This window comes from Fistularia commersonii, chromosome 23, assembly GCF_037954325.1.
Source record: "Fistularia commersonii isolate RoL2024-O1a breed Wild chromosome 23, RoL_Fcom_v1.0, whole genome shotgun sequence".
In the NCBI taxonomy this organism is placed as follows: Eukaryota; Metazoa; Chordata; class Actinopteri; order Syngnathiformes; family Fistulariidae; genus Fistularia; species Fistularia commersonii.
The window spans coordinates 10,496,768-10,564,480 of record NC_141306.1 but is presented as its reverse complement, the minus strand read 5'-3'; the positions used below and the strand labels follow the sequence as shown (position 1 = coordinate 10,564,480).

Below are 67,713 nucleotides of genomic sequence, written 5' to 3'. Positions count from 1 at the left end.
TATACTGCACTTCATGATAGCCTTCTGTTTTTATATCGCTCAGCCATTTTGCTGGAAATCCTATAGGTTGTTTTTTATCTGGAGGTGAAAATGGTTTTATGTCCAGAGACTAGCCAACCTTAAATGGTTCCTCTTCAGTGCCTCTCTCAAGACGACCTGTGCATTCCTGAGAGACCGATCACGTGATCCGCGGGTCTGTGTCTAACTCTCATTTCCACTTCACGTGTATATTTACAACTTCCCTGAAGACAATAACTTCAACCTACTTATAAATTCCAGCATTCCAGAAAGAAAGAAAACCATGCAATATGCGATGCAGGGTTTTTGAGGATGGCTCAAAGAAACCATCTGATGTCATGTTTTTTTATAACGTCACATTCTCACGTCTGTGCCATTGAACTCAGTGGATTTGTATTAATTAATTTATCTCCCTGTTTACAAAGACTTGTTATATGTAAGTGGGATTTAATTTAAGAAGTATTTGATGTGTTTTATTAATGTTCATGCATGTACTATCCAGGTGCTCTTTGGTTGAAGGTAACATTTACATTTAAGAAATTTTTTTACACCCACTGAATGGCAGTACATATTAAGTGTGTGTGTATATATAATGTGAATAATTGTAAATATTGTTTGGGGCAAATAATACCGTGTTTGTATCCTTTGTTTTAAACCTTAACCATTTGTTGTACATAAATAAATGTTTCTATTTATTACAAAAAATCACTTGAGCTCTGTATTTAGTTATTAATTACTTGTATGCATGGACTTTGTAACTAACTCCTTTTTTTTAATCCCTTCAGCAATGTCTCTTCAATTGAAAGGGAGCTAAGTAATAACTATACAATCATAAAGAAGTCACTTCTATAACCGAATATTTAAAAAAAAGAATTAATGCACTTGAATAGATTATTTCTGAGTAGAGGTCTTTTTTTAAAAGTACATACCTCCTTTTTTAGCTTATTACCTCAAAATGGCACAAGGTCTAGTCATATTTGATGCAACATAGAAAACAAATGTCAAGATTTGGTGATTCCTTATAAATAATACCTAAAATTAATTTCCTGATATAATTTCAGAATATATTTGGATATTCTACAACCAGTCATTGATGAATAAAGCTTCACAGATAGCACCAATAAACATTATGCTAGTTTCAGATTTTGTTTTATTTTCTTTTTTATGACCCAATTACAGTTCCTGTTGATCCAGCCTCTCCATTTTCTTATGCTCTGTATTATGTTAATTAATCCTGATCATTCATATTCCAAGTTTAATTTTCAAAAGGAATATTCGCCACAGTCAGAAATAATAATATTTTGGGTAGGCAAATATTCACTGTATTAAAACTGGAAGGTGGTCAACTGAGGGTAATACTTGAAATTGAACAGATGACAGGAGTCTTACACACAATAGTTGTCTTGGCTATATAGTAGATATATTTTTCTTCAGACCCTCACATACATTTGATCCTGTGTATTATTGTGCTCTTGGGTTTAACATCATAATTTGGCTGCCCTGTCTGTAGAATCATGCAGCTACTACTCCTGTGACAAATTATGGCTATGTCAATTGCCTGGTTTAATTGATGATGTGGCTAATTTATGGTTGAAAGATCAACAATCAGTATTATCTCTGACAAAAATGTATGGACTTTTGAAACCTTTTAATACTCTTGTATAGTTCAACAGCAGCTGGCCAAGTGATACACATTGTATGTTGTTGACTTAACTTTTGCCGTTTTGTTTATTCTTAAGGGTGTTTCTGAGTCTCTTTAATAGATCCTAGTTTATGTGCAAGACTGTGTAAGATATATATATACAGCAGAATATTTCATAGTTTAGTGGCGGTGGTATGTAGACATAGCTGAAAACGTGAAGTTATTTTCTTTTTCCTCCCCCCTCATCTTTCGGAGGGAGGCTCTTCTATGAAACCCAATACACTTTTCCTTGAATGTCCAGAAGTTTAACTGTAAGCCGAAGCCGCAGGAGTTCCAAGAACTTCTTTTACGTGGCAAGATCACCATAACATATGTCAACAGGAGAAAATTGGAGTTTGTTTCTACAGATTTCAACACGAAACTGGAAGTTATAATAGCTTATTTATGTGTAAATATTGCCTCATAACTTGAGGGTTCTTTTCAAAACGTTGGCTGGAATGAGGATAATTCAAGTTATATGGGTTTTGTTTAAAGACAGACACTTAATCGACTTAATCGATAATTTCTTATATACCTGATAAAAAGTTCGCCCTCGCCTTCAGGAATGAGAATGCTGTATTACAACCTCAGTATATCTAGAATAGAGTCACAAGCATGCTTTGACCAAGGTGTGCTCGTCATGTACAAAGTTCAAGGCCCGTAAGTAAGGGATCATCAAAAAGATAACAGGAAATGATGCGGACACACATTTATATGTGCGTAAACAGACATATGTAAGCAAAGAATATATTTTGCTTGGGTAAATCTATTACTATTGATTAGGAGCCAATCTTCATCTTTACTCAGGCCTAGGAAACATCACATTCAGTACAGTTTCAGAGATTCCAATTGCTTCAGCATTATTTATTTTTTTTGGAAGGGATGACAGATAATGTGTTTTTCTGAGAAAAGCTTAATCTAATATGGCACAATCATTAATCATTGATAAGATCACATAAGGCAATGGATGCCTGGCTGCTTTATTTTGGTAACTTGCACAGATACATGGAGCAGGTTCAGTTGAAGTGTTTTTGTTTTTCACTTCCGAAGAAAACACATGAAGATCCATGGTACATGTAGTCACATGGTTGATTATTTGCGAACTGGTCTAAAAGCTATGGTTATAAAGATAAAATTATAGAACAGCTTATGCATCAACAGTGGGCACTGCTCTGGCTGATCATATTTTTCAGACATTTGGAGCAAAAACAGCATTAAATCTGATATTTGATTTGGAACAATGGCTTCTAATATGAAAGGGGTTTGAATTCTTTTGAAAGCCATAATGCTTTCTACCACAAGAGAACTATGGTGTTGGATTTCATTACTGTCCTGGATTGAACTTCTACATTTTTCAAGGATTCGAGGATTCTGGAGGGGTTATAACAGTGTAACCTATGTGTAACCTAAAGTGTAATCTATGATACATTCCAGAAGACACATGTGCATTTCTAAACATCCATCTAACTGTGGTATTCTGAACTGCACCAAATGCTTTTTTATTTACTTTTTCCAGGAGTTTTACTTAGCTTGGCTCAGAAACCAGCAGTGATCATGTTCCTATTTTGACTGAGAACACACTAAATGTATTAGAAATAAATTACTAAGAGAAAGAAAATATGACATTGAAGTTTTAATAAAAAAAAAAAAAAAACAACATTTTAAACATATCAAACTCCAGTGACCTTTACAATAATATAATTGGGTCATATTTGATAATGATTGTTTCCACCAAATTTGTAATGAGAGGAAACACATAGGTGCTGTATTTTTAGTGGTTAGTCTATACTATCCTTGCAAGTTTACTCAGCTGAGGCATCTTGTGAAAAATTATTTCCTGCATAGATATTTTTGACAGCACGGGATCACATGGGGGCAGGTGGGGGGAAATGACAAAAGTCATCCCCTGCAATCTGAGTGCCAGGGCACCAATGCACGTAGGTTATCTTTGATGACTTCTCCCTTCTTTTGAAAAGGAAAAATCTGCACCTTGGAAAAGCAAGGCAAATTAATAATGAGAAAAAGGGATAAAGCAAAGGTTTTGGGAGAAACTACGTGTAAAAATCTTGGAGAAATTCACACTATAACCTAAACTTTCTGGAGTCTGTTACTAATGTATGTATCCTCGCTTGGGACATACCTTGTTTGTCCATAGTTTTCTGGAAACACGTACGATAACATTTTCTTTTAACCATTTATCTCAGATGAGGTCAAATGAATATCCTGGTCACTGTGTACATTGAGCTCTGGTGCTTGGGGTTCATCTCTTGCCAATGTATGTCATTGTTCACATTTTTTTAAAACCCAAATACACCCAACTACTCAGTAAATGCAATGATTTCTTGAAAACGAAAAAGACAAAGTGTGTTGTAATATTGTTAATACTTGGGAATTGTGATACTCATATTATCAAGCAAATTTTAACACATTAAAACACACTGGAGCATTTTACAGGAATCCAAAGGCTTCCATGCTTCAGTGGTGAAATTAAAGACCCTCATTGCTACAAACAGAGTAAACATATGAATGATAATTTAACTTTAGTTCGACTGTTGAAGGTCAAAATAATCTTTAGGTGGAATGATATATTTATTATCATGCCGGCTTATTCCAATCTTACTATTGATAATATGGGCAGCACAGTGATGCAGTGGTTAGGGCTTTTGCCTCACAACATGACGAGTGAATGGTTGTTTATTGCTATATGTGGCCTGTTGATCAACTGGTAACTGGTCAAGGGTTTCCCCCACCTCTCCCCAAATAACAGCTGAGCTTGGCTCCACCCAAAACCCCTAGAACCCTGATGGCAGGACAAGCAGTATAAATAATTAATGAATTAAAGAGATTCATAATGTAATAATTCATTCATTATTCAAACCCCTGATCCTGACTACAGACATTGGGATACTGGAGCTCGTTCAAGAAAACTGTGGGAAGAACCTAGAGAAAACCCAAACATCTCATAGAAGGGTTCCAGTTCATTCATTTTGATTTGAATCCTGCATGCTGTGAGGTGAAATTGAATTAACTGAACTTGAATGAAAATTGGAGAAAGGGCTCACCACTGCACCACTCATTCACATGCATCCATTCACTTACAGGTGTTGCTGCAATAAGCAATGTTGTATGCTGCTAGGGGGCACTTTTTGCACATCATTTTGTACTGATTTTATATTGCTTATATTCTTTATCTTTATTCTATTTTAATTTATCGCAGATTTTTAGGTTCCTTCTGAAATGTATACAGCATTCTGCTGCACATTATTATTAACTACTTGCACTGGACTATCCACTTTCTGCTGTGTGTGAAATTACAATTAACCCACTGTGGGATGATTAAAGAAATATTTTTTTCTATTCTGTACCGCCCAGTCACCATTACAATATCCTTTTATCCTCTTTGTGTGCTGGGAACAATAACAAAAGATGTGGCGTTAACTCATTGGAGCTGTTGGTGAAAATAATAAACACTGAGCTGTTGCACTGTGTTTTTTCCCTCTATGTTAAAAAGCAGGGATGCATGATGTGTTCATCACTCGGACTGTACAGTAGGATTACATTTTTTTTCTGTAATTTCTGTAATACAATCATGACATTCTTAATTATATAGTAAATATTTACTCTTATATAGTAAAGTAGAAAAAGTTAAGAGGATGAAAAAAAATTCCAAACAGCAATAGAAAGCATTTTAAACTTTTTAAGCTAGTTTTTTTTCATGTTTTCCTGTTTTATATAGCAATATTGGAGAACATTTTATTCAATTCAATTCTATTCTATTCATTGACATAATCTCACTAACCAGAATGTTTTGCTCAGCAAAGCAGGAATGATCAATTTTTGTGTTTTGATGTTGCTTTACCACTTGGATGCTCCTAAATGGGGTCAAAGCAAAGTATTGTGAAATGTCAGTATATGTAAAGGGACTCTGTTGCTATTGTAGCAAGACACAAATGTTGGTGTTTATGTTGATGCATGTTTTCTATGTGATTTTGGGGTTGCTGGGAATAATGTGGGTGTGGTTTGGGATGCAATGAAGTCTGGGGTTTTTTACGTGGAATTGAGTGGGAACAGTTAGTTGTATTGTGCGCTCTTGTTTCGTGGCTGTTGCAAACAACAGCTATTGCTCATTAAACAGACGTTTTACCATCCCCCAGGCTAAAAACGCTACAATATCTTCAACCTATATTGTGACCCCATGAGATACTTTTACTTATTTCAAAAGTTTTTCTGGTTTTTCCTTATGTCTTTTATGTCTGGGCATCCCTGAAATTGGGAGGTTGGTAGTTCAATTCCTGGCTCCTCCTCTCGGCATGCCAAAGGTTCTTTGGGCAAAAGACTAAACCCTCAAGTTGCTCCTGAGTGCCTGGTGAGTGCATCGCATGGTAGAGCTGCAGCTATTGATGCGTGAGTGTTTGTGATGGGTGAATGCAATCTAGTATAAAGTGCTTTGAAACCACAGGTTATGAAAGTACAATATGAGTTGAGACCATTTACCATTCAATAATTGATTTTTAAAATTTTTGTAATTCAACATTTTAGCTATTAGAATAACAAAACAGCTCTTAGCTGAGGGTTCTGCTGGTGAGACAGAAATCAGTCATGATGAACATTCACAGCACTAAAGTTACTCCAAGGGCGAGTTATATCTCGTCATGGTTACAGTCTACATGGATATGAGACGAATGACGTTACCCTACAGTTCTGACCACACGTCGCAACAAAACATAACTGAGCAAAGAAAACACACTTGGAAATAAGTCCGTCCACGAACAGGCTCACTTTGGTAATCATCACTATCATTTACCTTTTGAAGCTATGTTCTATGCACAATCATTGGGAGCTTTGTAGGTATCAATGGCAGAAACGTTATTAAATCCACACTGACTACGCAACATTACATGGGGCACTAAGTCAAGTCAAAGCACCAAATCACATTATTTATACAGCACCAAATCACAACAGAGTTGTCTCATGATACTTTACATTTACTACAGGTCTGGGTGACTGACTTATAATTTACAGAAACAAAACATTCTCCCATGAGGAAGCACTTAGTGACAACCGTGAGGAAAAACTGCCCTTTACTGGGCAGAAACCTTGGACAGATCCAAGATCAATGAAGGCGGCCATCTGCCTTGACTGGTTTAGGTAGAAAGAAAGAGTGACAAGAGGACACAGACGGACAGCAAATATGTGCTAGAGACAGGGGTGGTGTGAGGGTTGGGAGTCACAGGCGCATACAATGCCACTGCAGTGTTAACAGCTACAATGTTCTGGTGACATAATACAATAATGGCTTCAATATTCATGAAAGACATAATGGTGGGTGCTTGACAGAACCGCTGCAGTAGATAGATCAAGCCACGCTCCCTAGGAACCTGTGAAATGAAAAAGCCCAGGGACTCAGGAGAAATTTGAGGTTACTATAATGCATTTATGAAGGGACATGAGTGAAAAAAAGGATAGGTAGAGTGGGAGGACTTAGTGAGGTGCCTCATGGGAAATCTCTCAGCAGAATAGGTCTATGGCAGCATAACTAAAGGCTAACCTAGACCTGGCTATATGATTTCATGAAGAGAAAGGTTTTTAAATATTAAAAATTCTTAAATAAAGAGAGGGTGTCTCATGTAAACAGAGCTGAGTCATGACCCTACTTAGTTCTAAGTTCTTAAGTTCAGACTTGAAGAGGCCTCTTACATTAGAGGTCAAACGCTGTCAAGGAATGAGACAAGTCCGACAATTAGATTTGACAGTCATGAAAACTGATGTTTTTGAGGCAAAAGCTAAACTCCTGTTCCCTTTACAATACATAAAAATATCTCAAACATCATTACTGCAGGTGATTTTAAAATGCATTGTATATTGTATGTACAGAACACATATATTCTCAGAAATTTCAAACTGTTGTTTTTAAACGAGGAATGTCAAGTAAAAAATTCTAAATGAACATATTTTGTTTTACTTCCATGCAGCCAATGCATGTTTATGCTGGTGAACAAGTGATAATTAAAAAAAAAAAAAAGAAATGGTGGTGAATGTGCATGTGAAAAGTAACATTTTCACAAAAAAAAATACTGATGGCAAAAGGGTGTTCTTATACGTGTACAGAAGGGGTATCAAAAATAAAATACTGAAAAATTTAGTTTCTGTTTGCAACAATAAAATATATTTTAGCTAAAATGTTGAGATAACAGGTGGTGAAATTGAAATTGCATCATGGTTACGCAAAAAAACGCCATTGTACCCTCTACAGGACATTTACAAAAAGTGCACCAGAAACCAAACCACATGGAGAGGCTTTTCCCACGAAACAGTCGCCACAATCGTGGCTGCCTTTAGTTTTTGTAATAATCGAACAGCACATCACCTAAACCATGTCTGGAAAAGCGGAATTAAAACTCAACGCGAAGTTCGCGCAGAGATATGAGAAATACCGACAGAAAGAAGAGTTACAAAGGCGTAAGTATTGGGCTGCTAGCTAGCGCTGGCTAAACCGACTAGCTTACATTACAGTCTAATGGAAGATTTGATAAGCAGCGTTTTTCGGCTCCCTGTCTCATTTGTGACTGTGATTCGTCAATTTCGTGTGTCTACAAAGTGAAGGATCGATACGGAGATCGAGGAGATGGCAGTGAATCCGAATCATCCGAGTGCAGTTCCGAAGACTCCGAAGTGGTCAGTGTGTTAGTACCCCCAAAACCTGACAACATTAGCCTGTTGATTTATTGTTATTGTATTCTTAGGAGCTGGATCCTGATGTTGAAAGGGATTTTTATAGAACATTGTCATTACTGAAGAAGCGGGACCCAAAGATATACCAAAAGGATGCAACATTTTTCTCAGAAGGTAATGACTTCTGTGTATTGGTGCCTCCATCACTTTCTGACTGACAATATGGCTGATAAGTGATCTATATCTTCCATTAGATGCGTCTACCAGTGACACCAAGCCCTCAACCTCAAAGAAAATAAAACCAATGTATCTGAAAGACTATGAACGGAAAGTGATACTGGAAAAAGAAGGGTGAGTGAGGTAGTTAATTCTTCATCAGAATATATGCATTCTCTGAGAAAAAAAAACATCTAATTTTGACTGGGCAAAGGGGAGCTCAAGGGATGTATATTGCTGACATTATTCCAGTGTTTTCCAATTTACTGCTCTATGTTTTTTACACTGACTGCACTTACTTTCTCAAGTGGGCCACGGAGTTGTTGAGGAAGTGATATGTAAGTTTGGTATCCGTGATAGGAACGCAGAGGGACAGATGGTAGGACTTGCAAAAAGAATTGGAAATGGCTGTAGTGAATATTTTCTTCTAGAAGAGGTGGGAACATTGGGTAATTGTTAAGAGCACAGCGACTAAATATTTTACAGACAATGTAAACTAAAGGAGATCAGCAGCTGTAAAGTTGTGGTAGGTGAGAGTGTAGCCAGAGTATAGGGTGGTGGTGTATTGTGTGGAAGATGAAGAGGACAAAGGTAAAGCAGAGGATGAGTTGGTAGAAGCTGGTAAGGAAGACACATTGTGCACTTTTTCGGGGAGGAGTTGAGGTCAGGCCCTGAGTGGTCAGGGAGTGCTTCCATATGACTGGACAACAGCTAATGTAAGCGGGAAACAGGACGGTCTGGAAGTAAAGAAGATTAAGGAGACTTGGTGGTGAAATTACTAAGACCTGGAACGTATATAGAGAAATAAGTTAGCTGAAAAAAGGCGAGACACTGAGGGGACTGAGTAGGGTAGACAGAAGTATAGAAAGACGCTGCAGAAGATGGAGGTGGCAAATGCCAAACAAAGGTTGTTCAATGACTTGCATGTTAGATTGGACAGTAAAGGGTAAGAATCTGACTAATACAGGTTGCCAAAACAGAGATAAAGATGGGAAGGATGTACAGCAGGTTAGGGTGATTCAAGGTTTGAGAGAGAAATGTACTGACTGCTGCCAGAAGAGTGATGTGAAGCTGGAATGGGTACTTTGTAGAGTTAATGAATGAGGAATAGAGAACATAGAACAGGTGACTATTGTGGACAATGAGACAGCAAAGATATGTAAAGATGTAGTGAGCAGGGCCTTGAAAGGCAGTTTGTTCTGAGGAACTATCTGTGGTGGTCTGCTGAGACCAGGAGGTGAGAGTACAGTTTTTGTCAGTCACCAAGGTGTTATAGCATAAGAGGATATCAGAGCCTTTTTGGATCTAGTAAAGCATGAACAGATACCTAGAGAGGTGGAGGTATACCCTGGATAGGAGAGGAATGAGGGTTAGCCACAGCATGACAGAATACATGTGTGACTGAGAGACTCAGGTGTAATGGTAAGGTTACAGGGAAATTTTGGATAATGACAATCATGTGCCTTCACTGGTCAACAATCAAGAAAAGGTAAAGGAGAGAACTGGTCCAGAAGTGTTTTGTCTGCACAAAGATATAAAGGAAAAACATCAACCTTTCATGAATAAAACCCTGGCTATGTTTTTATCCAACATGGGTTTATATTCCAGGAATGCGTGTATTTGCAAGTGTATTTGCAGTCCCTATGTCCTCAATTGTAAGTCGCTTTGGATAAAAGCCTCTGCCAAATGTAATGTAATGTATTCATCACTCTGTAAACAACCACACAATAGTGTAATTACCTAATATATCACTGACAATATTACTGTCATGAAAGCAGTTTCAAAAACCCTGATGTTGCTATTAGTTAGAGCTATGGAGAAGAATTGAGCAATTGATATAGATAATTCCTGTTCCAAGATGTACCATAGTATTTGGAAGGGCCAGTTTGTTCAAATTTAGCCTATAAGGAAAATATAAAGTGCCTAATGCTCAAGGAATTACAACCAATCTAGATTGAAATGAGTATTGAATTGAATTGTATTGAAATAGAAATGAGAGACCTCTTCATCTACCCAAGATAATTTTAACAATATGCATTTTACAGTTTAAAAAAATCTTCCTTGGAATTGTGGTTGATGGTTACTATTTTGAGAGTATGGACACTCAAACCTTATATAATATTTCATAGCAAATATGAAGATGATGAAGATGATGACATTGACGATGAGGAGGCTGCTAAAAGAAGAGAGGTAGGCAATGTTCCAATCATTTTGTTCTTGAAATTTGGATGATCCTCCAGTGGTCAGATGTTCACCAAACATGATTTGTTTTCTAGAGAGCTGCATCCCCCAGCTACATTCAGGAGCAGAAGCAGCTAAAGGAATGGTGCGACTGAAAGCAATAGGTTGGTCTTTCAGTGTGACTTTCAAATTCATAAGTTGACCATCACATTTCCTCAGTTTCCTGAAGTTTGTCCGGGACAGTGACAATGATGATGAGGATATTGAGGAAAATGAAGTATCCCAGCTACTAACCAGGAGGTTAAAAACTGAAGATGAGAAGGTCAGATTCCTAAAGTTCACCAGATATTGCACCTCACTCTTGAAGCATTTAACCTGAAACGTCTGTCTATCTACAAATGTTTATAGGAAAGGGAAGAGGCCGATTATGTTGAATGGCTGAAAGGCCAGGCTGAACTCGACGGTCAGAAGGAGACACAAGAAATGGTGAGGTTGTCACACAAATAGTAGAAATAGCAGGTTGAGGACTTTTGGGGGCACTCACCTAGTATGGCACTGGTCTCTGTTTAAATAGACCTACCTGCGGGACTACTGGAATGATCCACAACTGGATGAAAAGGAGTGTTTTTTGAGAGACTATGTCCTGAACAAGGGCTACCTGGATGAAGACAATGATGAAAGGTATATCGGCCAAAAGTTGACACATTTAAGATTAGCCTTGTGTGCAATAACACTCTTGATCCCTGAAGAATCCCAACCTATGATGAGGTGGTCCAGGATGAAGTGGAGGATTCTGAAGAAGAAGGGGAGACTTTTTTGGTGCGACAGGAGGACTTTGAGAGGAGCTACAACTTCCGTTTTGAGGAGCCTGATGCTCTGCAGATCAAGACCTACCCCCGCAACATTGCCACCTCTGTGCGCTCCAAGGATGAACGCAGAAAACGCAAACGGGCGGAAGTCCAAGAGAGGAAGAAAAAGGTCTGAAGAAATATGTACTTTGTGTTCCTTTCCTTATGCCGCTTTTGGCATTTCAGTTAACACTGGGTGTTCCAATCCAGAATCCTGCCATTTCCGCCATTTTCAGTCCCACATAATTAAAAGGTCAGCAGGATGTGGCGATGTGATTCCTTCATTCATCTGCTTTCTTTCCCCACAACAATCTCAGGAGAAAGAGCAGAAAAAGGAGCAGTTGAAGCAGTTGAAAAACCTAAAACGCAACGAGATCATGGAGAAACTGAAGAAGATTCAAGAACTCACCGGCAATGAGGAGCTGACTTTTAGTCAGGCTGACCTTGAAGGAGATTTTGACCCACAACAGCATGACCAAATCATGCAGGTAGGTACCCAATCACAACAGTTGCAGAATTTTGTATTATCTGTTGTCTTTTTTCATTTTAGATTAACTTCATGAAGGCATCTCGTGGTTATTTCTGTGCATTAAGAATTTTGATCTCTAATGCTTGATCTATTAAGTTAAAAAATATGTGGGCTCTGAGAAGCATTAGAATATGGAGTGCTACTTACTTGAATGAAATCATTTTCATTGAGTGTATACATATGTCTGGCAGTATTTTAGGATTTCTGGTAAAGTTTAGCACACCCAACTCAGGGAGACCAAGCTTAGTGGAACACTAATCACTATTTTCTTATTATTACTTATATTAATATTGACTAATGAAGGCCAACTCTTTTTCAAGCAGTTTTCTTTTTTTAAAACACAGTTACTTAAGTGCCTCTGTCAGTTTTTCAGATTTATCTCAGGGAAGATCTCCATGCACACAAGTCTTCACATTACACCTTTAAATGGCAAACATAATAAAACTATATTAAAAATTACATCAATTTGCATACCCAAAAAAACACCCTTCATATTAACTTTACCACCCTACAAGTCAAATATGACATCCTTTGAGACACAAAGAGCTAATGGGTACAGCTTTTGTTTTTCTTTTAGCCGCATTTTTCCTTTGTTGTAAATCGTTTTAAATCTGGAATTAATTTAATTTCAGTTGGCAGTGGCTTCCAGAGTGGATAACCCCTGATGGGGAAAGTATACTGCCCAAATGCAGCTTCATCACATGTTATTTTATAGTTCCCATTCACGTGGCCCCTGGTTCCTCTGGTGCTCTATCTTTTTTTGTGCATGGAAAACAGGCTTGTTGGCTAAATTTTGTAGACATTTGAAAATTCATCTGTTAAAACAAAGATTGATGAAATGCTCAAAGTAAGTAAATTTTACCTTTTTTTTAATATTTTATAGGGATACCAATGGATTGGCTTTCTATCCATTATTCAGGATCTGCTTGTACAGAGCTTAGATGTATCTAGTCATAAATGGTTACATTTGAGCACAGACCTTCAAATGTGAATAAATCATAGTATGTATAAACATTAGAGCTGCCTCAATAGATGTATTATTTCTGATTAATTTAAACCAATTGAGATTATTTTGTTTTACTGGTTTTTGATTTTTTTTTTGTGTTGTGATGCACTTGGATGATTGTCACTCCTCTGTTCCACACAATGCACAATCTCAGTATGGCATTAATTTAAAGGTCACATAGACAACAGACATATTTCAACAGCATGCCTTTCTTTGATGGGGTTATCACTTAAGATAAATAACCCTGATGAAATGTCTAAATGCAAGATATAATTTTTCATCTACTTACCAGCTTTTTGTGTAAACTCATCATTAGCTTATTTATTTATTTATTTGTTTGTTTGTTTATTGATTGCAGAAATTCTTTGGAGAGGAATACTATGGTGAAGAAGAGAATGAAAAGCCTCAGTTTGAGGATTGCGATGAAGAATTGGAAGGTAAACTGTGATCATTTTCTGTGTTAAACTGTACATTTTCTTAAAATGCCTATAGACTCTGCTTTGGTCATGCAACTCCTTGTTGTTTTGCAAAGGACTCATATTTTGGTAAATTTATGGTGAATGGCTGATGGCTGATTTATGGTTGAATAATCTATGGTGGTTTACATGTGTAACAGAGCACTGGAACTGGGACACATGGACTGGAGGGGAGGAGGAGAACAGTCAGGAAGAATGGAATGAACCACAGTGTGATGACCCTGATTTCATTGTGAGGAAGCCCTTTATTCTATCCAAAAACATTTTCATGTCACTTGTGTGTTATCATGAAGAATTTTACTAATGGTGAGGTTAATCTCATGGAAATAGATGGATGCAGACTATGACCCCAGCCAGCAAACTGCCTCAAAGAAAAAGAAGAAAAAGGAGAGAAAGAAGATGAAGCGGGAGGATATCCTGCAAATGGGGAAAAAAAAGAATAAATCGGTCTTTGCAGAGGCTATTACTAGAAACAAGCCAGTGTTTGATCCTGGTAAGTGTCACTAGAACCCTTGGCCACTGAGACAGCTCTTGGTCTTATTTCATGCAAGACACGGTCTGATGTTGATGATGTGTTTGTACTTCAGGTGAGAGGAGTTTCGAGCAGTACTTAGAGGAGTACTACAAGTTGGACTATGAAGATATCATCGATGACCTGCCATGCAGATTTCGCTACAGGGAGGTTCTTCCCAATGACTTTGGTCTGACCACTGATGAGGTGTGGAAAGCATCCTTGGTCTTTATTGCTCTTGTTGCTACAGCTCTTACACCATTTTCCTGAGAAGCAGACTGACCAAAGGTTTTCAGAGATAGCCTTTTGTCATATTGAGTCTAAATTTCAGTCTATTTTAATTTATTTAATAAACAGAGCTTTATCAAAATATCACAACATATTTAAGTGAAAACAGTGAGTATTTTTGGTTTATACTCACTCATAACATGCCTGAATGTAACATTTCATACTGTGATGTTGAAAGTATTAAAAAAAAACTGGCGCATTATTTAATATAAATAACCTCTCATGATAAATCTGCAATCTCATCATAGTCCATAATTTGTGTCTGGAAAGGGTTCTTCCAGATACTTTGGTGTTCATATAAGACGTGATCTAATGAGTTGGTCCCTGACTATTGTAATTCTCAACCATGTACTGCTGTATGAAAGAAAACAAGTTAGCCTGTTTGTTCAGTATTTCAGCTTGCAGCAGTTGTAACAGACATTATGATATGTCTCCCTTATTATTCACAAGCACAGCTTATCTCTACAGGACTGACTCAGAAAATTTGAATATTGTAATAAAGTTCTTTTTCTTCTGTAATGCAATCAAAAAAACAAAAATTACTTCTCATGATATTCTAATATTTTGAGATAGGATTTTTGAGTTTTCTTAAGATGTAAGCCATTATCAGCAATATTGAAATAATAAAAGGCTTGCAATATTTCAGTTGATTTTTAATGAATCGAGAATTTATGACATTTTTGTTTTTGTAATTGCATTACAGAAGATAAAGAACTTTATCACAATATTCTAATTTTCTGACAGTCTTGTAAATTCAGCAGATTCCACGTTATTTCAGGGCAGGGGGCTGGTTCTCAAGTTGTTATAGGGTTAAACAAAACAAAAATTTCAGCTGGTCTGAAACTGCAGTGATGAGTCTGAATGTGACTGATCTGGTATTGCTTTTCCTCAGGGAGAGCTCTGACCAGAGAATGATCTCTATTCAATCTTCTCTCTGAGCAGGCCACACAAATAAGAATCAGTGAAAATCTAAAAATACAATTGAAGCTAATAATACAACATTTGACTGAAAGTGTTTTAGAGAACCTGTTTATATGAAGTGATAAAATTATCCTTGATTCACCTGACAGATTTTAACTGCAGAAGACAAGGACCTGAATCGCTGGTGCTCTCTCAAGAAGATGTGCATGTTCAGGTACCACCTCTCCTAAATGTTTATAAGTTGTTTTATGCAATTTATTGGACCTGGATCATTTTCTCACATCTTCTTGTCAGGTCTGACAATGAAGAGAGATGTGATTTGAAGAACTTCAAGATCAAGGCAGAGAACATTAAGAAAAAGAGAGAAATTCTCACCTCTGTGTATTCAGAGTGAGTTTATCACCGTTCCTGTTCTAATCAAATGTATGCCTGATACAGCTACCATTTCTGCATTAAAATAAAACATGCGTATCTTAACTCAACCTTCAGGGAAGACAAGGAGTTGGTGGAAGAGAAGTCCAAGATGGGGAAGAAGCGAAGAGATCGGGTGAAGAATGCTGAAAAACAAGGCCTGGTGGAGGAGGATGGTGAGGCCATCTCTATCATGGATGCTACAGACATACCATCCCAAGCTGTTGAAAACAATGAGGTCCATGTAGAGGAGCAAGAGGAAGAGTTTCTGGTACCCAAGAACAAGAAGGCCCGGGAAGAGGGACCCGCAGTAAGTTTGTCTGTTCAGGAATTGCAAGGCAAAGCCGCCGAGGTGAAACACAGAATTCCCAATGCAAAATGGTCCAAAAAGAAGCAGAGGCATTCCGGGACATTGGCAGTGAAAGTTGGTGGACGCGAGTTCAGTAGACAAAGACTGAAGGCCTATGGTCTGAATCCCAAGAGACTGTTTTTCAGGCAGCTTGGCCGACAAAAAAGAAAGGCTCAGGACAAAAAGAACCCAGAAAAAAAGAAAATGTCTTAACCGCTCTATTGTACAATGCATTATTTAATGAGAATAAATACATTGTGAACATTTAGTTTCCTATTTTTGTTTTTAAATTTGCAGTAGTCTTGAAAATGATTTACAGATATGAATAATGAAAGCAATAAACAAGAGACGGCAATTTCTGGATGGGCGAGTTGTGATTTCTGACTGATTGTTTTTTGTTTTGTTATACTTTCTATTGATACAAATTGAGATGGTACAAAGAGTGAATGGTTGGTTGTCCTAATGTGACCCCGAGTGCAGGATAAGCAGCAAGAGGTGGATGGATGGATGGATGGATGATTCAGTTACTCTTTATTTACTGTTTCTAGTACAGTATGCCTCAAGTGTTACTTTTTTATTCTCAAATGTTGAACTCCTGCTTGTTGATATTAGATAGAAAAGACTAAATGTAAAAAAAAATCATCCCACACTTAATAAACACCAATAAATGAATGATGAAAAATGATAAAAGCATTTCCCCTTTCATGGCTGAAAAAAGAGAAAGTACCAAATAAGTGCGACGTTAAGATACCATTATATGTCACGGTAATAGAAGTTTAAACACTTTTGTCTGTATGATTTTATTTTTCTTTCACGAAAACGGGAAAAGGTGAACATTGTATGGCTTAACCAGAATACCGCTATTGTTGTGCTCCGGCGTGCGTACACTGGAGGGGGGTAGAGCCCGTAAAAGCGGTGCATCGATCCAGACGTACAGTCAAGGACCGCAGAAGAAGAAAGGACCACTCTGCCGCCTTCCAAGCCCAAAATTTGAATCGGGGGAAGGAGCTTTACGGTTCGTATTTCTTCTTAAAAACAATCGAATTGGCGCATTTCTGTTGGATTTCAACCATTGACCAAGTCACAATTAAGATTAATCCTTACGAAACATTATAATTTTATTTTAAGCCTGTTACAACCCTGCCGTGTTTAATTTGACAGCAAACAAAACCGCGAACGCTTTATACATACATTCCATGCAATTTTGACCTGATTTACCAAGTACCTGTGTAAATTTATCGTTGCTGAAATAGTTGAGTTTAGGTTTAAAGTGTTAACATCTCATGCTGAAAAAAAATAATAAAACAGGGAATAGTAGAAATAACTTTGCTAAAAAGTAACTACTTGTAGACGACACTTAAGCTAGATGTTGCTAACTGCTTATCGTTGATTATGCTAACTCCATTACTCCATGCAAACCCTTCATTCGTTCCTTATATGCCCCCTAGCTGCTTGTATCGCCAGCATGGATCAAGATCACAAATTCAAAGACTTGGAGGAGACTGGGGAAGCTTTGGTGGCTTTTATCAACAGCAGCCAACATGAGAAGCTTAAACTGGTCAAAAATGAACACCAGGTGCTTTTTGATCAGCATGCAGACACAAAAAAGACAGTGACGAAAATTTTGAAAGGCAAGTATTTTGGTCGTGCATTTATTCATCATCGTCATTAAGATTTTTTTAGTATACCATCTGTCTTTATGCTGCTTTCTTCAGGGGTCAATTCAGTGAATCGCCTGCCTCCATCTAACCCTCTGCTCCGTCCTCTCTTCACTAACTACATGTCTTCTTTCCCTCCATTCATAAGACTCCCTAGTCTTCCTCTAGGCCTCCTGCCTAGCAGTCTCAACCTCAGCAATCTCCTTCTACTCAGACCCTTCTCTGTACATGTCCAAACTATCTTAGCCTGGCCTCTCAATTTATGAATACCTTGCCTTGATTAAAGGGTCAGGCATCCATTAATATGAGCAATCTGTCTCCAAATATGCTGCTACAATTCGATTTCCCTCTTCAGTTTATATGATCATAACCAACTTGTTAATACTATAGTTTGAAGAAAATAATTCATACTTTTTTCCCATTCTCATTGTTGTCACTGTTCCTCAGTTTCTTTTTGACTTAACCTTTTTTTTTCCCCCCACCCCAAGATTTAGCGCAGATGGAGGAGAGTGTGGGCAAGAGGCTGCTGGAAATGGAAGAGCAGAAGAAGCATCGAGACATGGAGCTGCAGAGCTTGGAGGAGCAGCTCAGGCAGTGCAGCGGCAGAAACCAGATCACAGACTCAGAATTACAGTATCTTTTAAAGTGTTTTGCAGGGGTGGAATGTGCAAGGGAATATTTTATAATTCTTCAAAGAATCTAAATCAACACGTTGTAGCTCCATAGTACATATTCATTCAGACAGAGAGCAAAAGACAGTTGAAGCTAAAATTACTTAAAACAGCGGTCCCTAATCGCTGGGCTGTTTGGTGCACAGAAAGAAGAAATAACTTATATTATTTCTATTTTATTTATTTATTAACGGAGAGAATTCAGTCGTCTATGACTCACTATATGCATGTCAAGATGGTTGTCTCAGTCATGTGGTTCATTAATTCTTATATTAAATCCACAGCTTGCAAAATGAGTAAAAAACAGACGTATATAGAAAATTTCTTTGCAAAGGGAAAAGGGCCCAGTGAGGAGACAGAAGAAGAGCCAATGACCACCAAGAAAAAGAAAGCTGCATTTAACAGACAATGCCAGGAGATATACTTAAAATATGTATTTATCCCGACAGGTGATTCCCACGCACCAAGCCCGCTCTGCATTATATGCTGCGACTGGCTCTCCAATGAGGCAATGAAGCCTTCAAAACTGTTTCGCCACTTGGAGACCCAGCACACTGCTTTTAAAAAAACAAAAGCCTTTGAGTACTTTGAAAGAAAAAAGTAGGGATATTTTTATATTTATATCTATTTATCTGCCACACCTTAAATGCTGGTCCGTGTTAATATTGTCTGGCATTAAACTGGTCCATGGCGCAAAAATGGTTGGGAGATGCAGACTTAAAAGATAGGTTTAAGCTAGACCAATAGAACTACTTCAAATGAGGGGAAACTTACTCTCTGAAGAGTTTAACAAGGGGAATTCTCCTGGCTGATGTTTTTGTAAAGCACTTCCAAAGATGTCTAGTGGGGAGCTGATGAGGTATCTTCAAGTCAAATTAAGTTAATGTTTGGAACTTTTCCATCAATTACTTTATAAAACTGGATGCACTGTTTTACATAATTCAGTATTTCCAAACCTTTTTTGAGCCACAACACATATTTTTCATGGAAAAATCATTCAGTATACCACCAAATAAATGTGTCAAAAAACGTTTTTAACAATAATTTAAACTTTATTAATCCGTCTTGGGGAAATTAATTCCCTGTAATTAACCCATCATGGATGACCTATGAGCAGTAGGCTGCCGTCAACCAGCACCAGGGGAGCAGTTAGGGGTGCACTTGGAGGAGCTGGTAATCAAACCTGGAATGTTTGATTCCAAAGACGATTGCTCTACCTCCTGTGACACGCCGCCCCTTAAAGGGGTACTTTACTCGAACTAGCCAGGAGTTGAACCTAGAATCTTCTGATACGTAGTCTTATCCATTGTGCCACTAGTCCTGAATGAGATAGTTAGCCCTGACTAGCCCTGAATATTTAATGAAATAGAATGAAACTGAAGTCTCAATTTAACTTAGAGTGAAATCTGGCCCTGCTTGGTTGAACACAAAGCTGACACTTTTGTAGGAACTGAGGAAACGCAATATAATTTTCATTGTATTGTCTTGAGCTCACCTTTTTTTTACTTTCTTCTGACCACCACTCATACTTGGACCTTCATCTGGGTCAGGATGCTCTGTAGGAGCAGAGGTTCCTGATTGACTAATCACTAATTACTCTGCTGCTTGAGCAGCAGCAGGTAGACACACTGCTTAATTTTCTACCTGTTTCCATCAAGGGGAAGAGCATTTAATTGCTCTGCCTGTCACTGCATGCAGCGCACAGATCGATGTATGAAGACACATAATTGCATTAAATAATTTTTGGACCAATCAGTTGAAAGTGGACAGTGTGCAGTTCCATGGCACATCTGAGGATCTCTCATGGCAGACTAATGTGCTGCAGCTCAGTGGTTGAGAAACACTGACCTAGTAGACAGGAAGAGCAGTATAACAACAGCGGTAAACTTTCAACAATACATTTAGTTTCTTTTAGTGACTGATTTTGGAACATTCATTGAGGTGCAAAGGTAAATGAAATGATCCAACTATGTAACACAAACACACCATGACAATGAAAATTGCTGTCCAAGTAATTTGAATACATGAAAAAAACTAATCTTGTCCTTAATAGTTGTTAAGAACTTTAACAACCTTGCAGGTTACTCCAAAAAGAGTTGGATACTCTTAAAAGAACTGAAGGTGACCTTGAGAATCTTCAGACAGAGATGGATGAAGATACCACTGAGATCATTCCGTCAGCAATGTGAGTCTTCTGACATTAATTTATCACACTTTTCATGTAGATGTCTTTATTTTTCACTTCTGTACCCACCAAAAGTTTATTTGCATCCTGTGGGCACTGCAATAGTTCTTCCCATAACTTTTAACAGCCCTGGGGTGTTTTTCCCGCAATATGTTATTGCAAAGGAAACTCAAGTTTTATGGGTCAAATTAGATATGAATCTTTGTACTTCTTCAGAATGTATCAATTACAATTAATGATGATTTAAATCAGTTTTTAATGTGAGTGGCGGTTAGCTACAATGATTATTAAATTGTCAAACTCTTATTTGTTTGTTAACTTTACCAAGGTGTTGGACACTATACAAAAGCCATGCAAATATTCTCTGATGTCTAATGCATAGCTATTAGTTGTGTTGCGCTGCGAAGCTATGTAGACCTACTTTGTTTACATATAGTTGAACTGATCTGCTTATTAACCTTGTGGAAACATTTGTTACGGCAAAATTGCACACTAAAACTGGAGGAGTTTAGTAGTAATAGATAGTGATTGTTATATAACGTCCTTTGACACTTTTGCATTGTAATGTCCTATTTGACCTTTCCCCAACAGATACATCGCAAAGTTGTTCTACCTGATAACCAAGATCAAGTGGGAATATAACACAGAGTCCAACATTTTAAAAGGAGGTACAGTCCTGTGATATTTTGTGTTCTGACTGTGCCTTTGATGGAAGGCCTCACTATGTTCTCACCTTGTCCATATGTGACTTCTCTCATTGCAGTGCATTACGGTGATGAGCTGGCAACCCCCATAAACATTGACACCTCAGCGCAGTCTGGAATCGCCGTGAGTGACCAGCTGTGGGGCTTTGTCAGCGACCGATGGTAAAGGAGGATACCAAGGTCAACATACACTTGTACATTTTTATTTGTTTCTCTGTTTTCCTGCTTATTGTCTGTATATGCTCTAAACAACAAAGTTGCTATAAAAATAAAGACTTCAAACTGTTACCAGTTACTTTCTAACTTTCTTGAATTGTGGTTGCATGAGGAACTTTAAACTTGGGAGTCAATCACATTTCTTAACTTGTCACCAAGGGGAACGACATCCCAGTGTCAATTCACCAGTTTGAAAATTTGTGTGGGAGTCTAATGCACTCTCCCTAAAAGGCTAGCGATGGTTGGATATAAATCCAACACATTAATGCATTCACACATACCATAAATGTTTTGAGAGGTGTTAAGTTGTCTCAGAGAATTATTAAAGCCAATTTCAATTGATTACATTTTTTGTGGTCTATTGGGGTCACAGGATTACATTTCAGTCTTTTCAAGTCTGAGTGAAGTTACACCGGTTTAAAGCAAAAGTCATGTTACCAGTCTTTTGTGTGAGTCTGATATACAATTTTAGATCTGTTATTCTCAGTGGTGTGGCTTTATTGAGACACTTTGTTGTATTGGCTTTGGCCACTAGATGTCAGTGCAACCATTGTATTGTTATGGGATTCAAAACAGCCACAGGAAAAATTAATGTTAAGTTTACATATATATAGTATTTTCACGGCTCCCTCTTGTAACTATAATCATAGCATGTCCAATTACAGCACTTGTTTCGTTGGGAGATGACTGAAAAACCTTTGGTTCAAGATATTTTGTATTAGGCAACACTTGTCTCGTATTACTTTGAGGCAATGTTAAGTTTACAGGGTTGACAAATGAACATGTGAATTTAATATTAAAAAGTTTAGCAAACTACTTCTATGTATTCATGTCAAGAAAGTCCACTAGATCACTATCAACATTTCAAATCCTTGAAGGAGCTATTGTATAATCTGGAAAACAAAATTTGGATTTCCAATAAAACAAATTTATATTTTGTAATATATTTTATGAGAACATTTTTAAAGCAGAATGACAGTGAAAGAAATCTACATTACTTCTAAAATTTAATTTACATAAGAACTTGATGCTATTTGATATGTAGGTACTTCATGTTTTCGATGTCTCCAATTCCGTTGTTCAGCAGCACTACTTAACGATAAACGTAATGTAGGCTGATCTCAAATGTCACACAGGCAAGAGAAGTAATTGCTTCGTGTTTTGCTAGTCTGTTTACATTCTGTTTTTACATAGCTTTCTGGAACGATCGATAAAGCAATCGAAAGAAATACTCACAGTTAAGAAGCTGAAACTGGTTTCATCATCAAAGTGATGAGTTATATTGAGAGTTTAGTTTTGTGAAAAGGTTGTAGACTCAGACGTTAAATCTTTATGTGTTAATTGTAGCTGATACTGTATTCATTCCTCTGCTGAAGGTATAGTACCTAAAATGTATTGAAGTTAAAAATATGATTCCCTCGTCACTACATACCTCTCTTCAGTTTGGAGTGCTTAAGAATAATAAGGTAGACTCTGTATGTACTGTTTGGCTTTAACATGGCAATGCAATAAGAGGTGCTAATAAATACATTTCTAATCATGAAAGCTTTTTTTTCCATTATTCAAAAGAAGAAAAAAAAATTAATTTGTTCCTAATGATGCTCCTGATCCTACATCTGACAGATACGGAGGACAGTCCGATGTCCATTAAACACAATGGGATACTGATGAAATAACTAGACTTGCCCGTAAAGGAAAGTAAGGATCCTCAAAAGCAATAATATCTTTATTCATTTTGCATGAGGAAATGAGTGCAGATGTCTGGATCAGCAGTTCAACTAGATTTTGTACAGGAATATGAGATGCAGAAAGGAATGTACTCTTTAATCTAACAAAATTCCCAAATTGGAGAAGAGAAAGAATCTATTGTCTAATGTTATGAAAAACATCTTATGGCAGATTTCCAAAGTAATGTAATGTATGTGACATATTGCCCTAGAACTTGCATTTATTACCTCCAAACCTTAGCCAAACTATATTATGTGTTATACTGATATCTCCCCCTCTCTCTCCCTCTCTCTCTCTCACTTACACACAATTAATTTATACCAATGATTAGCTGCAATAACTGAAACTTTGATGACCCACTGTGAAATGAATAAACAAACCATAGTGTAAACATTATTCACATGTTTATTCAGTGCATATATAAAACTGGCATAAATTAAAGTAAGGCTGTTTTTTTTTTTTCATACAATAAAAATACAGCTCTAATGTATTTTGAAAAGGCAAGTATAGAAAACGTATCAAAAATTTACATAAAAAAACAGAAAATGTCAAAATGCCCATCTTATTTCACTATTGACACATTGAAACTGACTGGAAAAGGGAAACAGGTCATGGGGCTGCCCAGGGGTGATGAGATGAACCCATCTATACCTAAATGTACTCTAGGCACAGAAATGTTTCCTGCAGTTTGCCCTGCAGGTTCTGTCCTAGTAATTGCACTCTGACTTCTCTTGATGTGGTTGTTTATTTGTTTTTGCCGTGTTGAGTTCTCACTTCCTTTTGGAGAGTGCATTATATGTGCAACAAAACCAACCCCCGGAGCCCTCCCCCCACAAGCTATACGATATTATCGTACTTCTCTGCTCCTTTAATGCAAGGCTGCAGAGCAACTTACAAATCCTCTCATTTGACGTCTGCAATGTGTTTTGTGAGCTGCTGAGCCTCTGATGTGCGTTTGATGGGACCTCTACCCTGCATCGCTGCTGACCAAAAGTCAGATGGCAGAGATTAGATGGTTTGGCAGTGGAGATTGGGTGTAGGATGTTGAGTTTGTAATAACGTGTCATTATATGCTACGCAGAGAAAGGAGATACAGTTAAACTTCATGCCCGGGCTTTGGCCATGGCCAATTAACTCTCCAGCACAATCCTCTATGCACAACATCTGCACGCACTTTGAATTCTTTGATTTCATTCTTGTCGATAACAACGGCCAAATTAACCCGACTCTCTCCACGGTGAAGGTTCATGCTGGCCTTCTGCATTCGGGAGGCACCTTTATCAGAGCACGAGAGCATGTTTTAATGCTAAGTTTTCATGGGAAACCTCAGTGGGCAACTCACACCGAGACAGTTTGGCGTTTAAGTTAAGGAAAATAAACTGGCCAACAAGAAAATGCTTTCACAAATCACATTCCAAGAGAATTAATGTCAAAAGTGTGACAGAGTGCAGCAAAAAGCTCTGTTGCCTCACTCCTGTCGCACATTTCTGCTTCGCTTGAGCAGCCGCCTGGCTGTGTCCATGGTCTCTCAATAAGAAGTCAAAGTATATCATGCCTTGGACATCCTGGGGAAAATGGCTTTAATTGGCGAAGGAGAAAAGTTTCCAGAGGAAACCGTGGTCTCCAAGCCCTCCAGCCTGTGAGAGGCTGCATCAGTCCTACTCGTGCTGCACTCCAGGAAGGGCATACCAATCTTCTTCACCTGCCCATCTTGGGTCAACAGGCAGCGTCTGCAGAGCAACCTGACGATGGCCCTCCTCATGTCCTTGCTGGTCAGGGTGTAGATGATTGGATTGAGAAGGGAGTTAAACATGGCGATGCCAAGGAAGTAGTCTGCCTTGAGGAGCACGTCGCACTTTTTGGCTGAACACCATGAGTCCAGCAGCAGGAGGATAAAGAGGGGCAGCCAGCACGCAATGAAGACTCCCAGCACGATGGTGACTGTCTTTAGCAGGGCCATGTACTTTTGGGACTTCCGGCAGAGGCCCTTTCTTTGTGGCCCTGAGCCAAGGCGCTGGGTGCTGGACTTGACAATGCGGAAGATGCGAAAATAAAGCACAACGATGGACATGAGGATGGCAGTGAAGACGGTGACACAGAAGAGGATGTAGCTCTTGGCATAAAGCGGCAGAACAGTTGAGCACCACTCCAGTCGGCCGATGCAGTTCCAGCCCAGGACAGGCAGGACACCCAGGAACACAGAGAGCACCCAGCTTGCTCCGATAAGAGCAAACATCCGGCCCTGTTTGTCACCCTGGTACGGCTTCATCCTCACCATGGTAATGTGGCGCTCGATAGCAATGGCGAGCAAACTGATGACCGAAGCAGCAAGCATGATGAAAACACCCCCTTCCCTCAGGAACCACAGCACAGGGGTCATGTTCAACGTGTTGGCACCAGACGTGATCAGGTTCACCATGTAGGTGAAGCCTGCCAGAAGGTCAGAGAGAGTCAAGTTGCCCAGTAAATAGTACATGGGCAGGTGGAACTTCTTGTTCTTCCAGATGGCAACAAGCACTATTGCATTTTCCAAAACGATAAGCACGCAGACCAGCAGAAAGGCCACAGCCACGGGTTTGAGTCCCTCCTTGTATTTAGACTCTGTCAGTTTCCCCGAATGGTTGTAATGCTCAATGATGACTGCGTTGCTTTGGTAGTCGTGAAACATCCGGAGCAGGTTTCCTCTCACAGGGGCCATGGGGATCAAAGACAGGTCTCCGGCAGCGTGAAAAGAGTCCACTGGCATGTTTATGTGTCACTCAGAGGATGCTGTCTTTACGTCAGCTTCTCCTGCTACAGTTTGAGATCAGACTTGCACAAACGCCCAGCGTCAGATAATCCTTAGGCCCAACATTCCTTTTTCGTGGCATGAAGACTTGGGGAGGCAGCACTGGTCGACCGTCACACACAAATATTTGATTTGATAGGGTTTCTTGTGGCTTGAGATTTTTCGGAGCAAAGTGTTTTTTTTTTCAAGTTGAGTGGGTGGTTGGGGGCTGGGGTGGGGGTGGGGGTCACCACAGGGCAATGAGAGAGAGCCTGGATAAATCAAGAAAGACAATAAAATTTTAGAGGAGGACAAAAATAATGTCCTGGAAAATGTCTACATTTATGTCCAAAATCCGTGACCACTCAAATGTATGACAACATTTTGAAATACTTTTCTTTCCAGTAATTCAACATTAATCAAAGTACCGTGTGCCACATATTTAATACAAAAGAAAGACATTAAGATCAAAAGCAAGGGGTAAATTTGAACTTATATGCGCTCAACCAAATGCGTAAAATGATAGTAAGGAAAACGGATTTAAGAATACTAAGCTCGGTTGGTTTGGTTCTTGAAGCGCGTGTTTCAGATTCACAAACATTGTTTTATTTTGTTTTTTAATCAATAGTTCAAACGGACACTTCAATGGACCTGCGTAATAACACGTTTATATGAATGTAATAAGACAAGGTGGCAAAAAAATGTTACGGTGATTAAGGAGATAAACATACCGGTACAAAGATGAAAAACTCCAGATAAATGTGGCGCGGTTATCCGTGCGCGGTGCGGAAGACAGGAGCGATGTTTGGCGGAGCGGCGCTGCAAGTTGCGTGGGAACAAACGCAAGACAGAACTCAAAATGGAGTGAGGGGGCTGTCTGTGTGTGCTGGCCCCTCAGCTTTTTCTCTTTCCCTTTCTCTTTCGCCCAAGTCCCTCCACCCTTCTCTGACAGAGCCCCCGAGAGACAACAGTCTGCCACACTTTTTTAACTTGGCATGGAAAACTTGAGAATTCCGAGTTTGCAAATTGGTCCGTAAAGTACATGAAGTCTCAGCTGTGGATTCGAGCCTCCTGGTGTCTTTAGATTTTCAATTTGGGCAGAGGATAATGTACACCGTCCGCCTCTCTCTCTCTCTCTCTCTCTCTCTCTCTCTCTCTCTCTCTTTCTCTCTGTCTCTCTCTCTCTCTCTCTCTCTCTCTCTCTCTCTCTCTCTCTCTCTCTCACACACACACACACTCACACACACACACACACACACACACACACACACACACACACACACAATACCTAAAATGTTGCTTTCCTCCAGCATCAGCTTGCAGTCTTTACACTGGATTATATTCACTCATTCACACAGACACGCACGCACACACACACACACACACATGCACCTCAGCATGTAGACAGGAGGATCTGGGAATGGCACTGTTAACCATTCAAATTGGAGTCCCAGTGACTTGTTGGGAAAATAACAGAATAACGGAGGGAACCATAGAACAATCCTCCAAAAACTCACTTTGACTACTTTTCGATATGCATTTGCTGAAAGTAGCCCACAATTTACGGAACAAAACAAAGCAATTTCCTTGCTTTCTCAATTACAAAGTGAGGGTGTGTTCAATGTCCAAACGATTACTATTAGAAAAAAAAGCGATATGGCTATTATTTGCTTAGACATGGGCGGCGTCTATATTAACAACTTGCGGTACACTGATGCCACAGCTCTCCTTTGTTTTTTGATAATAAACCCATTTCCGCTGAATGCTGCTAGTAAGGTAACAAATATTTCCTGGCCATTTTACAAAAAATGAAAAACAAAAAAAACAGAAATGACATTGTGTGACATTGCTTGGATGTTACAAAAAGCAAGGATGGGTGAGCGAAGGCTGGACTATGAGTCTAAACAGGAAGCCACCTCATTGAGCCTCGAAAGGAGAGGGATTTCCTTGAGAAAAACAGATGAAGTCAGAGGCAGGAACTGACCTGCGCAACAAGAGGGCGGCCCAGTGTGCGTGGCTGTACAGCCCCGCCAAACAATCACCACGCGTAATTCACAACTGACTCATTTCCACACTGATGTTTCATAGGAAATACAAATTCATGATGAACACGAAGGCCCATTTTTATTTTCTTTTTTATCATGATGTCATCTTTCTTTTTTTAGCTCCGTCCAGTTCACCCCTCGCATCCTTGCGGGCAGAGACCTCCTAGAGAAAACTGCAAAACACAGGCTGGATGTCGTGTTGTGACTTTCAAGAAAAAGCATTACACCTCTAAACCGTAACAATTCCAAAATAGTTTTTGGCGAACTGTCCCGATCATTTGCCGGAGTACACATCACAATGTGATTTTATTTTGTGGTGGTATTCATTCCATGATTTTCAAAATCATCCAATCAAACGTCAAATAAGATCATCAGCTAAAAAGATAAAAAAAAAAAAAAAAAAAGCAGGAAAGCAAAATATTAGGCGTTTGGTGTAAATAGTGTGACACTATTATTTCTAATTTCCATGTCCTGCTAAGGTTTGAGAACCCCTGCTACACTTCAGCTGCTTGTCTCGGTTCTTTATCTAACCCCATTTAATGTGATTTCCCAGACTGTGACTCCACAAGCGCCAGAGGGCTCTCTGGCTGATAACCAGGTAGAAATTAGACTTCAGAACACTGTCAAACCCCCACGGTGACCCTGTGACAAGTTCTCAGCATGTTGCCTTAGATTAGTTAACACACAAAGACATGCTGGCAGGATTCTTTACTCCGTCTCCCCCTTTTTTCCCCAGAGTAGTGTTTATCTCTGTCTCTCTTCTCCACCCCTTGGGCCACAAGCAAACTTCCCGCGCAGTACAGGCACACTCCTTGTTTTGGCTGTCCCGGAAGACGTCTCTGTGTAGCATGTCCTGCCCCGCCTGCTCTGCCTTGCCTGCCTCCCTTGACTGCGCACCATTATTTAAGAGTGTGTTAAAGTTCAATTGACATACTGGAAATATTGTTATAAAGCCGAATAACACAAAATAAATGCTGTAAAAATCTTGTTGAAGTGTTACTCCTGAACTATATGAGACAAAATCACCCTGTCTTGATACTATACATGAACAGCCAAAATCATTCATACCAATTCAATTCCCAGAATCATACTTTTTAAGAGAAAGGTAAACACCCAGATACAAAGACTGCACATGTCCTTGGGGAATTCATTGGAATTTCTGTCATGTTTGTTAAAGAAAAAAATGAAAATAAAAACAGAGAGCTCAAGGGTAGTATCTCTCTCCATGAATTATGCCCATTTTACTACTGATAAACTGCAGCCTTTGTTTGGGCAATGTCATGGTGTTGCATGTTGGGAGGTCTCATACACATGTCACATACAACCATTAATTCTCACGTTCACACGAGGATCATTGAGGATCTTTGATAAACCTCCTGCATTTTTCTGGACTGTGAGAAGAAATCGGAGAACCCAGAGGAAACCCATGTGGGAGAACATGGAGGCTCCACACAGAAAGGCCCCCAGAGCTGAACCAGGAACCGTCTTGCTCTGAGGCCTTGGAGGAGCTAACCACTGCACCACCATGCCGCCCTCCAGAATACCGGTAGTTGTAAATGGTACACTAAAAATGGTAGACTAAAGCATTGGCGGATGTTTATTTATAAGGCTATTCTTGGCCTTCTCACCGCCTACCTTCTCATCTTCATCTGTGAGAGAGGCCTTGGATCAGATCGACTTCGCTCCCAGGATGTTCTCTTGCCGTCTGTCCCAGGAATCAGAACTCAGCTTGGGAAAAAAGGCATTCATGTTTGCCACTTCCTTTGCTTGGAAAGAACCACCGAATGACCTGAAAGGCCTTGTCTCACTGGATGTTTTGAGAAATTGCTAGATGACTTGGAGGCAGGCGAGCCTGTTTCTAGATGTTCAGCTTGATTTATGTTTTTTTTATGACTATGATTGTGATCCAGAAATCCATTTACCTGACTATTTGATTTTTTTTTTTTAATATATACAGCTGTCCATTGTCTATCTTTGCCGTATCTTTGTTGTGACCATTTCTTAGTTATGAAATGTATTGCTGCCTGTCTTAATAAAATAAAATAAAAAGAAGAAGGCTCGGTAGGTTCATTTGAAGAAATTGTAGTGAGTGAATGAGTAAATTACCCTGTGTGTCTATTTTTTTTTTTATTTTAAAAACCTGTGCATGCTCTGAGCCAGGAGCTCTCATTGCAAAATTTCACTGTGCCGACACAATGCCAATTAAAAATCTTGATTCTTGAGTTAGCGAATGGTTGTTTGCGTCTTGATGTGGCTCTGTGATTGAGCTGTGGACAATGGATGGATGGATGGAAAATAAAATAGAATAAATTAAATTAAATTAAATTAAATTAAATAAGACCTGGTTATAAGGTCTGGAAGTTTCTTGAATACATATCTTCCCTATTCTCCAGTTCTAACAGACAGTGGGGTATATATGTCATACAGATGGGGATAGTCTTGTGCTTAGTTCAAGGGTGGTAATCGGGGAACAATGTGTGTTGATTGGGTCACCTAGATTTGGATTTTAATGGTGTCTATTTGAAGAAAATATGAATCATTAAATCAGTCATATGACAAGTCATCGGATAAAGACGGATCCTCAGGTTAGTTGGTGTCGATCTGTCCTGGGACCAATCTTAGCGGTAGGTCTTGGGTGGCTGAATGGTTGTTATGAATGTTGCATCTTCTGCTGAGTGATAGTCTATAAATGAAACAAGGGGTTATTAATACATTGTAATTTGTAAATGATACACCAATAATACATGGAGGAAATTATACAAACTGTGACGCTATCCAGGGTGTTAATGCTGGTTGTCTTTGAACCTACCTTATTTGGTTTTGTCTACAAAAGTTACTTGTTATAACAGTGGGGTCATTTTGGGGTAAAATAATTATTGTTTACAAGTGACGTTCTTGAGACCTGATTGTCTGTCTGATGTCCTTTTTATCAGACAATCGAAGGACATTATTTGTTTTTGTACGCAGTTTTTTTTGTCAGACACAGATAAGATCCATGGCAAAAGAAAAAGGTCAGAGTTCATCAGATAATAAAAGGGGTAATAGCAAAGACTCATGTGAACTCAGATGTCGTGACCGGTGCTATACTGGCTGCCAGAGATTTATGGGAATGCTAGAAATAGCCAGCCTTTGTCAGCCTTTTTCCAACTATTCTGCCGCGCTGTTTGGTGCACAGCTGTGCTGGGCAGCGACCGCCGTTTGAGCTCCAACTAAGGCAAATGGGAAGAACATAACATTCCTTTATTATGTTTTTTTTTCAGTGCATTCATATCGTCTGGGTACTTTGATCCAGCCAATGATCTAGATCTGTCCTCTAGACTCCTGCCTGTATTTGTTACACATTCTTTTCTGATCCTTAATTCAACTGCATCTGGAACTTTAAACTCCAACAATTACTTTTTTTCCCCTCTTCTGTGCAAACAAATGCAAATTACTTTGTGCAAAAGCTGTTTCATGCATTTCAACCATTGTAAACACATATGGTCCATTAAGAATATAATCCGCGGAGTGTTTTTTTATTTTTTACAAGGAACCTAAAGTTGGATGAAATGGCAAAAGTCAGTGGGGATTTTCCGGAACAAATAAACACAAGACTGGGCAGCCATTCTGGACCATTTTGATTAGACATAAACAGGGCATGTCAGTTGTGTCTATATGCAAACACAAACATCCTCATTTCCTATGTAAATCTTAACCAGTTTTCACTCTCACACATGCTGTTGGAGCCCCGGCCCCAACCGCACTGTGATTGTTTACTTATTTTCTTTCATTCACGGCTTGCCTTCCAGCAGCCATATCTACTTATGTTTATATTGTATTTATTTGATTCAAATTTACAACGGCATAGCTGAGATGAAGTCCGTGACCACCAGGCTTTCTTAATTGGTTAAATCTCATTCAGCAGCAAGATTCATTCGTGCGTGTCACTGTATTATCGTGTTTCCTACTTCTGGCCCATTTTTGCAAGGCTCATTGTAAAGGATTGTTTCAATGGAGAGTATACTCATTCACAGTTTGATCAAAAGATTGTGGATAGCATTGATATAGCGACCCAGTTGGCAGATACAATTCTGAAATTTGACAGTAATTGATAGTATGGTAGTGCAGTGGTTAGTACTTCCGCCTCTCAGCAAGAAGGGTCCTCATTGGATCCCAACAGGAGGCTTTTCTGTAGGGGGTTTGTTTTGTTTCCCAGTGTCTGTGTTGGCTTCCTCCAGTTTCCTTCCACAATTCCACATACAGTAGGTTTATTGGCGACTCTAAAATGTCAGTATGAATGAGAGAGTGAACTGTTGTATATCTTTTGATGTCTTATGATGTTGGAATGAGCGACTGAATGCTTCTTTTCTCTATGACGCATGAATGGAGACGGCGAATAGCTGTATGCAGTTATTTCGCATGCGACTAAGAGAGTAATAGATCTTGTGTGACTATATATGAATGAGTGCGAGAGTGATTGTCCCTAAGTATCACCCTGTGACCAAATAGGTCCAAGGTGAACCCAGCCCACTAGCAAACCTGACTGTCTGATAAGCAGTAAAGATATGGAATGAATGAACAAATGAATGAATGAATGAATGAATTAATTAATTAATTAATTGATTAATTGATTAATTAATCAATGGTTTGAATCAACCTTCTGGTGTGAAAAACCTTCTGAGACAATGAACAGGCCATATATAGTGTAAAATATTAATTATTATTATCTATTTTATGTGCCTTTTGACTGCTTATTAACCTTGTGTGACTGTAACCTATTGTGACTTCCAACTCAAACTAGACACTTTGTGTCACCAACACCACTTTAAATTAAAAATTTGGGCAGCATAGATATAGAATTGATAATATTCACCTCTTTTTTCTGACAGAAATATCACCATTTATCATACTAATGACAATGAATAGAAAAAAAACTCACTCAGAATGAATTCAATCAGTTGCTGAGTACATTTGGTACCCTGCATTAACTTCGAAAGGGATTTAGTATTAAATTAGTTCTCACTCCCTTCCATCCTCACTTGTTAACAAGACACAAAGGTACTTGTACTCCACTTGAGGTTGTACTTTTCCTCCAAACTGTCATACTTTAAGTGACAAATGTCTGGCCTCTGAATTGGAGGTACTGACTCCCGGCAGCCTCACAGATAGGAATTCAGCTTTGACAGAAGCTGTTATTTTCCTCTACAAACCTAATGTTGGGGATTTTCCTTATGTTGTCTTCTTAGATTCCACAGTCCATGTTTCAACTTTTAACCATCTAATCTTTACCCTTACTGCCTCCAAAAACATTTTTGATAAGCCCCAAAGACTGATAAATGTTTCCAGTAATTGCATGTTTGAACACAAATAAACTTGATACGTCAGTTTTTTTCCTTAAGTAAAACAAGGCCAAAAATCAGTCAGGTAAATGCTGTTTGTTTTGTTACTGACAGTTGAGAGATGCACCAGTCACTGGCTCGCTTATGCCAGAATGAATATGTATTTTTTTACCACATGCAGCTGTTTGCGGAGTGACATCAGAATGGGTTGATTTGTGAGGCTGCGTTCTGTACAAACAGCAGCAGTTTGAGATGAGTTAATCTTGGAGGACAGAATGGAGGAAAGGGAATTGGAATATTCCCATGTAAAGCGAGAGGAGGGTTTGAGAAAAGAGGGAGCAGGCCGAGGACGTACTTGTGTTGTTAAGTGCTATGAGGGTTTTCATTGGACCTTTTTCAATTAATGACAGCTCCAACAGGGGACTATTACCACTCTTTGCTTGGGGTCAAAGTCCTTGAAAATCCCCCTCGCATCCACAAACAGCATGCGGAAGCTGTGAATACAGTCATATAGCAGTTTTCTCATGCAATGATAATTCTGGGAAAATGCAAGCAGCCTCCTCTGAACCAGTGCCTTCATATTTCTCCCTGGTTTCAGATGTACTTTCTTAAGGGATTTGTGCCTTTACTACACTAAGACCGAACTTGCTGCTCTCTCAGGGACACAGTGATGAATTACTTCCACCCAAGTGTTAGTCAGTGATCCAACCCGCCTATGTGGAGGTATCTAAAGGAAGTCAGGCAGTTAACTTGGGAAAGATTAGTAATACAATAGCCAACATAACATGTATTCAGGAAATGTCACAGATATTGGGGATGTGTGAGGATAATAAATTAGTCTATCACTAGTGTGGTAAATGATGTAGAGTGAATTTTAGAGTATGTAGCATAGTGGTTATAAATACCTTCTTACAGTACTTGCTTTTCGCTCCTGCTGGTCTATCGCCACTCACACGTCATTGTTCCTCTGACTATTGTATACCCTAAGCAGCTCGACCCTAATGAAAACAAGGCTGCAAATTTGTCAAGCAGGAATTTGGAGGCACGTTTCCTATCAGGAAAGCTTTGTCTTGAGTAAAGCAGTAAAACCAAGGGAAGAAGATAAGGTACAAAGCACAGCCATATTGGGTCCTGAAATGACCGATTACACTCGGTGTAGTATTTCCAAAACTGTTTGGCCATTGGTCCTTTTTAAAAATAATTATGTTGTAGTGATTTTACCTTATCAGATCACAAAAGTGTATACTTTGGATACCGAAATCGATTGCATAATTAAGTATTTTCCATATTGAGTTTCAAAGTTTAGAAGTCTTGACCTCAAAGTTGTCAGGACTGATGTTGACTAGTAAGCTTGAGTCAGGCTTTAACAGCATACTGGGAAAGAAAGTCTCATGGGAAAGAGTATATGTCCATATACCAGAAACCCCAAGCTCCAATATGTTTTTTTTACCTCTGGAAAATTATCTCATATGAATGAGGGGGAAAAAAGGCCTGAATCTCTATCTCCTCTGAGTCACATCTTAAATCAATTATACTTGTGTTATCCCCTATCAGTCTAGAAAAGAACATGCCCCACTCATGTGGTACATGACCATGTAGAGGAAACTTGCAGTCTGTTTGTTTCACCCAGACCACCACGGAGGTCTGGCCGGGTACATTGTCCTGAGATTGCACTCACTTAAACCCCATGTATTGTTATTCCCCTCTTGTTTCATGCTTGTGTTATAAATAGACCGGGAAGGGAACATTGGACAGGCGCTCTTAACTGTAATGAATAAAAGAAACATCTTTATGCAACAAGTCTTAACTTTAAATTATTTTAAATGTTTTATTTAGTGCACATATGATGATTTTAACAACATATAGTTTTGTTTTTTCTTTTTGATACATGAATTGTGGGTGCACCACATTCCCTTTGTTTGAAGGGGTAATATTAGCATTGTGTTTATTTTCTATGACGTAAGTCTTTCCCATGGCTGAATGCAGAAGTTATATAATCACAAAATACAATTAAAGTGTGCACACAGCAGAACCGGACATTTTTCTTGGGCAGTCATTGCGTCAATAAACACTTTGTTACTGAACAGGAAACGATTTGCTCGACATCTTGAAGGTCCTTGTGTTATTATTGGCCAACACTTGCCCAACCCCCGGAACCTACTGAAGCCAGTTTTGTGCACGCAGGCATACAGATACGTTAATACATGTGGCTGTTCACACAATCCCAGATTGTATCCCTTGTATCAGAACACAGCAAGACAAGGATGTGCTGTTGTGCTCTTTGTCAGGGTCTGCATCTTTATATCACCTTATATCAGAATTTCCTTTGAATACAGTCACATCCTGTGGCAACAATTAAAGGGACTGTATAAATGATAAACCTGTAAATGTAGTATATTGTAACATTACAACTGTGAGTCTTGTTTTGCCAGTGCTTTAAGTAGTTTTTCAATTTGACCCATACATATTTATATAGTACATATGTAAACTTAGAGTGTATTGTCATCTGCTTGTGCTGCCTATGCGTTGTTTCCCACCAGTCTGATTACGCTGTAACCCCTATGTCTGCACCAGCAAATTAAAAGGTTATTTAGAGAATCGAAGTGTTGCTACAGATTGGCCATGTCACCACAAGGAGCCTCTATCACATTTCTCTAAGTATATGTAATTTGATTTTTATAACAACAATAACAGCTGTCTTATATTTTAAAATATTCGACGTCCCCTCTGAATCATTTAGGAACACTTTGTTGCGGATACGGAAAGCCACAGCATGTGAAGAAAAAGAACCGAAAGACTAGCGTGACTAAAGTTGTTGTAAATAACCCAGTATTTCGGTGACCCTGTAAAGTATAAACATGGCAAGATGTCAGCCACTTCCAAAGACTACTAGTTGTGGTACTTGGCGGTAAGGTTATGTTAAGTGTGAAACTGTTAATGTAGCGTAATGTAGCATGGGGTGAGTCTTCTTTGAGTGTCTCGGCCCCAGTGTGTCAACCTAAGTTTTGCACGAGAACCCTCGCGGCTTCTCGCCTCCACTTTGTTTCCACTGGGCCGAAAGGTTCGGCCCCCTCGAAAGAGACACATTTCACAAATAGAGAACTCACAGATCTAAACAGACTGGTTTGCTGGAAATTCCTTGGAAACTTGGTGTACCTGAGCACTGTCCAACGGGGGTTTAACTTGACGAGTTGTTGAAAGCAAATGGAAAATGTGCCATCTCAGGGATAGGTCATTATTTATACATATACATATACATATACATATACATATACATATACATATACATATACATATACATATACATATACATATACATATTGACACATGGTTTCTGTTATCATCATTGGCGTTCCGTCTGAATTTCTTTGGAAGAAGCTTCAGCGGCCTTGTCCAGTGTCAATTCAAGCGATTTTTCCCCTGAATTTTCTCTCATTGTTTCCCGCTCTTTGCCACTCAGTCACATGGATATGTATAAAAGTTGAGGGCAGATGTTGTCCTTAACCTCCATGAACAATTCTTTGCAATATTCAAGGTGCTCATGTTGAAAGAAGCTGGAAGGTCAGACAAGTTACCACGATTTCAGTCTTCGTCAATTACGGCTCTAGCTGCCTTTTGTGTTGGGATTTACAAAATAATTCTATTCGACAACTGAAACAGCAGAATCTGGATGATGCATGAGGTTTCTCTGTGAGAAATATGACTCTTCAGTTGATGTACTAATGGCATAGCATGCATGATATACTCATGCCATTGACCATAATTCTTCCAACACTGAATTTCAAGGACATATTTGATCCCCCTTTAACTATTCATCTCTGTCTGGCTTCAGAAATATTTGACCTGCTTGCTCTGCAAGCTGTTATGCAGGGACTTTGCATTCCCCTGATAAGGCTCTATTGTTTATGGAAAGAAATCTGTAGCTTGTTAATTTTGTCAAAGGGCACAACATATTGACCAATCAGTGTCACACAACAAACTAAACTAAACTAAACTAAACTAAACAAAACTAAACTAAACTAAACTAAACTAAACTAAACTAAACTTCAATTCAATTAAATTCAGTTCAATTCAATTCATCCATCCATCCATCCATTCGGAGTCGGTCGCAGGGGCAGCAGCCGGAGCAGTGAGGCCCAGACCTCCATTTCTCCCGGCACATGGTTCAGCTCCTCTGGGGGAACCCCGAGGCGTTCCTAGACCTGCCTGGGGATATAGTCTCTCCAGCATGTCTATCTTCCCCGTATCTTCTCAATCTTCCCCGCATTCTCCTCCCAGATGGACATGCCCAGAATACCTCCCCTGGTACGCACCCAGGAGGCATTCTGACCAGAAGCCGCCTCATCTGACTCCTCTCTATGCGGAGGAGCAGCAGCCTTTCTCTGATTACCTCCCGGTTTACCAAACTTCTCACCCTATCTTGAAGAGAGAGTTTGGCCACCCTGCAGAGGAAACTAATTTTTTCCGCTTGCATCCCCAATTTCGTTTTTTTCTGTCGCTACCCACAGCTTGTGACATAGGTGAGAGTGGGAGTTTGCACATTCTCCAGTGGTTCTAGGATACCTCAGACAGTCAAAAATATGCTGCAGATTGGTCTCCATATGTGTCCCTGTGAATAACTGGCAACCGGTCCAAGGTGAACGCCACCTCTTGTCCAGTGACAACCCGATTGTCCCTCCCCCACAACCCTCAGTGCGATATAGATATAGATAGTGAATGACCAAAGGAATAAATGAACCATGTTATGAACTTCTTGGAAGTATACATTTGTGGTCTTGTAGTATCCAGGGGCTAGTTGCAATTACAGTGAGTAGAGTTGATTGAAAGTTCAGCACTGACCTGCATCAGCTCTGCATATGCATCCCCTAATATGAATTCATAACTTGAAATTTGAGTTTTACACTTTATGAATCTCATACCATCATTTCAATGGACATCATTTTGGCATTTGACTGGCTTGAAAGGAGGCAAACTTTATCAAAGACATTTAAAAAATAAAAGTCTCAATCACAAAATGTGGTTAAAATAATTAATTGATTAATATCTCTGACCCCATGCAAAGGGAAGGTCTGGTTAAGTTTCCCCACACATACTGACTTAATGTACAAATATAAGAATAGTATCAAAACATATGTGGCAGCTCTGTAATTCAGTCTATTTACTACTGTCAGTTGCATGGAGCATGGAAAAAGTCCAAAATGGAATGGAATAAAATTAAAATCAATATTGGCCTCCCATCATGCCTTCATGTTTTTTCATATCTTAAATTCCAGCTTACATCTGGAGTGTGAGCTCTAAAGTCTCTAGAGTCAGCTCCCACATCCTGTTCAGTCAGATGAGAAGTTAGAGAGAACAGTGGAACATCACACATCATCCTCCGGTTTTTCCTGGGCTCCCAGAGCAATTTTCTGATATCCCAATATGGGATATCACAAATAGGTTTGTGAAATACATACAAAGTAGCTCTTGTCATGAAAGAACATAAGTTACACTGCAATTTGCATGCAAGTCTCTAACTAACAATGGATTTAGTTTTACAACACTAGTTTATCTGTGTGCTAATTATGTGGCTCATCCATAAATTTGACGAGTGACATGAGTAAAGGCCGTCCTCTTCCCGGTTGCGTGAAAGGTGCAAGCTGTGTAGAATGGTCGCTCACTCATAATTCTTAGTGGACCTCAGAGCGTTCCTCACCCACTCCTATTACTCCTGTCATTTCCCCGATGCTGGGATCAATAATGTTCAACCAGCCATGTCCAGAAATGCTGCCTGTCTTGGAATTTCTGGCATTGTCTCAAGGATGAAAAATGAGAAGGAAAATAAGGGAAGTGGTTGTACTTCATGCTAAGAGTTTTCACAGGAAGTTATTATTTAAAAGCTTTGGTATTTTTTTAACGAGTGGAAAGATTCTTGTGCTGACACATATGATCTCCAAAATCCCCTCTGAAAAAGAGAAATCACCGAGAATTGCATGGAACTCTCTCTCTCACACACACACACACACACACACACACACACATACAAACACAGGCTCTCTCTCTCTCTGTCCCTCTCACCTTTGCCTTCTTTTTTCACAACTTTTTCCTTCTCTCCAAACAAATGTTAATTTTTTTGCCCTTCCACAAACACAACTAGATCTTCAATAACAATGAGTTTAAAAACTGTCAACCATTTTTTAACCTTTGGATTCCGCTGCGGAGATGTGAGCATTTCAAGAGTTTCATGGTTGGATGCAGCAAGACAGAATACATCTCTGTCTTGGGAGGGTTTTAAGAAGTTAGGGTCAACAATCCAGAGCAATGGAGGCTGTGTAGAAGAGGTGAGGAAATGTGAACCTTAATTTCTGGACAATTTAGCACACCTGAATATAAGCCGCACCGGCTAAAACAAATAAATATATGTGTCCATATATAGGCCACACTTATCTATAAACTCCAGGTGTTCACGTTGCAACAATAAATAATTACACAGAAAGATGTTACAAAGAAACATTTTTTTTACTTTTAATTAAATACATACAAGTAACATCTACAAATACATACTGGAAATCATTGTTTTCCAAAAAGTGCCTCTAACAGGGCTGATGAAAAAAAATTATAATAAATAACAGAAGGAAAAATCCATCCATCCATCCATTTTCTATCCCTGCTTTGTCCTACTCCAGCCGATTGCTATCTTTGTCCTCCTCTTGCGCACTAAAACCATTAAAATAGTCTTCTTCAGTGTCTGAATCGAACAGCCTCAGAATTTCATGGTAATTTCATTGGCATGATGTGACAAGGCTAAATGTTTTGGCGGCATGAAGCTTGTTAGCCCCAAAAAATCCATAATTGAGCCGTATTATTGCTGAAGCCGCGATGTTCAAAGTCTGAAAAATGTAGCGCCTTCTATTCCAGAAATTACAGTTCTGGGTGAACAAGTACTAGGTGTGTTGTGCAATAAAAGAGCATCAGTAGGAATATTTGTTTAGCTTTACCTTCACATTCCAATCCAGGTAATCCCACTAAATTGTTCTTTTGTTCCAAAGAACGACACCTCATTAGCATAACAACCCCCCTTACACCTAGTTTCTGCAGATCAATATTTCCATTTACACAGCAAGCCACCATAACCTAGACCTGCCCCAAACCCCAGCAGTTATATTTGGAAACTCTCCCTAGGTAATTGGAACTGAAGAAGCCCCTCAGACGGGGGTTGATACATCTTCAAGTGACGACGTTCAAGACCAGTTGTCAAGACAAGAAGATTTTGACAGGAATTCACCATGATCTGGATGATTGAGAACCTCCACAGACATAGGAATGGAAGTAACAGTGTAGGAGACGGTGGTGGGACACAGCAAATGTTAGATGTTCAGGAGATTAAGTCAGACTGAGATTGTTGGGACATGTTCAGGGGAGGGACAGTGAAGATCTGGGTCAAAGGATGCAGAGGTAGGAACTGCTAGGCAGGAGGTCTAAAGTAAGACCAGAGAGAACATTTAAAGATGGAGGGAAAGAGGACATAAAGTTAGTCAGTGGTGGAGAAGAAGAGGGTTGGATGGAGACAGATGGTTGGCCGTTGCAATTCCTGAAGGGAGCTGCTGAAAGGGAAAGACAAAGAATGTTAAACATCGCTGTCTTTCTTCTTTCGTTGCTCTGGCCAGAGTTACTGTGAAAGCAATAACTACCTCATTCTTTAAACTGATTTTCAGAATCACTTTAAATTATCATTATATTATTACATTTTGGAGAACAGGGAAAATTATTCCTGAGTCCATTGTTTGTTAGAAAGTTCATGGCCTTGAGTGGGCTCTGGGAGAAGATAGAATTCTTATAGGAGGAGATAGGTTGTGTGTTTGCCCATTATTGAAAGCAGTTCAGGAAACACATTTGTGTGGTGACAGCTGATGCGCCCTTTCATTTCCCTTAATTCTTCCGGAAAACAGGGCAGCCATGTATCATAAATTACCTTTTTATCTCTTTATCACCCCAAGATATGCGGGTATTTATCAGACACCGGAGGCAAAGCGCCTTATTACAAAATGATTTACTCATGGACTGATGGTGTGCATCTCGACACCTCAGAAATTGCCCTTTTCAACAATTTTCAAATCTTAGCTCTGCAGTCAGCCAAGGGAAAAAGAGATCTGAAGAGCTCGTTTTGATGCAATTCAAGATTCAAAATTTTTTTTGTCACATGCACGGTAAGGAATGGTGTTTTCCTATCCAACAAATATACATACATATGTGTGTGTGTGTGTGTGTGTGTGTGTGTGTGTGTGTGCGTGTATATACACTGCTCAAAAAAATAAAGGGAACACTTAAAAAACACATCCTAGATCTAAATGAATGAAATATTCTTATGAAATACTTTGCTCTTTACACAGTTGAATGTGCTGACAACAAAATCACACAAAAATTATCAATGGAAATCAATTGTATCAACCATGGAGGTCTGGATTAGGAATCACACTCAAAATTAAAGTGTAAAAGCAAACTCCAGGCTGATCCAACTTTGATGTAATGTCCTTAAAACAAGTCAAAATGAATCTTGCTTCCTGAGTGGACACTATGATTTCACAGAAGTGTGATTGACTTGGAGTTACATTGTGTTGTTCAAGTGTTCCCTTTATTTTTTGAGCAGTATATATATACATTTACACATACACATACACACACACAAATAAGATTTCAGCAATATATATATATATATATATATATATACGTACATTCATATATATATATACACATACATATATATGTGTGTATATTTATGTATATATCGTATATATGTACATATACATATATGTATGTATATATACACACACACATATATGCACATATACATATATTCATATGCATATATACATATACATATACATATACATATACATATACATATACACACACACACATGTATATATATGTATGCCCCAATGCAGCCCCAGGGCGGCACTGGCCCACGTCTCTCCAAGCCTGCCTTGGGGGGGCATGGAGCAGTGTCTCCCTGTGCCGGTCCCAAGCCCGGATAAATGCAGAGGGTTGCGTCAGGAAGGGCATCAAGCGTAAAACTTTTGCCAAAACCAAACATGCCAGTCAACCATATATCATACCGAATCAGTCGTGGACTGGGTTAAAAACAACCGCCATTGGTACTGATGACCTACAGGGTACTAATGGAAATTGGGCTACTGTGGGTTGAAGAACAAGAACAAGAAGAGGAGGAGGAGTGCGTGTTCGGAAGCAGAGAGAGAGAGGAGGAAAGGAAAGAGCCTGGGACTGAGAGTTGGGACTCTGAATATTGGGACTATGACAGGAAAAGGTAGACAGTTGGTCAACATGATGCAGAGAAGGAAGGTGGATATATTGTGTGTCCAGGAGACCAGGTGGAAAGGCAGTAAGGCTAGAAGCTTCGGAGCAGGCTTTAAGTTCTACTATCATGGTACTGACAAGAAGAGAAATGGAGTAGGAGTTATCTTGAAGGAGGAGTTTGTTAGGAACGTCCTAGAGGTGAAAAGAATGTCAGATAGACTTATGAGTCTGAAACTGGAAATTGAAGGTGTGATGCTCAATGTTGTTAGTGGCTATGCCCCGCAGGTGGGATGTGAATCTGAAGAGAAGGAGAAGTTCTGGAATGAGTTAGATGAAGTGATGCAGAATATTCCCAGAAATGAGAGAGTGGTAATTGGTGCAGACTTCAATGGACATGTTGGTGAAGGCAATAGAGGGAATGAAGAAGTGATGGGCAGATTTGGTATCCAGGATAAGAATGCATAGGGACAGATGGTGGTAGATTTTGCAAAAAGGATGGAAATGGCTGTAGTGAACACCTTTTTCCAGAAAAAACAGGAACATAGGGTAACTTATAAGAGCGGAGGTAGGAGCATGCAGGTAGGCTACATCTTGTATAGACGAGGTAACCTGAAAGAGATCAGTGACTGCAAAGTAGTTGTAGGTGAGAGTGTAGCCAGACAGCATAGGATAGTGGTTTGTAGAATGACTCTGGTGACAAGGAAGATGAAGAGGACAAAGGCAGAGCAGAGGACAAAGTGGTGGAAGCTGAAAAGGGAGGAGTGTTGTATGGTTTTCAGGGAGGAGTTGAGAAAGGGCCTGGGTGGTCAGGGTGGGCTTCCAGATGATTGGACAACAACAGCTAGTGTTATCAGGGAGACAGGTAGAAGAGTACTTGGTGTGTCATCTGGAAGGAAAGTAGATAAGGAGACTTGGTGGTGGAATGAAGAAGTGCAGGAGTATATACAGAGAAAGCGGTTAGCAAAGAAGAAGTGGGATACTGAGAGGACTGAAGAGAACAGACAGAAGTTCAGGGAGATGCGGCAAAAGGTAAAGATAGAAGTAGCGAAGGCAAAACAAAGGGTGTACAATGACTTGTATGCTCGGTTGGATAGTAAGGAGGGTGAGAATGATCTATACAGGTTGGCGAAATAGAGAGATAAAGATGGAAAGGATGTACAACAGGTCCGGGTGATTAAGGACAGAGAGGGAAATGTATTGACAAATACTAGAAGAGTGATGGGAAGATGGAAAGAGTACTTTGAAGAGCTGATGAATGTGGAAAATGAAAGAGAGGCAAGGGTAGAAGAGGGGACTATTGTAGACCACAAAGTAGCACAAATTAGTAAAAGTGAAGTGAGGAAGGCATTGAAAAGGATGAAGAGTGAAAAAGCAGTTGGTCCTGATGAAATAGCAGTGGAGGTGTGGAAGTGTCTAGGAGAGGCAGCGGTAGATTTTCTGACTAGATTATTCAACAGGATCTTAGAGAGTAAGAAGGTGCCTGAAGAATGGAGACAAAGTGTGACGGTGCCTATTTTTAAGAATAAAGGGGATGTGCAGAACTGTGGCAACTATAGAGGGATAAAGTTGATGAGCCATACAATGAAGTTATGGGAAAGAGTAGTGGAAACTAGACTGAGAGCAGAGGTCAGCATCTGTGAACAGCAGTATGGCTTCATGCCTAGGAAGAGTACTACAGATGCAGTATTTGCGTTGAGAATGCTAATAGAAAAGTACAGAGAAGGCATTGTGTTTTTGTAGACCGAGAAAAAGCATATGACAGGGTGCCAAGAGAGGAGCTCTGGTATTGTATGAGGAAGTCTGGAGTGGCAGAGAAGTACGTTAGACTGGTGCAGGACATGTATGCTAGCTGTGAGACACTGGTACGGTGTGCTGTAGGGATAACAGAGAAGTTCAAGGTGGAGGTGGGACTCCATCAGGGATCAGCTCTGAGCCCCTTCTTGTTTGCAATGGTGTTGGACAGGCTGACAGATGAGGTTAGACAGGAATCCCCATGGACCATGATGTTTGCGGATGACATTGTGATCTGTAGTGAGAGCAGACAACAGATAGAGGAAAATCTAGAGAGGTGGAGATAAGAGGCTCTGGAAAGGAGAGGAATGAAAGTTAGTCGCAGCAAGACAGAATATATGTGTGTGAATGAGAGGAACTCAGGTGGAACGGTGAGGCTACAGGGAGTGGAGATCAAGAAGCTGGAGGATTTCAGGTACTTGTGGTCAACAGTCCAGAGCAACGGAGAGTGTGGAAAAGAAGTGAAGAGACGGGTCCAAGCAGATTGGAATGGGTGGAGAAAAGTGTCAGGGGTACTATGTGATAGAAGACTATCAGCCAGAATAAAAGGGAAGGTGTACAAGACAGTGGTGAGACCAGTGATGATGTATGAACTAGAAACTGTTACAATGACCAAAAGACAGCAGGCAGAACTAGAGGTTGCAGAGATGAAGATGTTGAGGTTCTCTTTAGGAGTGACCAGGATGGATAGGATCAGGAGTGAGTCTATCAGAGGAACAGCACATGTTAGATGTTTTGGAGAGAAGGTCAAAGAAGCCAGACTGAGATGGTTCAGAGGAGGGATAGAGAATATATTGGTAAACGGATGCTGGAATTAGAGCTGCCGGGCAAGAGGTCTCGAGGAAGAACAAAGAGAAGATTTATGGACATAGTGAGAGAGGATATGAAGGTAGTTGGTGTGAGAGAGGAGGATACAGAGAATTGGGTTAGATGGAGAAAGTTGACTCGCTGTGGCGACCCCTGAAGGGAAAAGCCGAAAGAAGAAGAAGATATATATATATATATACATATATATATATATATATATATATATATATGTGCCCCCCCCCCATATTTTTCCTGCAAAATTGTCCCAGAGGACAGCTGACATCCCAGCTGTATATATAGACCCTTTCCAACCCCTTATCTCCCACTCCTCACTCTAAGAACAAAAAACATCTGCAGGCTCAAAGGGCAGATTCACTGTATCTTTAAGGCAAAAGTGATGACTTGGACTGTTCCGCATGGAGTCCAGGATCCTCCCAAGTACTTAAAATAGGAATGAGCATGTCCCCCTCCTCACCTCAGCATCTTCTTGTCCTTCTGGCCTTTAGCCTTTCCAAAAGGCTTTCTGAGAACTGAGTTGCAGCTGTGGAGATGTGTGACGTGGGTACGTCAGAGGGAGGGCTGCTGGGCAGGGAAATGCATCAACAGGGGCTGTTTGGATTGGCTCAAGATCAAGTCTGGGAAAAGAACTTCTTTGGCACAATGAAGATTAAACAGCTCCTTTACTTTCTTTCCTGGCGTCTGTACAGCTGCTCATTTTTTGGCACGAAATTCTACAAGTCGCAAAAGTCCTTCTGGCTCCAAACAGCTTGTGTATTTCTTGGAGAGTGCAGCCCCATGCTATTGGATGATGTCGGTATGATTATGAAAACAGCAGAAAAGGGTGATTTCAGCAATGAAAGTCTGATTTTTTAACAAAGGCACACATTTTCAGGTATCTTTTATCATTTCACACCTGGACTAGCGAAGCCTCTGTCATGTGCAATGTGTCTACAGAGACACCATCGAGAGCATCCCGACTACCTGTATAACTGCAATATGGCACGTGTACTGCCCCCAGTGGATAGCAAGAGCAGCTGAGGAGACTGTTGGTGCCCCTCTTGCCTCCCTCCCCATCCCCCTTACAGCAGCCGCCTCACTAGCGAGGCCCTGTGTATTGTAGGAGATCCCTCTTACCCCTCTTACAGCTTCTTCAGTCTGCGTCCACCACGGAGGAGACTGCTGACCAACACACTGAAAGACAGTTTCATCCACCAGATTGTCAGGAAGCTCAATTCCCTTCCTGCTTTGCTCCCCTATCCCCCTTCAGCCCCCTGCACACACACACACACACACACACACACACACACACACACACTCACACACACACACAAGCACATACACCGGACTATTTCTATCACTTAGAAATAGTGTTTATTTTTTTAAGCAGTTTTTTATATACCAACTTGTTTTACTATATGTCTACCTTTTATACATATTTCTATATTTTTTTGGTATTTAGAGTTTTGTTGACCTTGTATACATGCTTTGCGTTAACGTATTTATAATTCATCTACTGCACCATGAAGCTTAGAGGAATGCAATTTCAATCATCTGTGTGTGCAACACATGGCAGTATAAAAAAAAGAAGTGGACTTTCATTGATTTGTCCATATATTTATACAATATTGTTACATTTGAGAAAAAATCTTTATTACTACATTTAAAAAAATGCTGCTTACTTTGTGTACTCTGGGTGTACTGATATGAGGCAAACAGTTTTCTGCTCCTTGCTAACTTTTGTCCTCACAAATCTTCCATTGAAGCTTCGGTGTAGGACTGTCAGAATGCTGGCTTCCATCTGTGAAGCTTTTGTGCTCTTCTTGCTGGAGATACTAAGCAGAGAAAGATATCCCTGATTAGATAACTCAAGAAAAAGCAAACAAGTCATTCTTCTCTGTGACAACGGGTCTCTGATGTGTGTGTGTGTGTGTGTGTGTGTGTGTGTGTGTGTGTGTGTGTGTGTGTGTGTGTGTGTGTGTGTGTGTGTGTGTGTGATTTGTCTTGCAACAGTCTTCCAACTGTTGTGTCTATTAGTTTTAAAAGGAATACCCCTCTCGTACCATCTGGGTGATACTGGGTCACCTTCGAGCCTTAGTTCTCTGCCAGAGACCTGGAAATTTGAGAGCTCAAGGGTTCTGCACAGGATTTTAGCTGTTCTCAGGATTGCAATCTTTTGGGCAGAGTTCTCAGACACTCTCGCAGCTTGGGAGTGTTACTGCTACAGGTGACCTAATCACCGCTGAGATGACTTTTGCTTTTAAGCCCTACATCTTCTCCAACTCCTTCAGACCCTGGTATTTCTCCAGCTTCTTGCACTCTTTCTTCCAACTGTTGCTTTCACTTTGTATTGCCACATCCCATATAGCTATCTTCTGCTTTTTGTCCTCCACCACTATGTCTGGTTGATTCACCATCACCAGCTTGTTCCATCTGGAAATCAAATAGGATCATTGGTTGGTTGATCCCGATCACCTTTCGGAGGTGTCTTCCACCTTCAGCCGAGTACCTCCACCTGATGCTGGGCACTTTGTTATGATGATCCATGTCTGCTAGCATGTTACAACCCTCTTATTTTTGGTTTTCTATTTCCTATCCACACATTGGAGAATTTATGGCTGAAGCATGACAAATACATTGGACAAAACAAATACAAACATTGCAAAAGAAATGTAAAAAATCCAGACTAAATTCTTAACCCCTAAATGTCAAGTCTACAAAAACACGGTCTCTGCTAGAGATCCCCACCTTATTCAGACCTGCCACACTTTAGAAATGGACTAGTCACCTGATCGTAATACGATCACATTCAAGAAAAATACAAAATTCTGACATTTTGACTTGAAACTTATTGGAATTGAAACTGACATCAATTCTATGGAAGAGACATGTAGAAAATGTTTTTGTTCATCATGAGCCTCACCTGCCTTTCCTGAATGTAGGGTTCTTGTCACTTTTGGGGGTGTGTAAGGACCCCAACAAACGACTCCACACCAACACAGAAAGAGAAAGAGAAATAGACAGAGAGTTTAAAAAAAACTTTTCTCAAACGGTGACAGCTGGGACAGCCCCCCAAATGAGTGGCTGGTAGCTGAATACCACAGCATGCAAAATTTTATTTTAAAATCTTCAGTGAGATCTGGGGTTAACACCTAGGTTAGTGCAGGGTGACTTTGCTGAGTATAGCCAAGTCAAGACAAAGAAAAAATGTCAAATTGGTTTCTTAGGTCTGAATAACAGTCAGGCAGACATATATTTTCTTCGTGGATGGATGAAAGCTGAATACACAAGGTCCGTCAGTGAGCACAACTCATCCAAATCCAAATTACTCACAAGAGTAATACGCTAATTGCTAGGTACCATTTCCATTACCGTGCAAGTTTTATACATAATATTTGTTGTTGTAGTTGTTCTGAGGCTCCATGCAGCAGCCAGTTTGAGCTCTGAGAATATTCCAGTTCCATATTTCTTGTGGTAAAAGATAATATGCATACTGTTGTTTGAGTTTTTTGTTAATATCTGTGTTGAATACTAAAGGATCTTACTTGGAAGGTGTATGTATGTTTGTGATGCATCAATTAAAGGGAAGAAATTACTGATCTGTGTTGCACATGTTTTTTTTGTAATCCACATATGATTCAGAAGATGTGTGGCACAATGATGACTAACCTCTGTAACATGATTCACTGTGATGAAAACTGATGTCGGTAGTATTTGATTTAGTTTGAAGAGACTGTGGGGTCAGGTTCATGGGAAGAAGTCAATGTAGTCCGTTTATCTGTCAATGCAAGTACCTTTACGTCGGATGCGCATTGTGATGGCAGTACTTCATTACCAGGTCACTGGATGCATGATGATAGGGAAAGGAAAAGAAAAGCAGCAGCACATATATGTGAGGATTCGACACAATTACAGCTGTGAACTGCAGAAGCCTCTTGGATGAAAAGCGAAATGTCTTCAAGTGAAGAAATTCAAGTCCATGTGCCATGACAAAAAGATATTGACTACAATTCACCATGACCTGGATAACTGAGAACCGCTGAAACAATGGCAAGTAGCCACATTGACACAAAGTCAATAACTTAAAGCTCAGTTGTGTTCACTCAGCAAAATTGAGGAGGCATGAGCATAGCTACATGAGGTTTGACCTAGTTTAGCTTAAGCTATATCAACTTTCAGCCACAATACTCATACTCGGAATAATGGGAGCATGCCAATTTGCAATGTGGTTTTTGTAAGGGTGGCAAGACTGACTGCATGGTTTCACTTTGAGGAAGCAGATGCATTTTTCTTTGTTTCACCCAATTTGCCTGTGTAAATATGAGTGATCAGTTAAATGCTTACTTTGCACATAAATGTTACCATGTCCTGGTCATTTTCTTTGCCAGATTGCACATTGTTGACTGACATATACAAAGAATTTTTCACTCTGATAGTTTGATGGTGTTGACAAAGAAAATAGTATATGGTTCTTGTGAGCAGTGCCAGTCTGCATCCAGTGACAGAGATGTAGGTTTGACTATGTCTAAAAAACAAAACATGTCTTTTTTTATCGGTCTTCATGAATGACAAAGATCTATTCCATGTATCTAAGTCTTTAAAACATGTGACTACACCTGTTTTTCAACCTTGCTACTGTATGTGTTTTCAACAAACCTCAAAGCACAGGTTAATAAAATGCCAGTGATCATTTCAATGACATGTGGAGATTTGTCCCAGATCTTTAGTAATGGGCAACTTTTAAAAAACATTCTTTTACAGATGCACTACATGTGCCATATCTTTTTCCGTTCGGCTACTTCCTTCAGGGATCACCACAGCGAATCATCTTCCTCCACCTAACCCTATTATCTGTATAACATTCTCTCACACAGACTAACTTCATGTCATCTTTCACTAGATCCATAAACCTCATGTTCGGCCTTCCTTTACATGTGGTACTTGTTAACCTATAAGAAAATATACTGTGGTGGACACGAAGGGGTGTGGTCGCTCACCCCACTGGACTAAGGGTCGAGGAGAGTGGTTAAGCCAGGTATATAGAGGTTTATTGAAGATGGCTTCTTTAGGGCCCATCACAGTGAATAAACCTCCTCCATCCTCTCCTCTCACACCAACTAACATCACGTCCTCTTTCACTTCATCCATAAATCTGGCAGTTCTAGCCCCTGCATCCTTTTTCCAAAATATTCACTATCCCTCCTCCATCCCAATCTGGCTTCTCTGACCTTTCCATCCTATCCTATCCATCCTTAACAAAAGAGAACCTCAACATCTTCATCTCTTACCTCCAGCTCTGCTTCCTGCCTTTTCCTCAATGCCATTGTCTCTGACCATACTTCATCGCTAGCCCCACAACTGTCTTTTACACTCTTTTGGATATGATATAGGCAAATGATCCGAAACAGTATAATACAACTCTTTGAGACATGACACTGTTTGTAAACAGGGAGCTGGAAGTGCAGGACGTACAGTATGGTGTATGGGCGGGTCAAACTGTGGAAATAGGTTTAAGTATAGACATTTGAGAAAGCAATATATGTTGAGATGCTGAGTGAGAGAACAATACAAATGGTGGCCAGAGGAGTGCAGAACACAATAAGGCAGTCAAAGAAAGAATTACTCAAACTGTAACTTAAAGTTAATTTACAATTTTATGTTTCTTCTTCCTTGAAACCAGCCAGTATATTATGATAATTTGGTTTTGATTTGATTTTTAAAATGTCAATTTAGGGTTAAATCACGAAAAAATTAAACCAGAAATAGTTTTTATTGAAGTGTTTCATTGTTCTCATTGTGGATTATTGGCCATATGTTGTTGGATTTGTACTTTGGCTGGGTAAGGATTGTCATTTGATCACTGTTACAAAAATATTGATATTTTAATAGTCTATAAAAACAGAATTCCCACCAGGTACAGCATTGTTTATAGTCGGCGGAGGTTTTCAACCATTCAAGTCATGATGAATTGTCATCATCTTCTTGTTATGGCAACTGGACTTGATTTTCTTCACTTGAAGACATTTCACCCCTCATCTGAGAGGCTTCATAACTTTGCAGCTGTAATTGTGCTGAATCTTCACGTATATATGCTGCTGCGTTTCTTTTCCTCTCCCTATCATCATGCATCCATGGACCTGAAATTAACTGAAGAAGCTTCTCGGATGAGGGGTGAAACTTCTTCTAGTATTGATCTTCAAGTCCAGTTGCCACGACAAGAAGATTTTGACAAGAATTGTTTAGTGTATTGTTTGCCTGTAATGAAGTGCAATGGCTCTAGGTAAAGTTAGATATGTTCTTTGGTGATCCAAAAGAGGTGAATCCCTAATCTCTGCAAAGTAAACACAGTAGAAGAATCACGGTTTCTTGGCTTCATACAGTTTTACGTCTTAAACCAATGTTTGTCTCTCTCAAACACTAAAACACTGGTGAAACAGTGCGGCAGTACCATCATTGTCTTGGTGAAATTCAGTTGTTTACAGAGAGAGAAAACACTGCTGTGATCCTTGTCCAGTGTGAAGCTACCTCCTCCTTTCCTTTTGGCTGTCCCTCTTCAGGGATCACCTTGGCGAATCATCAGCCTCTATCTAACCCTGTCTATCTATCTGCCCCAGGAACAGTCACTCCTGGGTATCCTCCCCTCGTCCAGTGTGAAAGGATGCAGTTCTAAAACATAAGCACATTTCTTAATCTGCTGTCCCAGCAATGTATGATATACATATTAATTTCTGGTTTATCATGTTCAAAATGTAATTTGAAAGAGCCAACTAAAACAGGAAGCCTGATCATGTTTAAATTGGGAACGCCGATTGAATTTAAATGCATACAAATATAAGGATAAATAAGCGGGCTTGGTACATTGCAATAATGTAAAGATTTACATTATCCTTCAAAAGTAACCGAGGTCATCCCTCACATAGGCATTGGTTTGAAAGCAGTGTAGGCAAATTTATGTCATTCCATTTGAGATGAGTTTGGTACCAGGGATGTCAGATATATGGCTTCTACCATATCCTTACCTTGTGTTTGAAGATGCAGTGATGGTTAGTGTTTCCAGAATTATGGTTTTTCAATAGTGCTCCCAAAGTTAGTCATGGCGTCAAAGATGGCGGCAGGGCAATGCAAGAGCCCAAATGAACGTAATAAACACAGGAGAATTTTTGAAGTATAGTCCATCTGGACTTCAACTTGTGGATTCCACTGTGAAGATAAAATACAAGTTCAGGTCAACCCTAGGAAGACAGAGGCTTCTGAGGACAGAGGGCTGGAGAAAGGGGGCTCACCATCTGAGAGGAAGGGGAAGTGATGGGCCATGACTTTTAAGGGGGGCAAGTGAGCTGGTCTCCAAGCAAGACTAAAAGCTAACTACAGACCTCTTCTTCGCACTCTTTCTGGCAAATGTCCCCTCAACAAACAACAAAATAGACTTAATGAGAGATCCAGAGTGCGCTTCTGCTCATGGAGACCTGGCCAAACAACAACATACTAGATGCTGCTTACCAGATGGAAGGGGCTGCTCTTCTTCAGAGCCGACCACATCCAGCTGTGGGGGGAAAACCCACAGAGAGGACTCAGTGCCTACATCAACAAACACTGGTGTACCAACTGCTCTGGTAAGTAGCCATCTTTCCAAAGCAGTGGAATCCATGACACTGAACTGCTATCCACACTACCTGCCATGGAGTTAACAGTTTTGTTCATTGTAACTGTGCATATTACTCCAAGTGCCAACACTAGTGTGACCTTCAGGGAGAGCTACATGACCACATCTGTGTGCTCCAAAACAAACAAATCTCTGTGGTAGCAGGAGACCTTAACCACGGTCCTTGATGGACACGCAGTTTTCTGGGCTCAACACCATAGCAACCATGCAACAGGACTGTTTTGAGGGAACTAAGTGGCAGATCTTCTATGAGGCTAGCCCAACGAATTCAGGATGGACCTGGAGGAGTATGCATCCTCTGTTTGTGGCTACATCAGCAAATGTATTAATGATGTCACCATTACCAGGAAAATACCATTCACCCCGAAAAGAAACCTTGGCTGAATGGTGAGGTGTGATGTATGTGTGAGGACATGGGATGCAACCTTCAGCTCCGGTGATGCACAAGTACTGAGGGCAGGGAGGAGGAATCTAGTGGCTGGAAGAGCAAAGAAGAATCCAAGGTCAATTTTCCACCAGTGACCTCAAAGCATGTTAAAGACCATTAAAAACATCACTGACCACAGCAGGAGAGAAGTTGTATGCCCCAGGAACAGTCACTCCTGTTGGCCCTAAACAAATGCTATGCTTGTTCTGCAGCCTCTTACTCTGCCCCCAGGTCAACACACTCAATGCATCTGTTAAAGATGTGAGGATAATCCTGCAGCGCATCAACCCCCCCATAAACAAGCCTGACCAGAAAACATTCCAGGAGGGGTTCTGAGCTGTGCTCAAAGGAGTATGGACAGAGATCAAAATCCAAGGATGTGGTTTCTGTGTGTTTTAAGACCTCCACATTATCTCTGTGCCCAAGACTGTAGAAGTGAAGAGCGTGAATGACTATCAACTGGTGGTCCTCACCAGTTGTCCTTACTCCAGTATTACCAAACAGCTTCGAGCAGCTGGTCAGCTGGTCCGCAAGAGAAACAAAACTGACATCAACATTGTCTGATACCAAAAATACCAACAGGATGACCATTGTACATCGGATGCAGTGTCATCTGTAATCCTTTCATCTCTCATCCACCTGGAAGGCAGAGTGTCCTATGTCAGGCTGCTTCTCCCAGACTTTAGTCCTTCCTTTAATAAAATGATCCCGTAGACTCCAGTCCGCAACCACAGCTCTTTGGATGAACACCTTCACTCTTAAATTGGGTCCCAGACTTTTTTTCACAGGGGCCACTGACCATCAGAATGTTAGGCATTTCATCCTTCTCCATCACCCTCAAGGTGTGTCCTCAGCCCCCTCCACAGCCAAAACAACAGGGCAACCACACAGTGAAATTTGTGAATTTGGTCTGACACCCTAATATATGAGTCATTAAACTGGCAAGAGGTAAAAGATCTGGTGGACTGGTGTTGGGACAACGATCTCTGCATCAATGTTTTCTTTTTTTGGGGGGGGGATTGTTGTTTTTTTTAAGTCTGAAGTTAGTTTAATTATCATATTAGAGAGAAATTTAGGCTAGGCATATGTATTATGTTATTAATTTTAGTATTCTGATTATGGTATGCTACCAGTCTTCAGGACACATTTAGTTTCATGTGAAAACATGAAATGACAGAAAAAAACATTGAACCTTGAAAGAAAGAGGTGACGACCTGTAAAGAATCATGTCCGGTTTTAATCTAGTACTTCACGAGGGATGAAAGTTTGCAGAGCATGCATTCTTTATTTTCGTCCTACCCACCAATGAAGAGGATCTTTTTCCCCATGCAATTAGTTTAAGAAAATCTGTCAGGGTCTCACACCTGGGTTCAATTCGTAATCGGCACCAGCTGCAGCAGCGGCCGCTAATCAAGATCCCTATAAAGGGCAGCAGCACACTCTGCCTGGCGCTGGGGGATTGTGGTTGCCCAACAACCCTGACCACTGTGGGTTTTCATGACTGGACCGAGTGGCGGTTCCTGGACTTCCCCTTGCCATGTTTATCCCTACGATGCCTGTCAGGACTGGGACCCCCTGGTGGACCACTGGGCCCTGAGTGTAGACCGGGACCCCCCTGGTGGACCACTGGACCCCGACCCTGCGAGAGCCCCCTCTGGACCTTCGGACCCTGACCTTGTGAGACCCCCTGGTGGACCACTGGACCCTGTCCCTGCGAGAGCCCCCTTTGGACCCTGACCTCGTGGGACCACCGGACCCTGAGTGTAGACCGGGCCCCCCTGGTGGACCACCGGACCCTGACCCTGTCTGAGATCCTGCCTCGACCCTGTCCGGGGCCCGTTCTGGTGAGACCCAGCCTTGTGCGACTGTCTCGGGGCCAAGGAACTGCCTGCCTACCTGAGACACCCGGTCTAGCTAAATAAAGCGCTTCAACCCTGGTTTCAGCCTTGAAGGTGTGGTTCCCTGCCTGAGTCTGCCCCTGCGTCTCGTGACAAAATCCTCCCCCCTGATTTAGAGTCACCTGTTCAAAGCAGCCCCCCCAGTTCATTTTTATATGTTAATGGAGTAACAGTATTGTGAATTAATAAGTTGATCTGAAAAATGACATTGACTTTTACACACGCATGATTTATACAGTATGTGGTATCTTATCCAGCTTCTCATGCTCTTGTTACTATCTCTTTAGATCTTGACATTCACCACTATGCCCAGTTGGCTCACCAGTTTATCTGTCTGAAACTGGTCGTCCCGCTGTATCTCTGGAGCACCTTTGGAGGTGTCTTCCAATTTGAGCCTAGTATCTCCAGTGCCCAGTATGGGCTTTTATATAATGTTGTATATGATGCTTGCCACCTGTTTTTAATGCCCTATATATGCATTCCTTGAGAGCATGTTATACCCAACTCAGGGGCAGCACAGCTTGCATAGTCTTGTCTGGTGTGAAAGCCCTTGGCCTCAGTTTATTTTACGATTAAGGTTTGCCCTTGTACTGCCATGCCTAATACCTCTGCATTGTCTTTCAGTCCAACCTTTTCCGGCCACTCCTTCAAGCTGCCAATGGCATATGCCATGCTGGGACTTGTTTGTCCATGACAGGCCCTCTGACCTCCCCCCTTTTCAAGCTTCTCGAGGCCTTAATTCAGCAGGTTGTCTCTCTTAATGATGAATTGGCAAAGTAAGTTCAGGCTTATGCATAACAGCAAAGGGGTCCAGTGCTTCTCCTTGGTGTACACTGTATCACATATGATCATTTGTGAATCCGGCTTTGTTTTGGCTTCCAGTGCCTCATCTAGTTCTAGATGAAGCTCTAAGTCTAGGCCCTCTAGAATATGTGTGGCATTCAATCGTAGATCTTCTTGTAACTGATCCAGACGGTGCAATGTTTGGTACTTTTGATCTTGCAATCCTTGGTGATTGACCTGTCGGCCAGTAGCTGGTGTTTAGCTCCTCTGGTATTATTGCCAATTCCTTTCTGTGCTCATTTATTGATCAATGTGCCGCTTACCTCAGCTGGTATAGTGGCTTATAGCAGCTTCCTTTTTGTACTTAAGTTGGTCCCTCTGTGCTTCCCTCATGATGAAGGATGCATGGCCTCCAGTCAGCCAGTCTGGATAGGTACCCAATTTTAGCAGCTGGTTCATTTATGTTAGCAGTCATTCATGGAGAGCAATTAGCTTATAGGGCCAGTTTGTGTGGATCGTCTTGGGCCCTTTTACTGTCCAACTCTTCCTCTCAGTCACTCTGTCTTGGATGTCTGCCATGGCAATTTCTACTGGTTCCTGTCATAGTGGGATGCTGCAGTCTGCTTTCAATTCGAGCAGCCACTGAGCGTTGGTGTTTATGTAATGCCTCCTTCTCCCAGATATTCTTCCAGTGAAACTCAATCTCAGCCTTAGGTGGGTGTATTTTGGTATTCTAATGACGCTGCTATTGAGAGTGTCTATTTGTAGTTTTTTTTTTTTCTATTTAGGGTAGTTGTTGCAATGTGTCATGGTTTGTCTTCAATGTTATGATTTATTTTAAGGTCTGTGCTTTACAAAACGAAATCTAATTTTTTTGCATATGGTATGGACAATGTTGATTCTGGCTGGACAACAGTGTTTTTATTCTTCTGGTCTTCACAGTCTCCAGAGCTTCATCTATTAGCATCTTGCTTTATTTGGCTGACACTTTCTTCCTGATCTCCACATCTTTCTGTCACTCAGTAAGCAAGTTAACCTCTCCTTGTTGCTGTGATCTTGCACTCAAGACTCCTCTTCCATGAATGATAACATATTATTTTATATATACATTAATAGGACTCGACGTTACAATCCTTGACGTTCAGCACATTCCTTGGAGTCCCTTTCCCAGCCATAACCACAGAGGAGACCAACTGCTGACTCTTCATCAGTTGTCTACCTCAACTTCATCAGGTGTTTTGGCCTTTATCACAATACATCCTGAGTTTAGGTAGGTCTAGGACAGGCAGATCAAACCATTTGTGTGTTGAGAGGTTGGTTCTTCCTTCAGTCCACCAGTGGCCCACACAGGATCTTTCCTTCTATTCCAGAGACATTAATTACTTCTTCCTGCTGTGGTACTCAGTGGTTTGAGGGATTTTATTTGTACTTGGCCCCTGATCCCCAAGTCCATCAGGAGCCTTGTGGTGGAATTTGCAACAAAGCCTCTGTAGCCCACTTTGACTGGCCGCACCTCAGCGTTCCAATGTCTTGATGTTGCTGCAGCCACCTGGTCAGAGGAATAGTCTTTTCCATTCAAAGGCCTTCCGTATGGTATCCTCCCAGGCATGATCAACTCTATCAGGGAGACACTCCGACTTGGATCACAAGACCAGATACCAACAGAGTGGTTGCTGCAATTGTCCAGTGGAAATACAAGTCACTGGTCCAAGTCCACACGCATTTCCTGGTTACTTACTCACTGCAGTTGTTGGGAAACCGGGGGAAAGGGATATGATTTTCATTTCTCTCCCGCCCAGACAAATTGTATTGCCTGATTCAAAGCATTTATTATCACATGCACAGAGTAGAAACTTGTTTCCCTGTACAGTGAAATTCATACTTTGCTGTCCGCAGTACATTTGGATATGTACTGATGGCAAATAATGATAGAAAACATGATAAATCTGAACACTGTTGTCAGTGCAATAGACATTTGAGTGCAGCTTGGTGTGCAAGTATGAGTGCAGTTTCAATGGGCAGTAATTACATGTTCAGATGAGTGCAGTACTGACTGTGCTGCATGTAAAGTGCAGGATAGAAGAAAAAGTGTCAGCTGTTCACAAACTCTTGTACCTCCGGCCAGACGGTAGAAATGTGAACAGTCCATGTTGGGGATGAGCATGGTCCCTGGTGATGGCGGCAGCTCTCCTGTGGACTCTGCAGTGGTACATGCTCTGCAGAGAAGGCAATGGGGTTCTGGTGAACTTCTCTGCTGTCTTTACCACTTGCTGCAGAGCAGTGGTGCTACCGTACCACACAGTGATGCAGCTGGCCAGGATCTTCACAATATGGCTGTAGAAGTTGCTGAGTATCTTAGGCGACATGCCAAACCTCCTCAGGAAGTGCGGTTGCTCTTGAGGCCATCTGACCGTCTGCATGTTGTTGAGATGGACCTTGCGTGGTGTTGAGAGGGACCTTGTCTTAGTCTCAGGCTCCACTGCTACAGGACTTTAGACTTGGTTGTGCCGCCATGTGTAATTGACTTGAGTAAGGCTGGCCTTGCATCCTACCATGATGTGCTTGAGTGAGGCCGGCACAGTGGACAGGCTGGATCTTCTCCCACCAAAGTTTCAAGTTGGTAGGGGAAGGGCAGGGTGTTGTCTGGATGATTACTACATTTGACTCAATTCCCCACAGCTCTGACCAGGTGTTCTTTCTCCTCTCAACGACATCTCATCCAGGAGCCTTGTTTACACTGATGTATGGCTTTGGCGAATCTATCATTTTCCTCTTGTTGACGCACCTCCTCTGCCGCTAAGTGTCAGCATTCTGGAGGACTTGCTGTTTGCCAGGTAGCTTGCCCCCCCCCAGCCAAATCCCCCCCTTTGCCTTGCTGGATGCAACTCACTGTCTTGGTGCTGCGCTCAAAAGGCAGATTTACCATCCAAAACTGAAGCCAATGGGACACATTTTCTTCCTGTGGCCAGGGTTGGGGCAACAGGCTCTCAAGATTCGGTGAGTATCATCTCCAGTCTTGTTTTAGCCCTTTTGTAGTCTTCAACAACACTGGAAAAGGCAATGACAAGGCTCCATTCCCATACAGCCCAGTGTTGCTGAGACATCATGGTAGCCCAAGCCACTTCCTGACTTGTGTTCACAAGCCTTTTCAATCTCTCTCCAATCTTAGTGATACACATATATGCAGATCAACTAAATCATTCATTTACTTTCTATACCAATTATCCTGTAATCCAGATGGCGTTGAGACTGGAGTCCATTCCAGCTCTCATTTGGCGAGAGGAAAGGCTCACCTTTGTCCAGCAGCTGGTATGTAAAAGGGACAAGGTAGAAACCACTATTTGTAGACACATTTGTATGCCTCATCATATAGAAAATAGCATCTCTCCATCCAGATGCTACATATTTGAAAAGCGCAATTCTTGATTCTTGTCAGTGATTAGAATGTTCCCAGCCATTAAATTTTAGTCTATTCACACAGATTCACCCCAATATATCTACATATGTGTGTGTATATATTATATATATTCTTTGGGCCATATGGTTATGCCCTAAAGCATATGGTTGTCTGCTGACAAGATTCAAATTTAGTATGCTTATCCCAAATCATCTTACAACACACTCCAGGATATCTTCTCTTGGTTCTCATTGGGCTGCAGCACCTGACAAACAGACCCTGTTTCAATTCTTTATTTACCTAAGCTATTGCCAGTCACCACAGTAATTTGAAAATAGGAAAATCAGCTTTTTCTATCGAAGGTCAAACATTTAGCACTATTGTATTGGCAGATTATGTTTTGTTTTTGTGTCAGACCGAAATGAGTCCATATCTGCAATTTTTTTCTAGTTTGGGTATTTTGATTTCATTTAATAAAGTATAGATATTAATTAATGCCCATTGACAGTAACTGTCAGTATAAAGTGTATACTGTGGTTGTCAAGATGTCACATATGTTGCAAAATACAAAAGGTAAAAGCTGAGTCACTTTATGAGGTTTTTGATTTCAATTCATTGTCACATGAATAGTCCAGTATTGTCCATACCCTAAAGTAGTTAGCCCCGACAAAACCAAAAAGTTCTGAAATACCATTGTATCAAGTGTTTGTTTCACAGAAAGAAGTATACTCCCAAATGGCAGTACCGAAAACAGTGATTTGTCAACATTGTCCTGTCACTGAACACAAATGATCTACAAATGATCAAATTTGCAGATGACACCACCCTAGCAGGACTCATCACAGGAGGCGATGAGACAGATTGCAGGGAGGAGGTGGAAAAACTGTCAACATGAACTTCAGGAATAACCTCATCCTCAATATCTCCAAGACCAGGGAGCTGATGGTCAATTACAGGAGGAGGAAATCGGATATTCTGCCTATACTCATCAATGGAGATGAAGTGGAGAGGGTCCCAGACTTCAGGTACCTGGGCACTCATATCAAGGAGGGTGACCTAGACAACTAACACCATGACCACACCAAGAAGTTGCTAGTTATCGCTGCACTATGGAGTTTGTCCTTAGCTGCAGCATCTCACTCTGGTTCACTTGCAGCCCAGTAGCAGAAAGGAAGGCACTGCAAAGGACCGGAAACACCGCCCAAAGAAATATCGGTTACCTTGTCCCATCACTTGAGGACATCTATAACACACACTGCCTCAGGAGTGTCAACAGCATCCTCAGGGATCCATTCCACCTCGACCACCACCTACTCTACCTGTTGCCCTCAAGGAGGCAGTTAAGGACAATCAATGCAAATAACACAGATTGAAAAACAGATTTTACCCCAGAGCAGCTCTAAATTTGGCACAACCCTAAACACTTGAACCTTTTTTCCACGTTATCACTTTTTATTTTTTCTTTCCACATATGTATCTATTTATTTCCCCTACAATTTTATATTTGTCTTATGTGGTTTTTTTTTTTCTCATATCTGACCCAGATGTTGCTATTGTTGTGTCGTGTCCTGCCTCTTCAGGTTAGTTTATCTCTGTTCTTGATTACACTGAACCTGAAAGCTGCTAACTCTAACTTTTGTTGCATTCTAAGTAACAACAATAAAAGTCATGAGTCCTTGAATTTGTATTCTGCGTTGTTTTAGCTACCCCTAAATGCCTGATGACACCAAAGTTCAATGTACTGTGTACAAATATACATTAAGCTTTACTCATCTTCTAGATTGTAGCTCATCTTGAAAGAGTACTCCAAGTAGATTCCTCAGTAGTTGTGTCGACCTTTCAAGTTTTTAGAATAGTGTGAGCGGGAAACTGGGTTGGAGAGACTGTGGGAAAACAAGAGAATAATTTAGAATATATAAAACTGCAGGCAGTAGAGGATGCAAAAGAAAGCCATTTAGGCTCAGTTTGCCTGTCACCATTTGCATTTTAGCTCAAAACTTTGGATATTTATTTGGATTATGCATTTGTGTCACTGGTTTTGATGACTTCCATGTGTCAAGTTGTGGGACAGTGGTGAAAACATGTTAACTGTCACAGTTTGTCCCAGGAAGGATAGAGAGATATCTGAACCTGGGCCCTCTAGACATTCCATAAGCTTTGATTTATGAGGAACAGAGTTTTGCCAGGGGCTGCGGAGGCCTGAGGGGGGCCTGTTAATTCAGCTGCTTCTCTGCAGTCGCTTGAGGCGTTGTGTAAAAGAGGTGCCTCCCTCTTTCGTGGTTGTGGGTGAGAGGGTAACCATAGACCCACCCTCCGCATTCAGTTGCTGAAGGGGAAAATGACAGGGTGCCTTGGCCTGAGGTGAAAACTACAGGGCCACCCTCTAATCAAGCTTCTCTGACATAAATTCTATAAAAAGCGTATCCTATACATGTACATATAACAAAACATATGCAGCTTAGATTACATCAACCAAATGTGTATCTTTATATATAGAACACATTACAACTGAAAAGGGACCATATTTGTTGTTTTCGTGCCCAGAATAATGGGTCTCTACTGTATGTACGTTGTGCAACATTAGCTTTGGAATTAGCGTAGATCTAATCAAACCTATAGAGAACAAGAAGGAAAGCCAAAAGAAAATTATAGCGTGTTTCCAGAATATTTCATAGCCAAGACAAACTGTAGTTGCCAGGCAACCAGAAGGCTCTAATGAAGTTTATGGTCATGGCCAAACTATGACAAATTATGTCTCTAGATTTTAAGGGATTAGCAATGTTTAGAAAATGAGAAAGTTTGTCATTTATGATCAAACAACAATGTATGTCTTGATATTTGCATATTCAAATATATACTCAGGTAGCCTTTTCTGAAATACTTGCAATGCTTGCAAGGGTTGCGAAGGATTTGTAGGTGTTGACCAGTTTCTGTTGGTTTCCCTTTGCTAAGCTAATTAAAGCTAAGCTACTGCAACTGAATCCAGCTTCACTGTATTTGACTTCACGGTATTCATAATATAGTTCTTGTCTTTAAGAATTGATAAAAAATTCCTTTTTAAGATTTCTTGTGATATGCTTACATTACAAAAAGAGAGTTTGGTAAATCTCACCTCGAACCCCAACAGTAGGTGGTAGGTTAATATCAAGGGCTAAGTACTAATTTTGATAGTGAGTTCAAGTACCGAAGGTGAAGTACCATTTTAATATTAATGCGTAACGTCTGTCTACAAACAGGCGCACATTCCTGCAAACCTCACTTGTTGAATTTGTGCCACTTTTACTGACGAACCCTTCAAAACTGAGAGAAGACAGAGCACGGACATTCAAACAGACCACGGAGATTGAATCATCCACTACATGCCGCTAAACTGTGGTCAGGGAAAATATTTTGCATAGCCGTAGGTGATTATAGTCCTCTTAGACTTCAAACAGTTTTGGTTTATTTGAACTTTACTCCATTTAGCTTCCCTTTCACATGACTAGTCTATTGAAGTCAGAGGCTTAAAAAGATGGAGTAAAGAACTTATGGGTCTTTACAAGTCTCGCACAAAAGGAAATAACTCAGTGTAAAGAAGGAGAATTTAGAAGTAGATCACTGAATCCCATCGAGCTGGTGCAGCATGAAAAGGATTTTGGTATCGTGTGATGGAGGCTTTCCTGCCAAGTATTGAAGCTGAAAGAGGCCAAAAACATATTCTCAATTTTAGTTATGCACGTGTGTATGCACTGAATCAATGTGCTGTTTAGTTGGATTTAGTTTAATTTGACTGTAACTTAGATTGATTTATGACCTGAGCACAAAGAACTGATGTCGCTTCTTAAAATCCATTTCGGCCCGTTAAGCACACGTTCATTTGAAAATGTAGATACATATAAATGTGTGACATATAGATGTTATAATATTATCAATTTTATACACAATATGTACATATGCTTACAGTGTTTCATGCATTTTGAGTGTTTTTGCAGATGTAAAGTAAATAGTTCCAGGTAATGAGCTAAAATTCAGTTTTACAAGGCCCCTTTTGAAAACACACTGTTGCAAATTGTTGAAAATGAAAGATAAGGGGGATAATCAGTAAGTAAACATTGTTTGGCGCAAAACAAACAACAGAGTTACATTTGTTGAAAGGGGTAGCAGAGCTTATCGGGTTTTGCATTTATCAAGTGTCTGTGTTTGTGTGCGCGTGAGCTCGCTTGTACCATTGTTTCAGCAATCCAAACTGTCAGCAGGAATTCTCCCCTGAGCCACGGGGAAGGTTTATGAGGAGCATGGGTGAAGGTTGCTGATGGTTGCACTCAATGTCTTCATTGTCCTAAGAACATCTGTGCTCTGCGTTTGGGCAATAAGTTTCGATAGTCATCCCCTCTCTAAAGGGATTAAAATGTCAAACCAGACACGTCCAGGCACAAGCAGAGGGAACACATAAAACCGGCAAATGAAATGTAATACCTTCACAAATTAGTGTTAAGCAGTTTAACAGTAAATAGTTAAAGCTTGTTAAAACTAAGCAGCCAATGAGTCAAGAGGAATAAGCCAATTGTTTAACGATATACAGAATTAATCAAAAAACAATCTCTTCAAAGAATAAAACCAGGTAGCCACATGCATCTCTTTGAATAGCTGAATATTTCCGGCTATTGACTGTTTACCAAATGCATTTTCTAATTAAATGTAATATCTTTGTAATTTCTCAACACCACACCATTTTATTACATTCTCTGGATAATCAAGCTTAACATTCATTTGAAGAGATCTTCCTGCATGGATCAGACTCAGAGCGAGAAATTAAAATCAGAAATACTTTAAATACTTCATACTTAATTTAGAATATTAGAGCAACATTAGAAAAGCTCTTGGTGAATTTGATTGCAGAATAATACCAGAAAAAAAAATAGCAGAACATTTTGAAACACTGGTGGGTCCAGTTTGAATTTTCTTATATAGTGCAAAATGATAATACAGGTCCTGACCACACTTTTCAAAAGGATTTACAGAAACCCAATGTTCCCCCCTGAGCAAACACTTAGCAACGGCAACAAGGAAACACTTCAGAAACCATGGACAGATTGATGGGGGTGGCCTTCTGTCTCAACCGGTCAGGATAAGAGGAGGGAGAATAAGATGTGGACAGAGAGAGTGTAGTCCAGACCTGCTCTACAAGTGTCATGAGACAATTGTGTTTTGAGTCTGCCTTATAGAAATGAAATCTGACTTGATTTGACGTGACTTTACTAATAATAACAGCAGCAATGTGGGCAGCCTTCTGCCTCAACCGCTTTGGGCCAAATGAAAGGGTGAGAGACAAGGACAGAGAGATAGACTGCAAGAGTTGGATGGAGACTGACTGAGGTATGAGGGCAGGGAGGGCCAGGCACAAATCATATATTGCTGCTTTATTGCTGCATTTACATGGTAATAGCTGAAATATTACCGTATAGACATAGATATAGCTATACATATACATACACACATACACATACATATACATATACATACACACATACACGTGCATATACACATACATATACACATACATATACATATGGTGGTATAAGTTGTTTTGCAGACATTAATATAGGCGATGACAATAAAGGTCTATTCTATTCTTAAAATGAATGCTAAACTCTAAAGGGACATCCCCAAAAAATGTATTTGAAGCATGATAAACAAAACATGACGCCTTCCATGGCAGACGTGTTTGCTCGCTCCGCAGTCTGCATGCCGGCCAAATGCAGTGCGACAATAACACTTTGAATTTTTGAAAAAAAAATGGTAAGGTAAGAAAAGCATGTAAATCACCAACTTAAAATATGCAACCAATTTTTGACGATGTTATGCTGACTGCCTCACCATTCAAAATGACCTGGGTTCTCCACAATGAAGCCACACATCAACTTTTGAATGAAGATATGATAATTCCTAAAATTGGAAATGCGTTTCCTCTGCACTTGTTATCATACATGTATTTATATGGAAAAGGTAAATAGCATTTGATATCATTTTTAATTTTAGTAAGAGGGTGATCTCTAAAATAATTTTTTAGAGCCATTGGAGGCCTACTTCTCATAATTAACATTTCTCTGGTGAAGTTGGTCATCTTCACAGCGTAAGCTTAGCATGTTCTCACACATAAACACGAAGCTGATGGCCAATGAACCCCTCCAGCTGACACTTGGCGAGGTTCCCAGGGTTTAAAACGGTTTACGCTGACATGTCAGAACTGTGTCATCATGATATTGTATGTGCCATCTGTCTTCAGGCAGGGGAGGACATACGAGGGACGTTTTTTTCAGGATTAAGGATCCAAACATTCTCATGACCATGCAGTAAGATCATTGAAGAGTTTGTGCAAATGCTCATATGTGTTTACATGAATGAAGATATGCTTATAGACAGTTTTGTGTGAGGTGACCTGGATTTCCCATCATAGAAAAGTCAGGAAGTAAGTTCGTAAACACATATCATCAGCACTATGACACATCAAGGGATTTCTGGCAAGCACAGTGCTCCTGTAACCTGTCTTGAAAGTTCACATGCTATTTTTCAAATGTGAGAATAAACTTTTGAAGTATCAGCATAATAATCCGAAAAATCCCATGAGGAGGCTGTTATCGCTAGGAAAAGAGAACAGAGAAAAGCTTATATACAAACTAGAGACCAGTGCCCAATTACAGCTGGAAGAAAGGTTTAGTATGGACGTCAAATGATTTAGTGGCAGGTGAAGATCAAGATTTGACCATCAAACCCACAAAGAATGACGTGAAGTTACACAAAGCTGACACAAGAGCTGGCCAAGTAAAACAAAGTCACTTAACTCCCGCTGAATGAGCAACATAACACAGAGCAACAAGTCAGGTCAGGTTCAATTTGATTTACATGACGCCTAATCACAGGAGCAGGTCTGGACCGCACTCTTTAAGGTGATTTACGGAAACCCAACATTCCCCCCATGAGTGACCTGGCACACTTGGCTGCGGGGAAACACTGCCTCTTACAAGGCAGAAACCTTGTACAAATCCAAGATCAACATGGACGGCCTTCTGCCTCAACTGGTTGGGGTAGAGACAGAGGGATTACAGGGTTCGGGGAAAAAGGCACTAGTGATTTGTCAGTCGTGAAAAAAACCTCTTTAAGGTGAACGACAGGAGCCAGCGCTTGATTGGGAGCCGATTGGTTTTTGTTTCGGTTTTACAGACATACGGACATACTGTATAAGAACAGTCCATCCATCAGTGCAGTTAAAGGACAAGTGACAGACACGGGAGCCTGCTATTAATGAAGATGCCAGCGTGTCTTCTGCAACTGTTGCTGCTCCTTCAACATCTACAACATCTATCGATTCTGCCATTAGACCACCACAACAACAAAGACTTGTTGAGTGTTGTTTTGTTGATTTGTTAGTTATTTCACTGTAAATAGTTGCAAATTTGAAATATCATACACACAGAGATTGGACCTTTTGTATTTTTATATAATTTATTTTTTTTATATGTTTTATTTTTTATATAGAATTTGTATTTCATATACATTTTTACATATAATTTTTTTTGTCAGCTGATGGTTGCATAACTAGGGGCTAGCCTAGCCCCAGCTTTAAGCTGTCCCAAAGCAACTTCTTATGATATAAAGGCCCCAACCGCAAGAAATGACAAAACACAAAAACATTTAACATCTATAGCAGGGGTCCCCAAACTTTTTCCTGCAGGGGCCAAATAACTTTTCCCTTCTCTGACAGGGGGTTGTAGCAAATGTGTTGTAACAAAAAGTGTGATGATCGCAGAGGTGTCTAAACGTAAACATTTATTGTTTTCCGGAAAGCCACACATAACCAAAAATTAACCCTTTCTTGACAGGAAAAAAAAAACAGAAAATGAATAATAACATTATTAATGAAATAAATAACACCATTTATGAAATAAATAATGACCAAATAACACTTTTCAAGTTTTTCATAGAAAAAAAGACCAAGGAACATTAACTTTCTTGTAGACACAACTGTTTCCAGCTCTCTCATATCAAATTCATTGTGAAAACCAGAAAGCAAGCAGGCTATGAAACCGAACCCATACCAACACCTAACAACACAACACATTTCACAACCAGTATTGTTCTAGAATGGATCCCAGTAGATTTCATTATGATTATAATTGTGTTATTATTTGCATTATGATAAAAAAATCATAATGCATCTCTGGTATTGTTCGGGGCTGAGAAAAATGTGGCAGCGGGCCGTACTCGGCTCCAAGGCCGT

General features: G+C 40.2%; 4 protein-coding genes and 1 non-coding gene across 5 annotated transcripts in view; 4 read left to right on the top strand and 1 right to left on the bottom strand.

Annotated features, from left to right (window-relative positions):
- The window catches only part of ldlra (low density lipoprotein receptor a), a 10,577-nt gene extending 9,854 nt beyond the window's left edge, over positions 1-723 (top strand). Inside the window, exon 18 of the mRNA XM_086171109.1 lies at positions 1-723. This exon is cut by the window's left edge and continues 1,440 nt beyond it. The gene's annotated coding sequence lies outside the window, so the exon portion shown is untranslated.
- A 7,243-nt stretch (positions 724-7,966) lies between these two features.
- On the top strand, positions 7,967-16,371 carry kri1 (KRI1 homolog). Its single transcript, XM_086170446.1, has 18 exons — positions 7,967-8,158; positions 8,298-8,374; positions 8,443-8,545; positions 8,626-8,722; positions 10,717-10,777; positions 10,864-10,913; positions 10,988-11,090; positions 11,177-11,254; positions 11,343-11,449; positions 11,518-11,746; positions 11,934-12,104; positions 13,510-13,588; positions 13,768-13,859; positions 13,958-14,120; positions 14,215-14,345; positions 15,497-15,561; positions 15,642-15,737; positions 15,837-16,371. The coding sequence occupies exons 1-18, from the start codon at positions 8,074-8,076 to the stop codon at positions 16,318-16,320; spliced, it is 2,271 nt and encodes a 756-aa protein (XP_086026572.1). The 5' UTR covers positions 7,967-8,073; the 3' UTR covers positions 16,321-16,371.
- Positions 15,270-15,368, top strand: LOC147221043 (Z30 small nucleolar RNA). The gene has a single exon (XR_015107990.1). It is a non-coding gene; the product is annotated as a Z30 small nucleolar RNA (small nucleolar RNA).
- Positions 16,372-17,023: 652 nt separating the features above from the next.
- Positions 17,024-23,001, top strand: spc24 (SPC24 component of NDC80 kinetochore complex). The gene is made up of 6 exons (XM_086170676.1): positions 17,024-17,122; positions 17,556-17,738; positions 18,254-18,398; positions 20,517-20,621; positions 21,213-21,289; positions 21,385-23,001. Exons 2-6 carry the CDS (start codon positions 17,573-17,575, stop codon positions 21,489-21,491), a joined length of 600 nt encoding a protein of 199 aa, XP_086026802.1. The 5' UTR covers positions 17,024-17,122; positions 17,556-17,572; the 3' UTR covers positions 21,492-23,001.
- A 655-nt stretch (positions 23,002-23,656) lies between these two features.
- Positions 23,657-27,181, bottom strand: s1pr5a (sphingosine-1-phosphate receptor 5a). Its single transcript, XM_086170912.1, has 2 exons — positions 26,768-27,181; positions 23,657-26,308 (listed from the first exon to the last, which is right to left on the bottom strand). The coding sequence occupies exon 2, from the start codon at positions 26,013-26,015 to the stop codon at positions 24,819-24,821; it is 1,197 nt and encodes a 398-aa protein (XP_086027038.1). The 5' UTR covers positions 26,016-26,308; positions 26,768-27,181; the 3' UTR covers positions 23,657-24,818.
- Positions 27,182-67,713: the final 40,532 nt, after the last annotated feature.

Coding starts and splice junctions, on each gene's coding strand:
- spc24 (XM_086170676.1), top strand. CDS start 17,573: ATGGATCAAGATCACAAATTCAAAGACTTGGAGGAGACTGGGGAAGCT. Junction 18,399..20,516: donor ATCACAGACTCAGAATTACA/GTATCTTTTAAA, acceptor ACAACCTTGCAG/GTTACTCCAAAAAGAGTTGG. Junction 21,290..21,384: donor GTCCAACATTTTAAAAGGAG/GTACAGTCCTGT, acceptor CTCTCATTGCAG/TGCATTACGGTGATGAGCTG.
- s1pr5a (XM_086170912.1), bottom strand. CDS start 26,015: ATGCCAGTGGACTCTTTTCACGCTGCCGGAGACCTGTCTTTGATCCCC.
- kri1 (XM_086170446.1), top strand. CDS start 8,074: ATGTCTGGAAAAGCGGAATTAAAACTCAACGCGAAGTTCGCGCAGAGA. Junction 13,589..13,767: donor TTGCGATGAAGAATTGGAAG/GTAAACTGTGAT, acceptor CATGTGTAACAG/AGCACTGGAACTGGGACACA. Junction 15,738..15,836: donor CTCACCTCTGTGTATTCAGA/GTGAGTTTATCA, acceptor CTCAACCTTCAG/GGAAGACAAGGAGTTGGTGG.